This window comes from Saimiri boliviensis, chromosome 10 (genome assembly GCF_048565385.1).
Source record: "Saimiri boliviensis isolate mSaiBol1 chromosome 10, mSaiBol1.pri, whole genome shotgun sequence".
NCBI classification, from domain to species: domain Eukaryota; kingdom Metazoa; phylum Chordata; class Mammalia; order Primates; family Cebidae; genus Saimiri; species Saimiri boliviensis.
Window position 1 is genome coordinate 69,792,793 of NC_133458.1, and position 72,089 is coordinate 69,864,881.

General features: G+C 36.3%; 3 protein-coding genes across 4 annotated transcripts; 2 read left to right on the plus strand and 1 right to left on the minus strand.

Annotated features, from left to right (window-relative positions):
* Positions 1–8,407: 8,407 nt before the first annotated feature.
* On the minus strand, positions 8,408–12,774 carry TFPI2 (tissue factor pathway inhibitor 2). Its single transcript, XM_003921210.4, has 5 exons — positions 12,579–12,774; positions 12,128–12,310; positions 11,023–11,202; positions 9,738–9,908; positions 8,408–9,373 (listed from the first exon to the last, which is right to left on the minus strand). Exons 1-5 carry the CDS (start codon positions 12,664–12,666, stop codon positions 9,297–9,299), a joined length of 699 nt encoding a protein of 232 aa, XP_003921259.1. The 5' UTR covers positions 12,667–12,774; the 3' UTR covers positions 8,408–9,296.
* On the plus strand, positions 12,699–33,034 carry GNGT1 (G protein subunit gamma transducin 1). Of its 2 annotated transcripts, none has more exons than XM_074379443.1 (3): positions 12,699–13,067; positions 28,375–28,481; positions 32,558–33,034. In XM_074379443.1, the coding sequence occupies exons 2-3, from the start codon at positions 28,386–28,388 to the stop codon at positions 32,684–32,686; spliced, it is 225 nt and encodes a 74-aa protein (XP_074235544.1). In that variant the 5' UTR covers positions 12,699–13,067; positions 28,375–28,385; the 3' UTR covers positions 32,687–33,034. The 2 variants fall into 2 exon arrangements, with proteins under 2 accessions (XP_074235544.1, XP_010343711.1); XM_010345409.3 differs by having other exon boundaries at positions 28,378–28,481.
* A 6,353-nt stretch (positions 33,035–39,387) lies between these two features.
* Positions 39,388–46,065, plus strand: GNG11 (G protein subunit gamma 11). Its single transcript, XM_003921212.3, has 2 exons — positions 39,388–39,918; positions 43,572–46,065. The coding sequence occupies exons 1-2, from the start codon at positions 39,823–39,825 to the stop codon at positions 43,695–43,697; spliced, it is 222 nt and encodes a 73-aa protein (XP_003921261.1). The 5' UTR covers positions 39,388–39,822; the 3' UTR covers positions 43,698–46,065.
* Positions 46,066–72,089: the final 26,024 nt, after the last annotated feature.

Sequence of the window (72,089 nt, forward strand, 5' to 3'; positions counted from 1 at the left end):
CCTTTAAAAATGTGATTTTCAAATCTTATTTACACACCAATGAATTCAACCTAAAATAAAAAGAGACTCTAATATAACCAGATGATGAAGACTTGAAATGTGATTGCTTACTAGAAATTCATTTATTCATTCAAAGAATAGGTATTGATTACCAATAATTTACATGGGACTATTCTAAGCATTTAAATCTACAGGGAAAAATGGAAACAATAAGAAATATTTCAGTGAATATGATGGAAATTTCTAAAACCCTTAGAAAAGATGGCTGGGCTATGAATAATAAAGTCTAGGCCCTACTGGCCAAACCTCTATAGATTATTTAATCTATACTTGACTTCTTTCATCATAAAATGGTTTAACTATTTTAACTATTTATTTAATAAACACCTTGGAGGAATTTACATATTTCAAAAAGAAATACAAATTGGTATAACTATACAATGAAGTGACTTACATGACATCGGTATAAGATACGGAGCAACTAGCACTCTTAACACTACTAATGGGGGTGCAAATTGTTACTACCTCTTAGAAAACAAATGGCAATTATCTTGCAAAATTGAACATGAGCAGTCTGTATACCCTAGCTGTAGCAGAACTCACGAACAGAACCATTACATATTTATGCTCCATTTCTGTAGTGTAGATTTGTGGTTGGGAAGCTGCTGTTCAGCCAGAAACCAGATTCCCCGGCTTTCTCACATCTAGTTGGGATCATGAGATTACTTCCAGCCAACTGAGTGTGAACAGAATCTGTAAGTGTCATTTCCAAGCCAAAGAGGTGATCTTCTGTGTCTTCCCCAGTATCTCTTCCAAGGCTACTATCACACGAAGTGATGAGGATTTTAGCAGCACCACTTGTGGCCATCTGTCCAAGAGAACCAACCAACCAGGGATATTCACATGGGGCTTGCAGTAAGTGAGAAGTAATATTCGTAGTGTTAAGTTAGTGAAATTTTGTAATAGTTTCTATCAACCGCTGATCTACCCTAAGATACACTAAGCAATTCCATTCTTAGGTTTGCCTCTGAGGAGCTCTTGAATATGTGCAGAAGAAGATATGTTCAAGAATATTCATAGTAATATTGTTTGTAATAGCCAAAACAGGAAAAAAGTTTAAATGCTCTTTATAAGAAAATAGATACATTGTCATGTATTTATATAAAGTTCTATACAGCAGTGCAAATAAATGAATTTGTTCAAAGACATTACCTTGGATGAAAACCAAGAAGCTAAATATTGAGTAAAAAACTTTGTTGAAAAATAGATAACGATATAATTACATTTATAAAAAGTTCAAAAACATGCAAAACTAAACAAAGTTTATTAGATACATTCATATGTAGTGAATTATAAAGAAAAAAGAATGATGAACACAACATTATGAAAGTGGTTATAACTGAGAGGAGAGAAAATGAACAGAATTGGGAAGAGGCACACAAAGGACTTGAGAGTCAATGGTAACATTCTTTCTGAATTTCCTCTCTAATCAGATCATAGAACTTAATGTTAGCATCTTGGAGTTCATCTAACTTTTCCTCAGGCTGTATCTAAGCTGCTGCAAGCTCATATCATCTCAGAGTCTTAGAAGGGGCACCTCTGACCTCTATGGTTATGAACAACTTTACATTGCCCTGCTGAGATTTCCTTTTTCTTCTATGGTTCCCAACTGCCAGCCACAAGGATCCCTTTGAATCATTCCTTAGTGCTACTGCAAAATCTTGTCAGATTGGGCTCTGTTCCTGACATTTTAGTCCCATTCCTGGATGCAGTGAAATCATCAGCTGTTCCCATAGGATATGAGGCTACCTAAAGTCTCATGTTTCTCCTAGGAGTTGGAAATCTTACTCTGGCTAATTTTTGTATTTTTAGTAGAGTTGGGATTTCACCATGTAGGTCAGGCTGCTCTCAAACTCCTGACCTCAGGTGATGCACCTGCCTTGCTCTGCCAAAGTGCTGGGATTACAGGTGTGAGCCACCACGCCTGGCCTCTTTTTATTTTTAACATTAAATCAGACTACTTTAGCTTTGCCTCCATGTGATTTAAATCAAGTTACCTTCACTGCTATGACAGATATGTTTGAATTCTTTCATATTTTATTATATTATTTTGTTTTTAAATTAATCAAATTTATTTTTTAGAACAGTTCTAGAGTTGCAGAAAAATTGAGCAGATAGTATAGTACAGAGGGTGCCCATATGTTTCTTCTTTCCCTGCACACAAAATCCCCCATTATTAACATCCTGCATTGGTGTGGTATATTTGTTACAATTGATACATTATTATTAACTAAAGCCCATAGTTTGCATTTGGGTTCACTATTTGTATTTTTACAGTTAAATTGGTTTTTACAAATATATAATGTCATGTATCCACCATTACAATATCATACAGAATAGTTTCATCAACCTAAAGTTTCATTGTGCTTTATCTATTTATCCCTCCCTCTCTTCTCTGAAACCCCTGGTAACCACTGATATTTTTTACTGCCTCTAGTTTTATATTGTGCTTTCTATTTGTCCTGGCTTTTGTATCTATTTAATCCTTTATTTCTCCTTTCTCTTGCCTTCGTTTTAATTGATTATATTCTATTTTTATTTTTCATCTTTAATAATTTAGAAATTACATCATATATACTTACTTTTAGTGATTATACTTAAAAAAATCAAATATCAATAAATATAATTGCTCTCCTAGAATGTCTCATGACAATTAGTTTCTTTTCCACTTAAACATTATTTTTCAACTTTAGTTCTATCATAATTTAACCCTCCTCCATAAAATTGATATTAGTGCTTATTACATGAGTTAATTTTATTTTAACCACATATTTTTACTTTTTAGCTCATTTCTTATTACAATTCAAACTTTCATTTGAGGCCACTTCAATTAAGAGAAAAACCAAGAGTACTTAAATAAACAAGATGGTAGAATTAATAAGAATATAGTTTTTAAATCCACCTATTAGAACACTTAAAAACAGTAGAATTATATTTAAGTATTTTATCTTATAAAAACTGTCCAATCATATGATTTCTTTTACAGATAGATCATTATTGATGTAAAGAAATGCAACTAATTTTTTATGTTGATTTTGTGTCCCACTACTTTACTGAATTCACTCATTAGTTCTAACCATTTTTGTGGCATTTTAAGGATTTTCTACACAGAGAATCATATCTGCAAACAAGGATAATTTTACTTACTTTCCTATTTGGATGACTTCTATTTCTTTTTCTTGTCTGATTGTCCTTGCCACTACTTCCAGCAATTTTAAAAGAACTGTTGAATAGAAGTGCAAAGAGTGAGCATCTTTGTACCTTACCTTGTACTCTATCTTAGAGGAAATCCTTCCATTTTTTCTCACTGATTATGTTGGCAGTTGGTTTTTTACAAATGGCTTTAATTATGTTGAGGAAATTTTCTTCTATATGTATTTTTTTTTTGAGAATTTGTATCAGGAAAAGGTGTTGAACTTCGTCAAATACTTTTTCTGCATCTATTGAGATAATCATATAATTTTTATCTTTTATTCACTTAATATAGTATATTACATTAATTTGTATATGTTGGCACAGGTACATATACAGACAATAAAGGATTTTTTTTTTTACTATAACTACAGTTAGTAAATCTATTAATGAAGGCAAGAACAACAAAGTTGGAGGCATCACACATTCTGATTTCAAATTACACAACAAGGCAATAGTAATCAAAACAGTATGATTATGATATTGGCATAAAACAGACACATAGACCAATGGAATAGAATGGACATCCCAGAAATAAACCCTAGTATATATGTTCACCTAATTTCCAACAAGGCCACCAAGAAGAAATGATGAGAAAAGATTTGTTTTTTCAATAAATAGAGTTGGGAAAACTGGATATCCACATGCAAAAGAATGAAACTGGACCCTTATTCTTATACCATATGCCAGAATCAACTCAAAATGGATTAAATACCTAAACATAAGGTCAGAAACCAAAAAAAAAAAAAAAAAAAAAAAAAACCTAGAGGAAAACATAGAGGGAAATCTTATTGATATTGGCCTTGTCAATAATTTCCTGGATATCACCCCAAAAGGTTAGGCAACAAAAGCAAAAATAAATAGGTGGTGCTACATCAAACTAAAAGTTTTTTGCACAGCAAAGGAAGCAATCAACAAAATGAAAAGTAAGCCTACATATGGGAAGAAAATATTTGTAAAACATATACCTCATGGGGTTAATATCCAAAATATAAAAGAACTCAAATCGATAGTAAAAACAAAAACCAAATAACCTAGTAAAAAATGGGCAAAAGAGCTAAACAGACATTTTTCCAAAGAAGACATAAAAATAGTCAACAGGTACACGAAAAGGTGCTTACCATCATTAACTATGGAGGGAAATGCAAATTAAAACCACTATAAGATATCACTTCTGCTGTGCAGAAGCTCTTTAGCACTATTCACAATAGCAAAGACATGAAATCAACCTAAATGTCCATCAGTGAAAGACTGGATGAAGAAAATGTGGTACATATACACCGTGGAATACCATGCAGCCATAAAAAAGAATGAGATCAGGTCCCTTGCAGGGATATGGATGGAGCTGGAGGCCATTTTCCTTAGCAAATTAGCACACGAACAGAAACCCAAATACTGCATATTTTCACTTACAAGTGAGAGCTATATGATAAGAACACACAGACAGATAGAGGGGAACAACATACACTGGGGCCTTTTGGAGGGTGCAGGGTGGGAGGAAGGGGAGGATCAGGAAAAATAACTAATGGTACTAACCTTTAGTGATTTATTAATATTCTTCTGTTTATACCTAATGTATTGGTCATTTTCATATATTTTTAGATGGAGATAGATTAATATAATTTGTAATACACTTTCTCAGTATAAACTGAGAGCATTAAAATGTGTGTATCTCTTTACTAAGTTATTTCCACCTTAAGAAAACAGACATGGGGTTATTAATCACTTGGTGGTAAAATTCTGCATTGCTTTTATTTTTATTCTATCTATTTTATTTTCTGTCTAGTATACAATTAGTTTAATAATATATTTTGAAAAGAAAAAAATAGCATTTACTTTGCACAAAAAACTTTGATGCCCTCAGAATAAAACTTCAAGGAAAATAATTAAATACTGCAGTAGTACAACTAGGAAGTTGCACTAGGTTTAATTAAGCAAGCCCACAGGAGAAATGATTAAACCTGCTTCAGGTTGGGCAAGGAATACTTCATCAACAAGTAGAAGATTCAACTGGCCAAATAGTTACAAGGAGGGAATAATATATATTTTTTCAAACAAAAAAACTTATTGTAAGGCTTAGAAACAGTGTTCTTTAAAGTGTGATGTAAAGTGTACATCCTAATCATCTGGAGCTGTTTATAACGTGCATCTTTGAGCGCCAACTCAAACCCGCTAAATAAAACCCCCTGGGCACAGGGTATAAAAGCCTGCTGCATACCTGGCTAAACAGACGGTTCTCATGTACAAAATTTCAGAACCATGTTGTAGAAAAGTAAAGCAATGTGACATGCTTTGGAAACTGCAGATAATTTAGTGTAACTGAATTACAGGTTAAAGATAATGAGAGATGTATCTGGAAAAGCATGTTATAGTACATGCATAACCATTCTTAAATGACACATGAGGGGCTTGGACAGTATGTGAAGATTCCATAGGAAACCACTGAAGAGTTTTAAGCAAAGGAGTAACCTGATCATATTTTTTTTTCCAGGATTACCCTGGCATCAGTGTAGATGACTAGATATGAGGCAGACATAGACTGGAAGAAAAACTTGGGAGTGTTTTAATTTTTCTGGCGTTAGATGAGGATTAGGAAAGACTTACCTAGGTATACTTGTCGAACAACTGATTATGTGGGTGAAGTGAGGAGAAATAATTTTGGATGATTCTGATTTCGTGTTTCCCTACTTCTGTATCTAAGATTCTAAGAATAGATACGCAAAGGATATTTTAATGATACAACTCTTTACTTTTCTACTTTTCCTTATTTTTATCACAAGACCTAAATTTTATTGGAAACATGAAGCTTGTAAAGATAAGTTCCTGCCACTACAATGAAGTCTATCAGTTCATATGAAGGATCAAGAGACATGCTTCTCATGTTGACTATTTTAGGTCAACTCCTTGGGGACACCCTAGAGATTTATCTCTGGATGCATCATAGCTAAAATTTTTACAGCCATTATTACAATATATTGACAGACATTCCATAGGATATTCTCTGACTGGATAAAATTGTTGGCTAAAAGCCTAACAAGGCTGGTGGGGGAGACAGCATGCACACTTGGGGGTACTGTGATCCAGGCAATTTGGAGGCCTCCATTGCAGTTTCTATGGTTGAATATTGTGACAATGTGTGTGCACAGAGGACACATGAGTGGTAGTCCAGGGTAATTTAAAAATATTGTCTTATTAAAAAACATCCCATTTCTGTTTTGACTTTTTGTGTCATGGAATGAGACATTTCTTTTAAGTAGGCTATCTGTGAAACGACAGCTGTGACTTGCCTTCACACTGATTGTGGAAAGAAGGATTTTCCCTTTGACTGCAGAATGTCCTATGACCACTTTATATATATCTTTATTGAACTAACATGGTAAAGGTAATAGGGCATTAGAATAATTTTATCCAAAAGATCTACTTCCTACCAATTCTAAACAGAGAGGTGCAAAGGTAGGCTGAGTTATATCTATGATCCCCTAAGGGCTTTGGCTACATGGGAGATAAAGGGAGCAAATACCAAATCTGGCTTCCCTTTGGGGTTTCTAGGAGCGCCCAGAATCCTCAGAGGCTCTGAATCGCTCATTCTGCAACACCAGAACACACACGAGATCCTTCTCCTACAATCATTTCCACCAAAAACTCATAAATTCAGGGCTTACCCAACCTTTTAACGGCATGCTGCTTTTGTCATTGCTAACTATTATTTTTTCTTAAAGTACTCCTTCCCCTTTACCCTTTTTAAAAAAATTTTATTCACTTGTTTGGAGAAACCAGGGTATTGTCCTGTAGAGTGTCCATAACATTATGGATTTACTTCCTTTGGTTTCTTATAACGTGCTCCTATATCCCGAATATTTCCCTATATTCTGGCAATATGTTAGTGAGATCTAGAAGATTGACTAACTTTGGGTTTACTGTTTTTATTTCTCCAAGAATACTTGATGGGGAGGGTGCACTTATTATTATATCATATCAGGAAGCAAATAATGTCTATGGCTAAACTATCATGGATGTTAAAACAATCTGTGAATTCAGAGACATTAGCCTGATTTCCCATGAGACTGTCCCCAAAACCTTTCATATAATGGTTTCAGCACCCAGTGACGATGGTTATTACCTAGATTCATACTTTCATCAGCAGTATTTTCCAACATTTTGATACATGTAGTAGGGTGGAATTCTATGAACAACTTCCATATACTATTTTCTCTGTGGTACACTTTAAAAAAATTTTTTTAAAAAAGGATAAATGCTTTATTCTTTCTGTTAATTCATCAGTTTTCAAAGTAATGAGATAATACCCTAGAAACCTCCAAAATGTACCAAGAAAGTGTGTGCATATAATCATAAACTCAGATTTCTATATATTTATATACACTGTGGCCATTATTTGTTTCAATGCTCATATTGTCTCATTTTAGGTTAGTGGGAGCTCCTAAATGTTACTCTCCTGCCTTTATGACGTGATTCATTAATCTTTGGTAGCTTTCTTGATTTCTGGAGTAAGATGGCCCAAGCTTATCTTATGTATTTCCTGCCCCAGACCTGGATTCAGCTATTCTCCTAAGAGCACTGGTTCTTTTTAATGAGTATGGAGAGACCACAGTCTTTATGGTAATTGTAACTACTGCTACTGAGTTATCATTACCTCAAGGATTTTTCAATGGAAAAGTGGGAAATACAGATTTTTTTATAGAGAAAATCAGTTACGAATTTATACAGATATTTCTAATTATAACTTAAGTCAAGGATTTTTACTTAATATCTCTAATTTTATACTTATGTCTCATTTTCTCTTAACATTGAAAATCCTGACTTTTACTGTTCTAGGACCTGTGTTTCTTATGTATCCTGGGGGTCAGAAGACATGCATATGTAGATATTTTGCTAACTATTCATCCATAAAAATCTTCAACCAGTCCCCTACTGGTGAGTATCTGGTTTGTTTCTAGTTTTCAGCATCAGTCAATGTTCTCAGGCATACCTATTTGTCAAAGCAACTGAAATACATTTTTAAATGAAAGACTGTTCAAGCGAAAGGTAAATGCATTTATAATTTTTCCAAATAAGGGGCATACTTTTAAATATGTTCATCTTGCCATGAAAAATTGTTTTAATACAGAGAAAGAAAAAACCTGCTTCACTGGAATGATCATATTTAATCAATGAGAATTTATTGGTGGAATTTAAATTGTTAAATTTATGCATGGTTTCTCATGCATGGTTTATAAAAATAAACACCTTAAGCAGTACAAACATTTGAACAACTTTACTTTCCTTGGTCTCTTATAACTTCAGTGGTCTCCAACCCACTACATCTTAGGAAAAATGTAGCAGGAAAACTTTTAAAACCTTGTATCAATATGTCAACACAAATATATACATGTGAGTGGGGATTGATAGATAAATAGATAGAAATTGTGAACATTTCTGGTTTTAATAAATTGATTAGCTTTTTAAATTGGTCAAGAAAGTTATGATCTTTTAAATAAATCCCCTTATTCATTCATTGTACTGCAATCTAACACAATAAAATGGGAATAATATTAGTTGTATCTGCGTAAAAGCACTTGGAATATTTTTCAAAGTGTTGGTAAATCTCCAACTTTGTGTTCTTGGGCCTAAAATATAATCCAACTTTTAAACACAAATTGATTTTTATTTGCTAGTCCTTTTTATTCTCAAATATGTTGAAAGCACACAATTATATTGTCTTGTGCTATTTCAGTTACTATCCTCTTCTGGAATCAGGAATACAATCCCAAGAAATGGGTGAATCATATTTGCTTTTATATCTCACACACTGCAGAATTCAGTCTCACAAACAGTTGTACCATAAATTAAAAAATAAAAAATGGTAGACTCACATTTAAATAGCAGCCAGTTATATATTTTAAAAAATACAAATTTAAAAAGTGACTTATATCAATAAAAACTGGTGAATAAATCACTAATGATTTGTTTCCTCATGCTGTCATATTATTCTTCAGATAAAACCATAAAGGCAAATAAGCATTCACAAGATGACACAATAAAAATGCTTAAAATTGCTTCTTCCAAATTTTCAGGGTTCTATTGAAAAAGGGAAGCTTTGGCATCTTCCTTTGCTTCTTCAAGGCTAAAATCAATAAAAAAAAAAAATGAAAATCATACATCTCCAGTCTGTAGGCTCACTATAAATCACCATTTCTGATATGCTTATTGAGCTCACTTCATCTTATTTTTAAGGACTGTAAAGTCAAAACTCATTATACACTCAGCTAATAACACTACCTTTAAGATATGAAGATACAGCTACTGTTTACTGCAGCTAGCCAATAAAAACATTTTGACAATACTGATTAACACCATGGAGATACTTATGTAGGGGTAGCCTAGAAATGGCAATTTGCTTTTAGTGAAATAAATAAATAAAAATATAATTTTGCTGCTAAGTTATTTATAAAGTTTATCTAAAGGTGGAATAAGAAAACATTCACTACCTTTTTCACATGCACGTATGCAACCTTTCCTGCTAACAAAGTTATTGTCATTCCCTCCACAGCCAGTATAGGTGAAAGCCTCACAGGTTTTGTATCTTGGATTAAAATAATAACGAGTCACATTGGCAGAGCACAGTCCCTCATCTTTTGGACTGTAGCAATATGATAGACCTTTGTAAAAAAGAGAAGAACATTAGAAATGTTATAATACCAGAATTTTTAAATTACGGTGATTACTGAAGTAACCAAAGAAAAACTAATCCCATAGAAGCCTTATTCTGAATCCAAGATATCATACTAAACCTTTAAAAGGTGTGCTTCAAATTGCAGGTAAACTTACATGCTATATTTTGGTAACTGTAAAGTTTTATAAACTGAAGCTACATATTTGTAGTCTTTAAATATAAAGAGAAGTTAAACCCAAATACCAGATGTGGTTAGGTAAAAATGGGCTAAGTTTCAAGGACAATATATGGCATGATTTAGTAAACTTTGTTGTGTTGATAGTTTTATTTTAATGTTTTTCACAGCTCTCATTCTATTATTAATCAAGAATATAGGTATATTAATTTCCAGGTCACCACTGGAACAAAACATATCTACACAAACAAGAGAACATCCACAGCAACCGTCACCACATTAACTCAAGATTTTGCATATTCAACACAGTATAGCTATAAAGCTTTATCAAATTCTCTGCCAAAGCAAGTTTTCCTTGTTTGTTGAACTTTTTAAAAATCTCTGTGTCTGGGGGAAATCCTTGTATTGTCTCCCTCTGCAAATAATAAATACTACTCAAGAGACCATCATTTCAAGGATTCAGGGGTGGTGGCGTGAGAGGTAACAGATGGATTGGACAGAAACGTGTAGAATTGTTTGTGCTGCAATTTGCAATTACTAAAGAATATAGAAATCTAACCAAAAACTTTAGAAATAAATTTTTAAGTTTCACCATCTTAATTCTGTATATATTCCACTATCCCACATGTATAACTGATTCTGTACAAATCTGAGGTCATAACATTGATTAATGAATAATCTTTTATGTGTGAATTGAGTAGATGAGAAATAGTTCTAAAGACATAATTCAGAAGAGGCAGAAAGAAAAAATTTGAATCATGGCTTTGTCACTTCCAGTCTTAAGAACTTGACAAGTCATTAACTTGCCAGGTAATGTGAAATCATGAGAATGCAAACCACATTATTTCACATCAAATCGAATTTTTTCCCACCCAAATGTCTTAATAAAAAAGTGAAATAGAACTACCATAAAAATAGTACGTACTTTTCTTTGGTGCACAGAAGCCCATACAAGTAGCTTCATCTGGAAACATGTTCACATTCCGGTGACACCAACCGAGTAAGAATTTTTCACATGTCATGGAACTTAGGTTGAAGAAATACTTTTCTATGGACCCCTGACACTGGTCCACATTCACTTGCAGCCGACAAACTTTGGGAACTTCTAGGAAAACGAGGGCAATCAAACAATGTTAGTCAAAAGTAGCCTTCTTATTATTACTTTCAAACTTTTACTGTGTTTTCAGCAACATTTGGGGGCACAGGGAGAAGTCATATTATTGTTGGGACAGTAAATCCCCAGAACACTCCCATGAATCCAGCTATTTACCTTTTTCTTTACTTTTTTTCTAAGAGTCTGTATTCAGCTGACTCAGCTGTGATACATCTTTCAAGTTGAGTGGAAAGACTGTTTTCTCTGGGTGTTCTCTGATTGTTTGTACATATGCAGTTAATCAAAGCTTAGTCACATGAATACACGTTTTCTCCTGCCTCAGTTCCTTGAATGATAAAGCCCCATGTTCTCTTACAGGCCTTAACAGATATAATTTAAAAATTAAAAATAAAGTAAAATATAGCAGTATAATGAATCTCCACCATATTCCGCAACTAATCCAACACGTTTGAGTATCAGGACAAAAATAGAGTTGAGCCAAATCACACTTCAATAATAAAATCCACTTAAAGTATTTCAGATTGATGGATAATCGACAAGAGGAAATTATGTCCTCCAGGAGAGAGAAAAACCATAGGATTGGAACTAATGATAAATACAGAGAAGCACTTATGTTGCACCTAACACATTATTCTCTTGCATTTATTATACTCTATGATGAAGTAACAAATCTATCCCTTAGTCTGCCCAGGCATTGAATTATGATCAATGTCAGTTGGGAGACAGGAAATGTGTTAGTGGTTGTAAATTAGTGAATACTTTTGAGAAACTGAAAACCATGGGGTTTGCTTAACACGAGAAAACCCAGGCTACAACTTCCTGTAGATAGCGAGACTTGGGAAACCGGCAAAGTTGTTACTGGCTGCCTGCGCAAGGCGCGCACGAGGGAGTCCCGGGTGCGCCCGGGGGCACTTACTCTCTATCCGCCAGCAAGCGTTGTCGCAGGCCTCCTGGGTTTCGAAATTGTTGGCGTTGCCCTCGCAGCCCCCATACGTGAACTGGCCGCAGCTCTGTGTGTACCTGTCGTAGTAGTACCTAGGAATTCGGGACCGGCAGGGTCCTTTGTCCGGGGGCAGGAGACAAATCTCCGCGTTATTTCCTGCAGGAGAGTCAGAAGGAAAGGGAAAGACAGGGAAAGTGGTTAGGTGTAGCTCCTAGGAGGAAGGGGCATCCCGGGGAGTTATGTCCCCGCCGATTCCTAGCGGAGGGGCCTCTGCAGAGAAAGTGCAAACTTGGGAGCCAGTCAGGAGCCTGGAGGAAGTGGGGGTTGGAGGGCGGGTGCGCGGGGCCCTTTGGCCCACTGTGCCCTCTCCGCCCACACCGGGGGAAACTCTTTGGGGACAGAGGCTCCCAGAGTGGCCAGATACCTGTTGGCTCCTGAGCAGCATCGCCCAGTGCAGCCTCCGTTAGGAGCAGGAGCAAAATCGACAGTCCCACGGGGCGAGAGGGGTCCATGGTCCAGGGCGACTAGCCGCCCGCTGGGCGAGGCGTCCGAGATATCGCTGGGCGGGAGGAGGCGAGCAGTGTCCTGCTCCAGTCGGCCGGAGTGCCGGCTTTATGCCGGGCGAGCGTCCGGCCGACCCCCGCCGGGGCGGAGCCTGAGGGGTGGCTGATTTAAGCCGGGGGGCTGTGACCCCGCCCCTGCTGCAAACTGTGTAAGAGGGAGAGGAATTATCCGCCAACTTGAAAAGTTGAATTGAACCTGACTCCCAAACTTTCTCCTGTTGTCCAGGCTGGGCTGTTCAGAGGGAGCGTTTGTGTCAGTGATGGGAAATCTCCAACCTAGACGGAAATGACCTGCGGGTGATTGTGCCTTGAAGAAGCCTGAATCCACCTTCTGAAGCCATGAAGTACAGGTATTTGAAAGGCCGGTGGAAAGAAAGTGCGGAATTCTTGGGTCAGAGGGGAGCAGGATTCATTGCAATAGACCATCGGATTAGATTAGAAATGTAAATATGTGTTTATTTATATTTATTCATACAGATTTTAATTGAGTTCTAATTTACATTTAGTACAGGCTTAAAATATACCATAGGTGGACAGTTGGATAAATTTTGACAAGCGTATAACCACCAACAAAGAATTAGAACATTTTGGCTGGGCGTGGTGGCTCACGCCTGTAATCCCAGCACTTTGGGAGGCCAAAGAGGGTGGATCACCTGAAATCAGGAGTTCGAGACCAGCCTGTTTAACATGGTGAAACCCCATCTCTATTAAAAACACAAAAAATTAGCCGTCAGTGTTGGCAGGCGCATGTAATCGTAGCTACTCGGGAGAGAGAGAGAGAGCGAGAGCGAGAGCGAGAGAGAGCGAGAGAGAGAGAGAGAGAGAATTAGAACATTTTCATCGCCCCAGACAGAAAGTTCCCACAGATCCTTTCCCAAATCAATCCTTTCACCCTCAGGTCAGGGACAACCAGTCTTCTCATTTCTATTACCACAGATTAGTTTTGCCTCTTCTTGAATTACATATAAATGAAATCATAAAGTATTTGCTGTATGGTATTTCTTTCTCACAGTTCCTGTTTTTGAGATACACCCAGGTCATTGCATCAATAGTGTGTTCCTGTTCCTTTTAATTCCTGTGCACTAGTCCAAAATATGAATGTACCAAAATGTATGAATATCCCACAATGTATATGTTGGTGTGTGTATCAATAGTCTGTTCCTTTAAATTACTGAGTAATAATCTAAATTATGAATATACCACAAATGTCCTGTTATTGGAATTTGTGTGTTTCTAGTTTGTTTGGGGGCTCTTACAAATAAAGGTGAGTTGTGTGGACATGCAACTTTTATTACTCTTGAATAAAATACTTAGAAATATTAGATCAGGCGTCCCCAAACTACGGCCCACGGGCCGCATGCGGCCCCCTGAGGCCATTTATCCAGCCCCCCGCCGCGCTTCAGGAAGGGGCACCTCTTTCATTGGTGGTCAGTGAGAGGAGCACAGTATGTGGCGGCCCTCCAACGGTCTGAGGGACAGTGAACTGGCCCCCTGTGTAAAAAGTTTGGGGATGCCTGTATTAGATACTACCAAACAATTTTTCAAAATGATTGTACCATTTTACACCCCCACCAAGCATGTATGAAGCTATGTTTTTGCATGTAGCTATAATTTTGGAGATGAAACATAGAAGTCCAGAGAGGTAGTCTTGGGGAGTTCTGAAGATTTGACCACATCAGTGCCTTCGCACACATTTCTTCATGTCAGTACATCTGTTAAAGTTCCCTGTTCCTTTGACATATTAGCTCATGATATACTTTTTTTAAATACAATTACCTACAGTGAAATTTTACATAAAATATTAAAGACAATTTTGAAGACATTTTAATAGGATCGCTTAACGAATGTTTCTTCCCTTCTTCTTTTCTCTTGTCCTATTCAACATTCTCAAGTGAATAATTGTTCTTGACTTCTGAGGATACTGGGGGGAGTTTACAGGAGTTCTCTTTCAAGTTTTCAGGAAGCCCTGAAAAGTACAGGAGAAACTTGCTTAAAGTAGGTTAATAATCCGAGGTATTTTGCACATTATATCCTTGTGACAGTTTTCAGTCATTCTAATGTCATATTACAGGGTCGTATTCCTAGGAAAACCAGCTTGATCTGGAAATGCTGTCAGCTTTGATTACCAGATATCTATGATTAAGAATGATTGTTGAAACCATAGGGTAAATGTTTAATTTTTTTCCTACCTCTCCAGTAGGAAAAAAAAAAAATGGGATAGAGATGGCTTGTATAGTTCACTGATTTCTGTGGTGTAAATGCTCTCACTAGGGTCAATTTCAAGCTGCCACTACAGAATCACTGAATGTAGAGGTGGGAAAAGATCTCCAAGAGTCAGAGCTCCCCAGAGCCAAAACCTGTGTCAGCTGGCTCTAAGGCACCAACCACTAAGACACAAAGCCAGTTTAGGAATGACACATTTAGAGTAAAGTCAGGTTAGACCCTCCCAGTTCCTTCAAAATGTTATTAGGGGAGGGAAATTTTACCACTCATTTACTGAGAATCATATTCAGGAGACAAGTCAACTCAACTTAAAACTTACCTATTTCCATCTTCTGAATATAATTAAATAAATCTTTAAATTAGACTAACATAAAACTCAAGAACTGATACTCAGTTTTCATGCAGTACTGACTACTGTCATTCCTCTTTGTTCTAAGCTGTTGGACACTTTTTGATCATCTTTTGCTAACACAAAAAAATGAATCCCTAGACACAATGGCTCCTGCTAGTAATCCCAACACTCTGGGAGGCTAACTCAGGAGGATTCGAGGTCAGGTCAGGAGTCAGAGATCAACCTGGGCAACATAGCATGATTCCATTTCTACAAAAAAAAAGTTTAAAACTAGGTATACGCCTGTAGTCCCAGCTATATTGGAGCTGAGATGGAAGGATTGGTTAAACCCAGGAGTTTGAACTTGTGGTGAGCTATGGTCATGCCATGGCACTCCAGCCTGGGTGAGAGAGTGAGACTCTGAATCTGACTTTAAAAAAAGGAAAATGATTAGCCCTTTTGAATGAAGACAGACATTTTGGGAAATTGCATGGTGCTATGGAAAAAACAGAGTTGGAATTCAGAGATACCTGGATTTTGTTCCTAGTTACATTGGACAAGTTACTTAAAACTCTCTGAGCCTCAGTTTCCTTTTCTAATAGTCATAACTGTACCTCACAGATGCATCGTGAGGATTAAATAGAAAGTGCTTATGCATTCAAAGATGTTATTTTAGTCCCTAACACAATGGTACAAACTTCATCCAGATTATCCCATATCCTACTTCCCATTGAGAGCCTTGGCATACAATTTTGAGATGGAGCATCAACTCCCATCAGGAAACAGGGCAACATGAACTGGCCTGATGGAACTGAAGCCCATGGCCTTGCTTCCATCAGCTGTCCTCTTAACTAAGCTCATAAACCACGTCTCTGCCCACAAAGTTGTGACACTGATCAGATACCACTTCCTGCTAGTCTCTTCTAGGGCAGTGAGCTTCAGGGGGATCTCATACAGAGCAGAGTCCTCAGCCCACTCAGGGCTGCTGTATAAGGCATGGAGTGGAAATGGGAGGGGGGGGCAAAAATAGGCCTCTCACCCTTCTATGGTGTGGTCTGTAGATGAAGGTTGGAATCAGTCCTGAAAGATGCTCTAGAAATGCTGGTTTCCTTCTCCTTTCCCATGCCAAACAGGGTGCATTCTTAAAACCTCTTTGACAGCTGATGAAGAAAAGAGAATTAAAGAAGTGGAATTGGGAGAAGTTTGAGATTACCAAGCCAGATTATTTAAAAAAAAAATACTCCTCTTAATTGTAGAATAATTGAGTGCTTTTAATATACATGAAAAAAGACATCTTCCAATTTAAGGGTAATCTGAATTTCCTGGAGACTACTTTGACGTTACTGAATTTACATTTAGGATATTTTGGAAAGAACAACATGACCACCACAATCAGCCTCCAAAGGGATGTCATAGCACTTCTATCTGCTTAACCCAGTCTCTAGGCCAAAATATTGCCACAAGACTGAGGAAAGTAATTCCTTTGCTCAAAGTCAACAGGAAGTACCAGGCTAAAGATAACTGGGAAAAAGAGTTAGCCAGATTGATTTGTCATTGCTACACCAATTGACGGTTAAATTGTCTGTGGCTAAAGACAAAGGCTCAAAAGAATCTGGGGTTCTGTAAAAATAAGCCATGAAGTTGTTATAATTTGAATGCTGAATGGAACTATAATATGTTCACTTTACAGAAGTGTAAACTGAGATTACCTGCCATGGTTGTTAGCAGACCTGAGACTAGAATCCACAGTTCTGGATTCTTAGTTTTATGTTCTTTCTAATATACTCAGGCCTAGGATCTTTCTACTATACCAAGACCTTAGAGTAGAATATGAAATAACAGAATTTAAAAATGCAAAATCTGCAGTGAGTCCAGGAGCACCTCTGCATGTGTCAGATTGCTGCCTCTTATCTTTCTCACTACCACTCCTCTGGGTCCCACAAAAAATGAAGTTGCTTTTGAACTGTTTAGCCCCACCCACACCTTGAGTAGGATGCTATATCCTCTGGGAATCCTGCAGGCTCCATACGTGAATCAAGAATTTAAGAAAGGGATTGTAGCAGATGGTCTTCTTCTCTTTCAAATACCTTAGAGAGAGGTAGCATGTCTGGCTTATGAGTGAATGATGAGAATTAACTGAGCCCAGTGATGTGGGGTTACATATTATGTAACATAGTTATTTAAGGAGTTACACTGATAACTCCTTAATAAACAAAGACAGTTTTTGCTGCCTGTTAGTTTAAGCCCTGCCAAAATAAAACTTGAAATGACTCCAGCTGGCAATTATGAGGATTTCACACATCTGCTAAGAAAGGCAGTTAATCTCTTCTGAGCAATAAATGGTCATGAGGGTTTTGCTTAACTTTAAGCAACTCCTTCACCAACTAGGTATTTTTCTAACTAGCTGACCTATGTAAGAAACATTTACTCTAATGCACCTCTATCAGGCACAGAGTGCACTTGAGAGTTAGACAATAAGATGAAGCCACATAAAAGGATGGGGTATCCTCTGTGCCTAATTTTATGAATCTCCTTCTCCCTAGAAAGAAAGTTATAATAAGGGTATATAACATTTCTCTTACTGTGTACATACCTTCATTCATCTCCCTTAAAAGGAGCTGATTAAATGTTTAAAGTGTGACAACCTTTATCGTAGGCATTTGGGATACAAATATGAGGGATTTCGTAGCCTAACAGGGTAGATGAATGAACACCATATAACTCAGTTACATTACAGTGCTCTTAGTACAACACCAAAAAATATGTACTAGGTTGTATAGGATTGTAGGTGAGGAAGTAAATAAAATGTAAGCAAAGCTCAATTCCAAATAAAATCCAATCTATGCAAACATACCTGACACTACATCTTCTAAGCCTATGCAATACAGAGACTCATTCCCTCATCTATTTGTTTTGGTTGACTGTTTTAGGTGCTGTGGTTCTAACAAAGTATTGCTTTCTGCAGAAGGGCAGAATCTCAGAAACCTCTTTTCTCTGCTTCCTGGATGTACATTCCCTTACTCACGACACAGACCATCTTTTGTCTCACTTAGGTGGCTATGTCTTTAACTGTGAATGGCATCCACAAGATTGGGGCAAATTTTAGATGATTTTATCCAAGACCTCCCAACTCAATGGAGCCTCACTACCTAGCCAAAATTCTAGGCTTGGTTACTAAGCCCCTGGCACATCAAGAATGGAGAAAGAAAGAGAAATGTTCCCCTAATCCCTATATACCATGTGGAAATCTCCTTAACAACCACAATACTAGTGGACATATACTTAGTGAAAATTTGCACTATGCCTTGAATTTTTTGGCTCATTAAATCCCATGCAATAACCACTTGAGGGAGATACATTACTCTCCCTGCTCTGCATATGAGAAAGCTGAACCTTTTGATAGATATGTGACTTTCCCAAAGCTATTCAATTAGCACAGGCAGTTTAAATCCTGATCCCCTGGTCTCATTGACTGTATATACATTCTTTTGTTCCACATTAATGAAGGCCAAAGTCAAGCTTATTATATATGTTTTCATGACCCTGGTTCAGTACCCGGAGAGTGCTATATCAGTTTTCGTTTCTATGCAAACATAAACTTCATAATTCATTCATAGGGCAAACAGGTAGTACAATTTAAATACATTGCCATAATACTCTAAGAGGAACATCTGCCAAAACTGATAATCAGATTAGAGGATTGAGAGAATTAATCACTAAACTTCTCATTTTCAGGGTTATATTTAGCAGAAAGTAATGGACATTGACCTTTCAAATGTAAAGACACCTTTTCTTTCAAAATTATTGTCTTTTTATTATGTGGCCAAAATCTCGTGTTAGTTATGTATCAATTACTGTAATGCCATATGCCCTCCAAATGCTCATTTGTTTTGGCTTATGTTGAAAAGCTTTTGTATCTTAAATCACACATGAGGAACAATCTGCTATTTGGGGCAGGGAAAGGCAATAGCTGCAGTTTGAAAGGAACACACATCTCCTAGGACTCTCACTACTTTTTTCTCCTATTGACTATTAGCTGAGGAAAAACTGAGTGGAGCTGAAAAGTTTGCATTAGAAGAGAATTGAATATGTTAGCCTGGACTACATATTCTGAACCACCCAGGGAAGGGTGAGTTGTTTCTTTCAGCCAGCTGGATCTCAGGTATCTTTGGTCTTCCTTTCTCTTACAATGGAAGTAATGTTCAGGACTAATCAGAGACCAACCGCTTATCTACTGCTCTTCATCCTTTTTTCTCTTGTTTTTTCAAGAGTGGCTTTACTCCTTCCACTCTTCAACAGCATCAGCTCTGTCCACTCTTACTCTTTGGCACGCACACCTAGATTTTAATAATTTCCATCTAGAATGCTCTGTCTCTGACTTTTCTTCAGCCCACAGTTAAAATTTATATTTGACTCTATATTCTTCTTCTATAAGTGTTCCCACCTCACTGCTCCCTTTTCCAGACAAATTTATCAAAAATTTTACTTCCATGTCTTCCTTCATTTCTTCATCTCTCTTGCTTTTTCCAGGTCCCTACAATTAAACTTCCTTTGAGAAGAGGAAGAGCAGGAAGTGCTATTGTCAAGAGCAACCTTGACACATGCTACTAGACCTCTCAATATATGACACCCAAAGCAACTGTCCTTAAAATCACTTAACATCACATTTTCCATAACATTTTATCTAAATTCTTTTTAGTATTTAACAATTGAAAATACTTCCTCATTCTTTAAATGTTTTCTCAGTATTCATGATACCACATTCTTCTGTTTTTTTCCTACTTTGTTGACTGCTCCTTCTCAAATCAATCTGCCCTTTTCTAATAACCATTAGAGGGTAGGTGACTCAAGGCTCAACCCTGAGAATTCTTTTCTAACCATATTATTTTCTTATGTAATTTCAAATGCATATACATATAAACCTTGCACACACATATACACATGCATATATATATATATGAATATATTTGTGTGTTTCTTGATCTCTCCTCAAAATTTCAAACATTCATATCTATTTAGTATCTCCATTTGGATGTGTAATAGAATTGCAAATATTTTGTGTCTTAAGGTCTTGATTATACATCTCCAGTCTTCCTCCTTTCTGTAAATGACCCTTCTACTTAGATTCTCAAAGCACAATCTCTGGAGTCATTCTTGAGAGCTTCCACTGCTTAATTACTCAATCAATCAATAGTCCTTTTAATTGTACCTCCAAATCACTTTTTTTTTTCTGATTCAGAGTTTCACTCTTTCATCTAGGCCAGAATGCAATGGTGCAATCTCAGTTCGTTGCAACCTCTGCCTCCTCGGACCAAGTGATTCTCTGCCTCAGCCTCCTGAGTAGCAGGGATTACAGGTGCCCAGCCCCATGCCCAGCTAAGTTTTTGTATTTTCAGTAGAGACAGGGTTTTGCCATGTTAGTCAGGCTGGTCTCGAACTTCTGACTTCAGGTGATCCACTTGCCTTGGCCTCCCAAAGTGCTGGGATTATAGCCAAATTACATTTTTTAATCTGCTCATATCTGTTTATAGCCACAACAACCAGTGTAGTTCAGGTGTGCAATTTCTAAGGAACCATTACATTAAGTTCTTACCTAAACTCCTTGTTTTCACCTTTGTTTCCCCATTAACCCCACACAGAAGTTTGAGTACTTTTAATACATCAAATCAGTAAAAAAAAAAGTTTTACTTATCTAATCCTCTCACTGTTACATAAGCTCTGTGAGAGCACAAAGCTTACCTGTCCTATTTATCACTGTATTATGGAGCCAAGAATAAGACCTGGGAAGTAGGCTCTCATGTACATCTGTGAAATAAACAAACGACTTTGTATTAGGACTATCCCTCTTCTTTACAAATGTCTTGAAAACTTAAACAGCAAGTGGAAACAGAGAAATAAACTTGTTCTGGGAAAGAAAGTGAGTTGTCATAGAATGTATTTGGTTGTCTATAAGTCACGTGTACCTTGAAAGTAAGCTAACATGTTGAGAGAGAATGATAACCATGTAATAAAATAGCAACTGTTACATAAGCAACTGCCTTTCAAAAATCAACTATGATAAAAATTTGTGATCAACCTGACCAGTTGGAAAAAAAATAAAAGCTACCTTTTATTTGGCCATAAAAATTCAACTGAAAAAAATGATATATACTGAGGAGTTATACGCACAGCAAGAGATAAGAAAGCTGAATTTGATGCTTTAACCTCAGGCAATCAAATGAGTGCCTAGCTCATGGTAATCACATAATAAATATTTGATGAATAAATAAATACTATGTGAGCTGCTGTCATTTTACCAGCCTAGGTAGAAAGACAGGAAAAAGAGAGTAGATACATAGAGATAAGGGCATTGCATGTTGAGTATTTATCAAAGTGTCTGTTATATGATAAATATAATATCATCGTATTTAGTCCTCAAGACAGCAAACTCACTGTCCTTTGTAAATTTCAGCTCATCTCCCTGACTTTCAAGTGCTCCAGAGTTTAATCCTTTGTTCTCTTCTCTTTCCTATTTACCGTTGGTATTCTCCACTGTTCTCATGGTTCTCCCCAAAATTCTGTCCTCTTCCCTAAACTCCAGACCACCTACTCAATGAATGGCTAACAAATCTCTGAGATTCAGGGTTCCCTTTTCATATCTCTGATCTCAGGAAATAGCAAATCCCTTCTTTTGGTTGCTCAGACCAAAAACTATAGTGTCATCTTGATTTTTCTCTTCTTTCTCTCTCTCTCTCTCTCTCTCTCTTTCATTCTACACCTGATCTGTCAGCACATCCTGATGTCTCTGCTTTTAAAATGCATTTAGCATCTTAGCAGTTGTCCCCATCTTCACCTTGACTACAATTGCCTCTTCTTTGCTTCTACACTTGCCCGCTATGAGCTAGCTTCCAAATAGCTCCCTGCTGAAGTATATGATAGATAATGTCACTCTGTTACTCAGAATCTTCCAAACTTCCCTAAGTCACTCATAGTAAAGCAAGAGTTTTTACAGTGGCCTGTAAGTCCTATATGGCCACTTGGTTCATAAGATACTTCTCCCTTGAATTCACTGGGCTTCTCATATTAATACTTGTCTACCATTGTCTTGTATTTGCTGTTCCCTGGAATGATTTTCTCTTTGATACCTACAAAGCCCACTCGCATTTCCCTCAGATCGTCACTCAAGTAGCATTGTCCACACAGAGGGCTTCTTTGGCCTTCGTCTCTATAGTTTTTACATTGTTAACACTGTTATTTCTTTCCTGCTTTATTTTTCTCCTTAGCACTTATCTCAATCAAAATTTGGCATATTTTACTTTTGTATTTTTGTGAGTGCCTATCTCCTTTACTGAGAATGTAAGTTCCTTAAGGGGAAAGGTTTTTATCTGTTTTTTTCCTCTGCTGTATCTCAAGCACCTAGAATTCTGTCTGGCACACAATAGGCATTCAGTAAAAATTCTTAGCTGTTATCGTCTAATAATGCCAAGTTAAATGTCAGGATAAAAAAGAATAGTATAGAATAAGTAAGTTTACATCCATGTGATTACAAGCTTATTGTGCATAATACAGTGGATTTATTTCTGAAAAATGATCAAATATGTATACATGTTTATAAATCAAATAATAATTAAAATGTGCTGGCAACATCACTATTTCAAAAAATCTGTAATTAATCCTCTAAAAAATAAGTTTTAAAAATAATTTGATTAATTTCTCCCTAGTCTAGCTTTTCATAAATTAAATATTTATCAGGTATTCTTCAAAATATACTTATGTGTAATGTGTAAAAACAAACAGAAAACAGGTGGCCTTTGAACTTTACCTCAACTCATTTTTAATTCTAAAATAAATTAGCAAGAAATGTAATAGAAGCTCTGAATGACATCATGAGATAAACTACTCTATAGAGTTCTATCTTCCCAAAGTGTTTAATATCACTAAAATGTGGTGCGTTTAAGGAAGCTTCCCCACCCCTCTACTAATGACCTCCATGATCTGCTTGCATTGCTAAGCATAGCTGCCTTTCTTTTCTACACTTTGTCAATGTAACAGTTTTCTTTGAGAATTCTCAATGTATTGAGAAGTAACCATTAAAAATGTTTTACATTTTTACAGAAATTGCCTCAGCAACTATGCCGTGTTGAACTACCATTTCCCAATGAGTAGCTACTCCTTTAACAATCTTTAACAATCATTTAAACTGATATCATTATTGTGGGCCATATTTGGCTAATAAAAACTCATTCTAGTATTTAAGACCAAGAAAAGTCAAGGCAATGTACGTTTCCTCCACCACTTCTGGAGCTCTATGACCATGAATTCCATTGAATTCTGAGTCCCATTTGTCCAAGAAATGTTTCACAATGGCCTATTTAAAGCCATCAATATAGGGAGGGTGAGGCAGGAGGATCGCTTCAGCTCAGGAGTTTGAGATCAGCCTGGGCAATATGGCAAGATCCTATCTCTATTAAAAAAATTTACATTCACTGGACATGGTGGCATATGCCTGTAGTCCCAGCTACTCAGGAGGCTGAGGTAGGAGGATCACTTGGACCTGGGAGGTCAAGGCTGCAGTGAGCAGTGATCACATCACTGCACTCCAGCCTGCGTGACAGAGTGAGACCCTGTCTCAAGAAACCCCACCAAACCCATCAGTATGGTACCTGTATTAGTTAGGGTTCTCTAGAGGAACAGAACTAGTAGGATATCTATCTATCTATCTATCTAGGAGTTTATTAAGGAGTATTAACTCACACAATCACAAAGTGTGTAATAGGCTGTCTGCAAAGTGAGGAGCAAGGAAGCTATTCTGAGTCCCAAAGCTGAAGAACTTGGAGTCTGATGTTTAAGGGCAGGAAGCATCCAGCACAGGAGAAAAATGTAGGCTGGGAGGCTAAGCCAGTCTAGCCTTTTCATCTTGTTCTGCCTGCTTTTTATTCTGACCATGGTGGCAGCTGATTTGATTGTGCCTGCCTAGATTAAGGGTGGGTCTGCCTTTTTCAGCCTACTGACTCAAATGTTAAGCTCCTTTGGCAATACCCTCACAGACACACCCAGGATCAATACTTTGCATCCTTCAGTCCAATCAAGTTGACACTCAGTATTAATCATCACAGTACCTAAATTATATTTATAAAATACAAAAATGCAGCAAATTATATAGATTAAATATAATATGAAAGTATTCATCATGACTGTACATAATAAAATAGATGTTTTTTGTGTATAAAAAACATCTGGACATAGCAGCTGAGAATAAAGACTGACATATATATCAAGCCTATGGCTACAATGAGTGATGATTTTCTGAAAGAGAAAAAAATTACTGTTGTATGGTCTCCCTTTTATTATATGCATTATTGTAAAAAGTATCCATAATAACCATGAAAAATATTTTGTTTCTATGTAAAATGAAGTGTTTCAAGATTCAAAGAACTGTAACTATGGTTTCTGCCTATGTGGAAGTCTGACATGATATTTGACAGTCATGCTGAATGTGTCACATTTCATCTTATGCAGCAGGATCCCGGAAAATGCAACATATCTGACCTTCCTTATCCATACCTGCAAAAACTACAGAATATCTTTATAAACAAGCTGATATATTTTCATAAGGGCCCCTAGGGGGAAGTATTGCCCCCATTGAGAACCAGGGATCTGTGAATGGGCTACAGCTCTGAAATACCTCCCCCAATCCCACCGTCTTGCCTTTTATTGGCCCTTCAATACTCTGATGGTAGTGCAGGATGGATGAAGAAGTGAAAGGGCAAACATCTTAACTGGGGTATGGTTTCCCCCTGGGCTGGCTGTAATAGCAATCTTAGCTTGTTTGGCTATAGGTCTTCAGTCTTCCCCTTAAATTTTGACTAAAGGTGGGGTGGGGATGGTTGGCAAAAGGGTCAATAATCTGATCTAGTCTATTAGGACTTTTTGTGGAGAGATTGACCAACCTGAAAGCTTAGAATATGAGAGGCAGCCTTAATGCTATTTGTCATCAACTCTGGACTTTCTATGTCATTCTGGGTATGAAAAAACAAATCCACTCCTTTATACTAGTTTGAGAGAGATGTGCTGGAATGAAAAACACCCCATCTCAGAAAACAAACACCTGTGTTGTAACCCCAGCTGAACTGCCCCTCATTGTGTCATTTGGGCATTCAAACTTGCTGGAATGCCTTTGCTGCATCTGCAAAATGGAATAGGTGATAAAGTAGACAATATTATATTTGAATTATTTGGACCATTGACTTCAATAGAACACTAAACACTTGGAATCTCCATAATATTCACTGTCCTTCTTTGTATACTTGAAATAAGTAAAAATTTTGATCCCCACTCTGATTTTTTCATCTGAGACCCATGCCATCAAATCTGGTAAGAATTCTAGAATATTCTAATAATATATTTGCTTTAAACAAAGTGATTTTAATGTTTAATATTATTGAGCATGGTCAATCACAGCATTTTAGAGTTAAGAAATCATTTACTAATAAAATAAAGTTAGAAAATTTGGATTCTTTTCTGTTTAGGTAAATGCATATGACAGAGGTTAGGTGACTTTATCAATACTTCCTGATCTCTTCTATATACCAAACAATATACAGAACAATAGAAAGCAATGAGGACATGAAAAAGTTATGCAATTTATGACCTCTCTTGTAAAGGGTCTAAAAATCCACTGTGTCTTAGATTGGAGTTCCTAGAAGCAAAGCCTAAGACAAGAATTCTTGTCTAAGTAAGTTTTAGGGCAAGCTGTCAGGAGAAATTGCTAAAGGAGTAAGGAAATTAGGATAGGGCAAGAGGAGAAGTTAGTAAAAAGTGGTTTCAGAAGTCTAGCATCATTCTTAACCCATAGAAAGCTCTGGAAGTTTCACAATTGCAACAAAGTTTTTCAGCCCAGAAGCAAGGGGGTTAGGCTGATAGAACCCCACATCAGCCTGACTTTTGCTCCAAGTCAACCTTAGGGGTCAGACGGGAGCATAATCTCCCAGGCATCACAAGAAGAAGTGTTGCCCATCAGCCAAGAGCCAACATGTGCAAAAAGTTTGCCCTTGACAGTCAACATCTGCAGCTGCTGCAGACTAGGTATCTTACCCTGGAAAAAAAAAGAAAGCTGAGCAGAGCAACCGCAGCACCTGCAATGCATGATATCAAAGGAGCGAAATTATGTACACATGATCTCCTTTAAGCTTATCGATAATACTACCTATCTCCTTTAAGAGTACCTAAGATCACCTATATTATATGACAAGGGCCATATATGAAACTACAGTTTGAAATTCCAGAAGTACAACAGAGTGAATAACACCAGCTAACATGCGAGTGCTTGCTCTGTATTGCATGCTGTTACAAAGTCCTTACCTATGTTACCCCCATTTAATCTTCTCAACAAATCTACATGGTAGGTAATATTATTGCCCCTATTTCCCTGTAAACTAAGGCACAGACAGGTTAAGTAACTTGATGAGGATGACACAGCTAGCAAGCACCAGTAAATGACTGTTTTGTTGGCAAGTATGTGAGAGGGCTTCCTAGAGTAGAGAAAATGAAATTCTAAACCCTACCCAAGATCTACTAAATTAGAAAGTCTAAGGTTGGACTCATAACTTTAATGAGTTTCCTTAAGTGATTCCTCCACACACTGAAGTGTGAAGAACCGTTATCTAGAGGAATTAAAAGTTTTCCAAAATGAAGAAAAGTTGTGCAATGAACAATGTCAAAAGGTAAAAATTATCATCAAAAATATGAACCTTTATATTTAGTCTAAAGGAGTGGGAAGGAAATTGAGATTAAAATTTGGGCTCCTAAATTCAAAACAGGATTATACAGGAAGAAATTACCTTTGTATAGTCATATTGTTTCTTAAAGAACAGAATAGCAAAAATAAAAACAGAGGAAACATTGGGTTCAGGTACCCGTAGTGTATTATTTTCTACCTCTAGAAAATAGTTGACCTATGTAGGCATTTGTCCCTTAAAAATATCTTAAACTACAACTTATCCAGAGAAGAACAGGGTATTATAAGACTGGAAAGGGAAAGAATCTTTCTTCAAAGATTTTGGAAATGAAAACACCATCTAAATACAAGGAAATAAGTTAATTGCTGATATATTACTAGCAGAATATTTTCATGTAGATGTAAAATGTTATGTTGTTCTCTGAAATAGTGTGTGATCTGAATATGCTTACTTTTACAATCATTCATTGTAAAATTTGGATAGGGAGAAGAGGGAGACACTACAGGCACAATGCCACTTGGCTACACTTAAATCTTTCCCAGGTAATTTCACAGGAATATCACCAGCTACTGAGCCTTTTTCCCAAGTACCCATGGTCTAACTGGGGAGAAGAGGAATTGTTAAGAGGGCAGAAGAGTCTGTTCTTCTAGTAGGATGTCTATTGGTAGATCACACTTGCTATGTCCCATTTAACCTGCTAAATTTGCTCATCGTTGTTACTAGATTCATTGTGACAGTTACAGGCAAATTCCAGGTGTTGTTGCAAAACACTTCTAAGTAATACATTCATTTATTTCTGATTAAGAAGTCTGTTTGTTTACTATATTTCCATTTGATGGGTACAAATTTCAATCCATTATTTATAATGAACTTATAGTGATACTTTTTATGTGGTTCCCTTTTAATACCAGATTAAATACTCTAGAGATTTAGGGAATTAGTGGACAGTCCTCCAAATGACCTCAAACTAAGTTAAATGACATAAAACATACGGTTGAAGGGTTTTGGAATTGAAGGTAAGGATTGGAAACCCAAAATTCTACACTGTACAAAAGCCCAGGGGCAAGGAGCAGCTTTAAGATTTTAAATTATATGCTGACTAAATCCACCCCTCCCGACAAACCTACTGACAGGTGTCTAGGGTCAAATGCCCGACTTAATCATATTAGTGAAGATTAGGAAGAAGCTTTAAAATCCCAAGGTTAGTGTGCATTGACAGAATTGTTAAGAGAGAGAGCTCATGAGAAATTGGTTATTGTGAGATATTTAAAATAAAACAAAGAACAGTTTACTTTGTAAGTTAAGAGCTAAGTGAAGTGTTGACTAAGACTGACTTGAAACAACTCCAGCAATTCATGTGTAGGTGCTAACCTTCTACATTTTCAGCAGGCAAAAAGATGCCAGTAATCAATATTGAGGACCTGACAGAGAAGGACAAATTGAAGATGGAAGTTGACCAGCTCAAGAAAGAAGTGACACTGGAAAGAATGCTAGTAAGTTACTGCTTTCTTTAGAATTTTATTTTAAACTAGAGATATTGTTGGAATACCAGGTTAGAAAATATTGACTGAAAAGGTTCAATGTAGTTATAACTAAATTGTTCATGTAAAAAATTATCAAAGATTAAGAAAATTAATAATAAATCACAATCATCTCTTGATTTAGATTCTAAATCAAGGAGATTGGCAAACAATTTTTTTAATGGCCAAACCCAATCCATAGCTTCTTTTTGTATGACCACTAAGATAGGAATGCTCTTATATTTTTAAGGAGTTGTAAAAAAGAAAAAAAGAGCAAGAAAGAAAAGAAAAAAGAAGAGAGAAAGTAGAGAATATGAAAGAGAAACCATATTTTAGCTAAGCAGTAAAATGAATATATACATGCAATACATACAGGCATTTTGTTTTTACTTTTCTAAACCTCTCTTTATAATGCAATATTTTTATATTAATATTTTGATAGAAAGTTTTAATATTGCTGTAATGCTTTAAGCTATAGTTTCATCCCTTCCTGCACTGTTATGGTCAGTAATAAATGAATACATTCTACTCTTCTTTGGTAAATTAAGATGAGTTCAAACATAAGAACTTACCTGGTTTCTCCTAAAAACATCTGACAAATCTTGGAAAGGGTTCACTGCCAGTAGAAGGAGCAGAAATGGCAAAGGAATAAACCACTAAACAAACAGTGACTGCTAAAAGCTTGGAGAACGTGGATATGTATTTTAGATCTCTTCATTTTAGGAAAGTTATTAATAGTAGAATAAAAACTCCACAAGTGGTAATAGCATATCTTACATTTTAAAAACATCTCATTTTATCAGGACAAAGTAAAAAAGGAGTTTTTGTTATCTTCATACTTTGTTCAAAATGCCTACTCCCAGTCAAAACTGGGATTTTTGGCTTCATCTATGTTTATAATAATCTCAAACTCCCCTGTTGCTCTTTCCATACAGGTAAAACATGTTTTGCTGTAAAGATAAAATTAAATCTAAAGCTTAGAACGTACACCAAACAAGTTAAAGTCCTTATTTTTACAATTCAGGGTAAATAAAATACACTTTGGGGTAAAGAAAAGTTTTCTCTTCTTAAGTAGAAATATCCAAAAGCTGTTTTATTATCAGGATTGCTGGTTTGTAGGCAAAGTGGTTGTCTTCCTGTTTATTATTCACTGTGTTAAGTTCACCTTGGACTCTTTATTTTGGGTAAACATCACATATATCGCCATTCATCAGGCTTTGGGGTTCCTTTTCCCTAGTATTCAGTGTCTCTCTTTTCTTGGAAATCAAAGCAATTTAATAGCAGACTGCAAAAACTCCATATATACATACACAAACACACATACATACACACACACACACACACACACACACACACACACACACACATACATATACATGTACTCTCTTAGTCTGTTCAGGCTGCTGTACCAGAATACCATAGACTGGGTGTCTTATAACCAACAGAAATGTATTTCTCACAGTTCTGGAAGCTGGGACATAAAAGATCAAGGCACCAGCAGATTCCGTGTCTAGCCAGGGCCTGATCCCTCCTTCATGAACACCTGTCTTTACACTTTTTCCTCACCTGTTGAAAGGGGTGAGGAAGCTCTCTGGGGTCTCTTTATAAGGACAGTAATCCTGTTTATGAGAGCTCTGTCTTCATCACCTAATCACCTACCAAAAACCTCACCTTAGGGGTTAGGAATTCAACAAATAAATTTTTGGAGGACACAAATATTCAACCTGATACACATATATATATACACACATATATACACACACATATATACATATATACACATATACATATATACACACACATATATACATATATTTATACACATATATATGTATCAGGTTGAATATTTGTGTCCTCCAAAATAAATATATATATATATATGTAGAAATATATGTAATATATAGAAATATTTATATAATATATAATAAATATACACATTCTATTTAAAACGGAACTTCCAGGTCGTGATCCCCTAGCTCTGATGTACAATCAGTACAGTATGGTTAAGTGGATATACTCAGTATGGGTAAGTGGTTAAGTGGATAATCAGTACAGTATGGTTAATTGGATATACTCTGAAACCATATTCCCAGCTCAGATTCTTGCTCCACAACAACTTTCTGCCTGTGTAACCCTTATCTATGTTTTATAATTTACCTTTGCCTCTGTTTCTTCAAAACAGCAATAGTAATAGCATCTAATTCAGAGGATAATTGGGAGGAATAAACAAGATAATATATGCAAAGCTCTGAGAACAATGCCTAGTAATAGCAAGTGCATTATATCATTATATTATTATTATCCTAAAATTATTATTATTGATTCTATGAATGAGACTGATTCATATTATACTTCAATTTTTTTTAGTAAGACAAGTCTTTGCATCCAGTTTCTAAAGTTGCAGATTTGCAATGCCTATAAGTCAATGTAATAGGCAATAACTAAAGACAATCTTTGTAGTAATAGCTAAAAATAGCTACCATTTGATTATGCATCTTTTTGTGCCAGGCACCTGTTAGGCATTTAAGGCCACCAATGCAGCTATTCCTATTTTATACATGAAGTAAATGTACCTTAGATGAACTGCTTTAACTTAGGCTGTATAGCTAGTAAATGAGAAGAGCCTTGTAATCCTGTGTTAAACTACATAGATTTCTAATAAGCCTCATTGAAATAATTTTTAAACCTATACATACGTAGAATTTTAAGTAGTTTGTTCCTCCCATTCTCATATCCTCAGATCCTAGCCAGGCACTGTCAAAACCAACCCTTTACTGACTACTGAATTAAGGATAGCAATTTATACCTCTGTTCCTGTCATCTGTGTGGAGCCAAAAGCAGTGGCTTTTGGAGGAGAGTGTGGGACCATTGAGGAAGAGGGGAAAAAAGTGAATCTAAATTAATGCATATGTAAAAGTTTTGTAAATCTGCAAGTATCATCCTTTGAAGGAAGAACCTAACCTAACAAATGCTTCCTTGCCAGAGTTGAAAATAATTTGTTCTAATATGTAGATAATGAGTTTGCATAGTTGTAAAATAATCTTAAGTCTTATATCAAATGTTCCTTTGAATTTACATACAAAGTGGCAGAAAGATTTCATTTGGAAAACCAGTAAAATGGTGAAATGACCCATGGAATGGCCACTTAGTAGACTGACAAAAATAAAGTAGCTCGGTGTTACTGTCATGAAAGATACACTAATTGAAAACAAAACATGTTGAAGCTAAAAGAGTTTGAATAATTTGATTTTGTGTGTGTGTGTGTGTGTGTGTGTGTGTGTATGTATATTTACATATGTATTGAATACCACCTCTCTCTAGAAGGAACGTTAAGTGGGACATTAACAGGCTCTAACTGAGTCCATTAAAATGTTACGACCTGATTTTTCACTAAATCATTACTATAATGGTGCAGATAAGTGAAGAGCAAGCTCATAAACAAAATGAATAATTCAGTCCAGCAAATTATTCACTGAGCACTGAAGAACACAGGCTATGTTCTAGATGCCTGAGATACATTGAACAAATCAGCCAAAGGTCCCTGACCCCTTGGAGCTCACCTAGTGCACCGCCATGATCAGTCATTATAGGTAAGTGTGAGGTAAAATTATATGTGTCTACTTCTGAGAATTCGGAGATGATGATAAGCCTGGAATTTAATAATTATTCATTATCTTCAAGCTTTACAAGTCACATTTTTGGAATGAGGAAAAAGATTTAATCAACATGAACTCTGGTGACACCCTTGACTTCTGTTGCCAGCTATGTTCTGATCCCTGGGTCTTGTCTCCTTTGAAGTTGGAGGCAGTGTCTGTTGGGAATCTTTAGCTGGAGTGTGGCCAGCTGTTTTTCTTTGTCTGGAGATATATCCAGGAGGACTGGGAAGGGAGCAACTTTCTTCTTTCCTACAAAGTACATGCATTGGCGGAAAGCAGAGAGAATCATACAGAAAATATACAACATGAAAATTTATTGTAATAAATAATTATTGGCATCTGGAGTATTCTGCTTTAAACTAAATGAGTCATCCCTTTTTCTTACCCCTTAAGGTATCCAAATGTTGTGAAGAAGTAAGAGATTACGTTGAAGAACGATCTGGCGAGGATCCACTGGTAAAGGGCGTCCCAGAGGAAAAAAATCCCTTCAAGGAACTCAAAGGAGGTTGCGTGATTTCATAATACAAAAAAAAAAAAAATTAAAAAAAAAATCCTTGAGAATATCTCAAATGTTAACGACAATATGGATTTTTCGCATATGTAATACTATTACTAAGCACGTATATGATTTTTAAATTTATAGATGCAAACTTTTAATAAAAATTGGGATGAGGTAACCCATCAGTCTATGTTTTTCTTAACAAATCTAGCACAGGGGTTAATATATAATTGACAATAAATTTTGCTTAACTTTCTTTAAAAAGAATTACTATGTTTTATGAGTGAGTCTATATTTTTCTAAGTTGTCAACATGTATTTACTGTTTTATGTTTTTTCACTTTCCTTTCAACATTTATAGCTTTCTACCCAGAAATTTTATGGTTAGATTTCTATTTTCCTTCCCAACCTTTCTTTTGCTTACAAATTAGGAAGCTTATTCTTCTGATACACAGGTCACCTATCTTATGACTTTTCCTCAGAATGCCAACTGGCTTAAGGGTTCAGCCTGTGGTCACAGAGCACAGTGAATTTAACCACAGCAGAATCATGGTCATGAGCATGCATTTAGGAGCCAGACAGTTCTGGCTCTGCCACTTTACTGCCTAACTGACTTTGGATAAGCTACTTAATTCTTTCTAAATTTGTTTCTTCTAGCATAGGATGAAGAAAATAATGGTTGTATCTTCTGTCTTGTATGGGGGTTAAATAGTACACTAATGCAACTATAACAGCGTATTACCTGGCCCATGGTAAGATACAATAAGTGTTAACTAGTATTATTACTGAGAAAGGATCTAGACAAAATTTCCAAAATCCTTTAAGATACATGCTATTTTGCCCTTTCCTCATGAAGACTCTCAACAACACAGTCTTTTCTATAACAAGGTGAGCACACATGATAGAGAAATCACCATCACCTACATCAGGTCCTTCTGGCATCCAGAAGTTTGCATGAGTCACATTTCACTACTTTTGTGTTAATGACTAAGAGATAATTTGTCCTTGCTTCTGTAACAAATGACAAGTTGTAGTTACTCAAATCAGAACCACTTTTGTTGTGTTTTCTTGTTGCTGTCTCACATTTACAGTGTTATTTTGTATACTTCAATGATTAGAATACTCAGAAATACTAACTGACTGTCATCCTCTAAAAAAACAAAACAAAACATTAAGATCATCTATTATTTGGTCTGGAAGGGAGTCTGAAAGTTGTACCAACTTTGGCTCCTAGCACAGTGCCCTCCAACTCTGACCATCATAAATGCTCAACAAATATCTGTTGACTCTTGTCTAACCCCTTCATTTTGAAACGGAGAAAATAAAGTTTCAGAGAAGTGACCTGACACATTTCTCCAGTCAAGACTCTGGGCTTCTGGCTGAACAGTTAGCAACATACCCCACCACATGTCTTCATCAAATATGCTTTGAGTATTAAGGGATTCCTGAATTAGTTACTGAACCCTTATCTATTTTTCCTCAGGAAAAGCTTTTTTTCCTCCTATTTAAATTTACAAAACCCTCTCCGTAGAGCTCCCCCAACCTCCACCAAGTGCATCTTCTCTCTCTCTCCCACTCTGTTTTCTTCCATAGCACTGTCACCATCTGGCATACTACAATTTATTTGTTTATTTAATTGTGGTCTGTCTCCAGAAGTTTTCCATCTGCAAGTTAGTATTTATTGAAGTCTTCCGCATATCCCCTCTTCTCTGATTAAAATAAATACAAAGTAAGTATTTGCTATGGCATTCAGTAACATGTAGAATATGGTCATAACCAACATCTCTAGCTTTCAGTTTACAGCTGGAGATAGATTTTGAAGCCCAATGATGTTATGTTAAAACCCCGACTCTTCTTCCTTGCAGGTGAGAACTTTGGACAAATGATTTCAACTCTTTGAACCTATTTTTTTCCTTTCATGTATAAAATTAGTGATTAGGATAGATTATCTGAATACTTATAATCCCTCAGATCAGAAATGAGTATATAGAAAATAGCCTAATAAATATCCTCTATAATTATTATACTTCCTGTGGACATTTTCCCACCAGCTGGAATTTGGTCACACTGATCCTTCCACCTAAAATCTCCCTCCATTCCACCCCATTTCAGTCTTTTGAAATCCTACTCTTCTTATAAGACTGTCTCTCCCATCTACCTCAAGAGTATTTTGTGTATCTCTTAATTTATTTAACATTACTTTACTTTCTCTTATTATAATTTCTATGATTTTCTTAATTTCAGTGCTATATTGGAAATTTCCTAAGCCAGAAGCGGTGTTCATCTTTGTAACTGTCATATCAACTAACAAATTGTCTGTACAATGTAAACAGTAGAGTACAATTCCTGTTGCTTAAAACACAGATTGTCAGCAGGTTTTCAATAAGAGAGAAATCAGAGGAAGGAAATATAGAGAAAGATGGTCCAGGAAGGTGGAAATGAAGTCATGACTGTCCCACAGGCTACAGAGCTATAACTGTCAGTGTTTGTTCAGAAGTGGTTATTTCAGGTTTGGGGTAACGAGGTTAAAGAGAATGAAGTAAGACTACAAGGCAACAAAAACCACTCCCAACACAACCTTAACATATGACTCTTTAACAAAATTTTCTGGTGTCATTAATGAGAATTAGCCATTATAGATACTACAATATATCATTTGAGCTACTTGGACTTTAAAGGTACTTTGCACACACAGGTGGGTGTAAGCTTTAGTAAGAAAAAAAAAACAAAACAAAAAGAAAACACCTCACTGTTATTTTAATTTTGACTGATTTTATTTTAGCCAGATTTTAAAACCAAGCTAATATTAAACTTCCTAAATTCCTAAATAAAGTGTTACCATGAGGAAAATAGTAAACCGAGTACTGAGAATGATCAATTAGATATGATGGAAGTTAAAGTTGTGTAGAAACAGAATTGGTAAGAGAAATCATTTTTAAAAACTTTATTTTATTTTTTAGTTTTTTGAGACAGAGCCTCGCTCTCTCGCCCAGGCTAGAGTGCAGTGGTGCAATCTCAACTCACTGCAACCTCTAGCTCCTGGGTTCAAGCAATTCTGTACCACCACACCCTACTAATTTTTTTTGTATTTTTAGTAGAGAAGGGGTTTTGCCATGTCAGCCAGGCTGGTCTCCAACTCCTGACCTCAAATGATCCTCCCACCTCAGCTTCCCAAAGTGCTGGGATTACAGATGTGAGCCACCACGCCTGGCCAGAGAAATTATTTTGATATCATGAATTATAGGTAGTTGCTAAAATACTCAGAGCATCAGGCATAGATCATTCTTTGACTTGGCATTCTCTTCATCTAGAAAAGGAATCTGAGGGCCAGTGTAGTGGCTCACGCCTGTAATCCCAGCATTTTGGAAGGCCTAGGTTGGAGGATCACCTGAGGTCAGGAGTTCAAGATCATCCTGGCCAACACGGTGAAACCCCGTCTCTACTTGAAAAAAAAGAAAAATGAAAAATAGCTGGGCACGGTGGCTCTCACTTGTAATCCCAGCTGCTTGGGAGGCTGAGCCAGGAGAATCACTTGAATCCAGGAGGTGGGCAGAGGTGGCAGTGAGGGGCGATTGCACCATTGCACTCCATCCTGGGCAAAAAGAGCAAATCTCCATCTCAAAAAAAAAAAAAAAAAAAATGTAAGTAGGTAGTTACAGGCAACAAATGAGCTCCTGAAAATTGCCTCATGATTGTTTTAACAGATATCAAATATCAAATGAACCAAGAGCATGTAAAATGTGTATTAAATACTTTCTTCAAAGAAACCATCATTTCAATGGCCTAACAGTCACCTTGCACGTTTTAATTTTTTTGTTGTTGTTGTTTGTTTTATAGAGACGGGGTCTCATTATGCTGTCTAGGCTGTTCCCAAACTCCTGAACCTTTGGTCTCACGTGATTCTCCTGCCTCGGCCTCTAAAAGTCAATTCTATAAATTTTAGAAGAGCGGAATTTGAAAGGTAACCTAATTTACTTATACCAAATAAAGAAGCAGAAAGAATGTGTTTCTTGCAAAAGTCACAAGATAAAATAAGGCCAGAATCCTGGTCTTTTTTTGGTTCAAGTTAGTGTTAAATCAGTTCCAGTTTAACTGCCTTCAATGTTTATTTTTCTTTATATAGATTTTTAACAACATAATAAATTAGAAAAATTATCAAAAACTTGTTTTTCCTATTTTTGCATACCAAAGTAAAAATTTCATGGTTGCTACTCTTTTATAATTTAAAAGTGAAAATGGTTACTTTTATTTATATCAACTAATTTCTACAAAACTGTGAAAAGACAGTGGGCTAATTCATAAAAGTTCATCTTTGGTTGCACCTGTCATTTTTACTAAAGAGTGGTTTCTACCCATACTACCTGTAAAATAACTTTTATTGCAATAATATGCAAAGTGTAAGTAAAAACTTAGCAAAACAATTGGATATGGATAAACATTTTAAAATTTATTCAAAACGTTTGAATATTGCTGATAGACTATTTCTGCAAGTATACATGAGAAATTGCTTAACATGGTTCTTCTGTGGGAGGTAAATTCAGTGTTTAGGCAAGGAGACTATACATCCTTTTGTTTAAAAGAAAGTGTTCTCATTATTTCACTATTTAAAATCCAATAGCAACAACAAAACCTTTTTCAGAATTCTGTGTGATCATGCAATGTCAACATTTTGCAATTCACTTTAATCAATTTACTTATTAGCATATAAATTATTTAATAACAATAAAAAAGAAGACTAATAAGTATTTTGTCTCTAATATGTCTCATAATATGATGGGAAAAGTTAAAGAACCAGTATGGGCTTATAAATATTTAATCCCTCTATGCAACTTGATGATTTCATGGGAAAGAAGTTTCCAAGCCAAAATAATTCTATTTTTATGACTTAGAACAAACACACATTAATTTATTTAACTTAGGTGCTGTACCTTTTAATTTAGACCACATTCACATTGATTACTTTCACTAATTTATTTAAGGTACTTTTAATCAACCTTTTAAATTTAAGTAATAGAAAATTTAAAAAATTAATTTAGTGCAGAAGAGAAAGATGGACATTTGTCTCGTCTCACTGTTTACTCACAAGTAAACTTCAGCAGATGATGTAATTACTTTGAGCCTGGGAAACCCTGTATTTCAAATATTGAAAGTGAAGCTCTTAAACATTTTCTTTGTGAAAGTGACTTATCATATATAGACATACAAATACATTTAGAGACACAACATAGCTTAGCTGACTGACCACCTTTCCTGCTTTATTATACATTTTACAAATTAGAAAACCAAAAGCCAGAAAAATTAAGTGACTTTTTCTTTTTTTTTTTTTAACTGCATTTTAGGTTTTGGGGTACATGTGAAGAACATGCAAGATTGTTGCTTAGGTACACACATGGCAGTGTGATTTGCTGCCTTCCTCACCCTCACCTATATCTGTCATTTCTTCCCATGCTATCTCTTCCCACCTCCCCACCCCACCGTCCCTCCCCCATTTCCCCCCAACGGACCCCAGGGTGTAGTGCTCCCTTTCCCGTGTCCATGTGTTCTCATTGTTCAACACCCGCCTATGAGTGAGTTTTCATTAAGTGGCTCATTGTTATTTTTATTCTAATTTATTCATTGAGGACGAGTGAAGCCTGGCAAGAAACTAGGAATAAACAAATACTCCTGCTTCCTAAACAGCGAATGGTCGTGGGTGTCTGGGGTCAGCTACTCTGAAATATTCAGTTAATGCCTCCGCTCTTCACTTGCATTTGACTTTATGAGGCAGGAAGTTGCCTCTGGAAAGAAAGAAATATCCAACTGCTTGGGAAGAATTCTTACATTCATGTTTGATTTTTCTTCTATTCTTTTGAGCACAATTAACAAAACTTTATAGTTAAAGGGAAAGTTTTATTGCATGTAAACATTTTTCACGTCGGATATTTTTCCTGGCTTTCCAGAGCAGCAGCTAGGTAAATACCGCTTTCCAGAAAGTGGAGAAACTAATACTAAATAAATCCACTGCCTACATCCAGGAAGATTCAGGAGCCAGAAATTCAAAATCCTTGGTGTCAAGTGTCACCCAAATCTTGGGGTTGGGAAGTGAAGAGTCTTTCTGGTAAGAACGTTGAGATTTCTGCTTCTGTCTTCTCTTAATCATCCTTTGATGTGCCACTCTACAAAACATTGCCCCGAAAAAATAAAAAAATAAAAATTCTGCTGCTGTTGAGGATGCAGATGATTGTTTAATAACAGAAAATGTCTGTGCAACTTGTAAACGATATCACACCCTGTTGCACCCTCCTCCCCCAAAATGTATAAATCCATATTAGGCCTTAAACAGGCTGGATCGATACACATCAGCAGAGCACTGGTGGGTATTTCGAGGATTAGAGCTGAGCTTCATTTTCTTTTGAGCCTTTTCTTAAGCGTCCATTTCCCACTATGCATTTATTAGGTTGGTGCAAAACAAATTAGTTTTTGCCCTTGTGGCAAAAATCGCAATTAGTTTTGCACCAACTTATATATGCACCAACCTATATATGTAATTTTCACCAAGCTATATATATGAAAAGCTATATCTAGCATATTTTTTAAACTCTTGGAGAGGTGAAGGCCAGTTATTTCCTGCTAGGGTAGTGTCCTTCTTTTCCTTGATTCACAAACAAATCCCGGATATGACTTGGAAACCGAAAAAGGGGCGGCGGGGAGGGGGGTAAGGGTGGGGGTGGGGGTTCGGAAAACAAAAAGTAAAACTTCTGCTGTCCCCAGCCCTGCAGCCCCAGCCCAGCAGTCCCCCGCGGGAGTGGCAGGTCCTGAGTCAGGGCCTGCCCAGGGTAGGCATCCCTGCGGGGCGACTGAGCAGCGGGAAGCTGCTTGGACCCAGTCTCAAACTTAACTCCATCCTAGCACCCGGGCGGGCCTCCTGGGTTGCGGGGACTTAAGAAAAGGCAAGGAGTTCCCAGGTCCTAGGACGCTGGGCGCTCTCGCGTGACGGGGCGTCCCGGAGGAAGCCGAGCCCGAGCCCTCGGGGAGCTGGGGACCGCGGGGAGGCTGCGGTCACGTCCTGCGCGGGTGGGCGGTGGGCCAGGACCCGCCGTTCTTTCGGACCGCGCCGAGCTTCGCCGCTCTTCCAGCCGCTCCGCTGCCCGAGCTAGCCCGGGCCCAGCTGTGGGGCGAAAATGCCTGCCCTTCACATCGAAGATTTGCCAGAGAAGGAAAAACTGAAAATGGAAGTTGAGCAGCTTCGCAAAGAAGTGAAGTTGCAGAGACAACAAGTAAGTTGGCTGTTCTGGAGTATTTCCTTCTCTGAAATGAAGCAGGGTCTGGTTTTTCCTGCTTAGTTACAGTAAAACAAATACTTCGGTTTATTTTTTCCCCCTTAGCTTCTCTTCTCACCACCCTTTGGCAGTGCCTGGGGACTATCAGCTGATGTGAGGAAATCGTAGGAGGTAGAGGAGAGAGTAAGGATCTGATAAGGAATTTAAAGCCAAATGTCCTAACTTTTAAGACGCCTAGGAAGAGAAAAATAGACAAGAAATCTTGCTTTCCATTAGACAGTTGGTTTTCAAAACTCATTTGTAGGAAAAAAGCGGATCGCTACTTGGTTCTTCGATCTTTTACACTACTAGAAAGGATGGTACTTGAAGGAAATTTTCTAAAACCATATTTTAAAGTCTTACAACTACATTATTTAATTTTGAATTTCACTAGCGGCCTTCAGTGATGTGCAAAGAACAGTCCACCGGAACTTGTAGACAAAATATTAGAATTTCTATTTTTCTTTATTTGTACATCTCATCCTTTTATAATTTTCACTTTATGTTTTATAAGTATGTGATTAATACAGTTGTATCTGTGCTTATTTATAAATAATTATACATACTCCGAAGTGCATATGGAATTTTTTTTAGTGATCACAATTTAAAAGTTTTAGAGACTACTAATAGAGATTACCATTTCAGTGAGAACATATGACCCAGTATTCAATATTCTCCACTGCAACGTTTTGAGAGTTTTATAAGTTTTACTTCAGTTTCTTACTGGTCATCAGGACATTCCTTTAGACACTAATTCCTCTTCCTGTTTTAACTCAATCAGGCAATCTGTACACTAAGAAAAGTCTTTGATTACATATTGTTTAAAGATAATTAACCTTTCCTCTTCAGCAACAAAATTTTGAACTGATGTTATTTATTATGATTCAGCACTAGAAAAAAAATAAGAAAAAACAATGGAAATGAAGCATTATAATATGCTCACTGGCCTTCCTGTTCTAGATATAATAAATCTGTTAATGGAAAGAGTCTTTTTATTCTTGAGCAATGATTAGAATATGCAGGCATTTTTGTGTTTTACTTTTTACATATTTCTTATCTCAAATTTAACTTTTCACATCCAAATTCCCGCTCTTGCTAGCTTTTATAATGAGATGTCCCTTCTATCATCTTAAGAGTTTATAGCTTTAAAAATGCCAATGTGTTTAATGAGGAAAAAAAGAAGTTATGCTATCCAACCAATAAGCATACTTCTTGAAACCTTAAGGGACTCATTTTATGGATGGCAAAGTTCCCACTACAGCAAGTGTTGGCCATTTAGATATGTTCACACAATAAACCTTAGGAGTTACATATTAAACAGAGTTTCATATGCTGAAGTACAGCATTGCCTACACAAAGTTCTAATAGCTTAATATTTGGTATCACTGTGCAGAATTTAGGAAAAAAGACAAATATCTTCTACTTATTCAGAATTTTAAGTTAGCTATGGGACAGGGATGTGGATGCAACTATGTAAAAATTAACTGTATCATCCATTAGCAGTTTCTCCCTGCTAGCGGGCCTCACCCTTTAGAATACAGCCTGTGGCATCAACTTCCCATCTCCAGAAACCGCAAGTGTATGCCAGAGAAAGAAAAACCATCGGGTACATGTATCCTTAGGAAATACAGAAAGAGGCATCTAAATCTTAATGATAATATCTAGATATTTGATTAAACACTTGGAATTATACATTATTATTGGTAGGCAAGCATTGGAAGGCTTAGAAAACATTCATCTCCCTCACTTTAATAAAAACTTGAGTCCCACAAAGGGTAACTAGCTCCTCATTTAACACCACAGAGATAGATAGTGATAGGGCAAGTACTAAAACATTCTTCTTCTCATGCCTAGTCCATTATTCAGTCAATAAATAGTTGAAGTCTGGTGTATGTATTCAGTCCTTAACTCAGGCCCAGACAAAATTTGCAAATTGCATTCTGGCTGTAGCTAAATGTTGATTAAACATACCCTCTTGGTTATGGAAGGAAATGTATCAGAGGAGTAATTACTCACATTTGGAGGTTACAGACCTCTTCTGAAACCTAAGGAAAAAAACCTTGTAAGAAAAGATTCAATGTAGCAAGCATGAATATTGTTCAGAAATTAACATGGGACCATAGACCCTAGGTTATGGACACATGCATTATTAATTTTGAGAATTCACTTAAAAGGCACACACTCTTGAGTGTCAGCAACAATTGAGAGCAAACGTTACCTGAAATAATTGTACTTGAAAGACTTTATTTTGCCAGATTTTAAGTCACAGAAGTGTATCACCTAGTTTTCAATTTGAGGTCAGAGGCTTCCACACCAGTTTGCAAAGGATAATCATTTTGGGCATGGAAGTAAAATATTAACATTTCTATTTCTGTTTAGTTTTAAACCTCACCCATTTATAATTTCCAGTTTATGTTTTATAATTTTGCATGATGTATTAACAGAGTAGTATCTGTACTTATTTGGGATACATGTTTGCATATGTATCCCAAAATGAATACAATTACTTAACTACAAATAACTACTTATTCAAATATAGTTAAATAATTACATTTATTTAATATAAATACTTATTTGTAGTTAAGTACACTTATTTCTAGTTAAATAATTATATTTATTTATGAAGAATTATATTCATTTTGGGAGACATATGCAAACAAGTTTTAGTGGTAACCATTAAAACAGTTTGAGGTTACTAATTTAGATTACTAATTCAATGGAAATGTTTGCCCAGTTTTCAGAGGTCTACACTGAAATTTGCTGGAGGTTCTGTAATTTTCACTTTTAATTTCTTACTAGCAATACAGGCCTTCATTGGGACCCTAATTTTTTTTTCTTTTGCTTTTATTCTTTGTTTTTTTAACTCACTCTTGCAAACTGTCTTTCAAGGATAGACTTTTTGAAGAAACTATTCAATTTTTTCTCCATCACAGAAAAAATTTATTCTCAGATAAGCCTAATAAATCTCAGATAAGTCTTTTATTATGATCATTGCCCTCATGCAGCAGGAAAAAATTCTGAGGAGCAACACAGAGTGCAATATTTGGGCAGCTCCAGTCTTTCCAGAGTCAGGCTTTTTCAAAAGCTTCTATCATTTTGTGAAATTTCAGAACATGTCCATACCTGTGAGAATTGTGGCATAACACATCCCAAAACATTTGGGGATTATCTACTACCACACCTGCTCATTAGCATGGACAATTATAATCATGTTAAATTTTAGTTCCTAAAATGTTGTAGACATGTCATAATTGTATTTTGGCAGAGAAAGGAAGCCAAATGAGGCACAATGGAAAAAAAAATTCCTGGAGATGATTTATTTAATGCAGTGGATTTCAAACATTTTTCAGTTTGACCAATGACCAACATTAAGAAATATGTTTTACATAAATTGTATCATAGATACAGTGATAGAATAAAAATATTAGAGTGCAGACCCCAGATTTTATATATGTACTATATATATTATATATATAAACATACATATATATATATGTAAAAATGTTTAAAAACTGCTTATCCTCAATTACACTAATTTCATTAAAGGAGTAGGGACAAACTTTGAAGAACCCTAACCTAACGTATTCTTTTAATTTTTTTCTGTACTTAAGGTGTCTAAATGTTCTGAAGAAATAAAGAACTATATCGAAGAACGTTCTGGAGAGGATCCTCTAGTAAAGGGAATTCCAGAAGACAAGAACCCCTTTAAAGAAAAAGGCAGCTGCGTTATTTCATAAATAACTTGGGAGAAAGTGCATCCTCAGTGGAAGAACTAGTTTGTCTTAGTTTTACCAGATAAAACCAACATACTTTTTAAGGAAGGAAGAAAGAAATTAAAAGGAGACTTTCTCAAGAACCATATAGATAGGGTTATGTATAAAAGCATATGTGCTCCTCAGCTTTGCTCACTATGCAGCCTTTTTTAAGAGGGCAGAGAGTATCAGATGTTCAATTATGGAAATAAGAACATTACTTGAGCATGACACTTTTTTCAGTATATTGCTTGATGCTTCAAATAAAGTTTTATCTTGGGAAGATGAGTGTTGGTGATTTAAGAGGGCACTTTTCATGCATTAACCTTTATATTTCTCCCCATAATTTTTTGGGTATTTGGAATATGTTTCAGAATATTAGGTGGTCTGGCAGATCACATCTCCAATCCAGTTCTCTGCGTCAATGCTTTAGAGTGCTGAATTCCGACTTCTGGAATGTGTTTGATCTAATCTCAACTATTAAGAAACTGAGCAAGTAGAATTCCGATAACATTAACAGAAGTCAGTATGAGTCAGGAACAAGGCCAAGCCATATCATATCTTCCCCAGTTATCATCATTTAGATCTTGTTAATAGTGTTCCTATAGTAATAAGACTGGGTTGGGAATCAGGAATAGTACCCTGCCTCCCTGTAGCATGTGGGCAGGCTAGCCCCGGCTTTGAGGGCCAGTACTTATGCCTGCACAGAGCTACATCTCCCACATGCTCTCCAGGTCTTGGCCATGGCACTACTCCAGTTCTGTGGCTTTGGTGCAGCACAGACACTTGGATCTCTGCATTCAGTCTTGCCAGCATTTTCCTACAGGCCTGGGCCAAACATGCCTCTTTCTCTTCTCCTCCAAAGGAACCAGTGAATCTTCGCCCACTTTAAAAATTAGTTGGTCTTTTTCTTACTCATTTGTAGGACTTCTTCATATATTCTGGCCATTAAGTCATGGTTGATGTTATGTGTTACAAATACCTTAACCCAGTCTGTGGCTTTACCTTTTCACAGCAACCTTCCCTTCAGTGGTTTTATCCTGTAGGTGCAACACGCCAGAGTTGCAATGTGGCATGTGGGCAGGCTAGCCCTGGCTTTGCGGGCCACTCATGCTACAGAGAGCAGAGTGTAACTCCTGCTCAAGCTCATAACAAAAGTACCTGATGCCCAAACCTCAAAAAAAGAGACCTTTCTTTCTCTTCTTGAGCATTTTTCCCCTTTCTCCTCCATTTTTGGGATGCATATTACTCCAAGTTTGAGCCAAAAGTAAAACATGGAACAACCCTTGCTGGTTAGCTCTAGCTCACATGGACTTAGTTATTAACTTGTCCTGTAATTTTCAATGTGGCACCAGAAGCCAGTGTTTCTCCTTGGCTAGATCTTTTCTCCCACTTAGAAATGTGGATGTACCTTACTATCAAGTCAGAGAGGTGCCTGTAACCTATAGCAGCTTCCTAAAGTATATCATCGTCCTTGTTCTGAAATTCCTTTCCTTTCCCCCTCTGGGAAAGAACAGGATACCCTGGACTTTTGAAAAATAGGTTACACAAACCAAGAGCAGGAACTATTTCCTTTAGTTTCCTGACACTTTCCAAGCGATGACGTCAATTGAGATTACTGGGAGCGCAGGGATAATTTTAGCCCAAAGCATGATCTACTTACTACTCCTAGGAAGGGTTTAAGAACAGTAAAGGTACATTTCTTCCAAACACTATAGAACAATTAGTACTGGGATTGGGTTGCTACTATTAGTCATTTAACATTTAACATGGCATGAAATTTTAGAGCTTTGGTATCTGCAAAGTTTTACTTTTATTAGTTGTTTCATTTCTTTGCAGTCATAAAGTTTTCTTTTGTTGCCTATGAAAGCAAACAATATTCCGGTGGCTGGCAAGGCAGATAAATCACATGCATCTTTCATGAAGAGCCAAGACAATACATTTATTCCCTAACTTCTTAAGAGTTGTGAATACAAGTCTATATCCTGGTTTCTATCAGCACATTCCACTATCCATTCATGTACACTCCCAAGTCCCAGCTTTTGCTCTTCGTGTCTCTTTCAACGATATGATCAGTCAGCCAACTTCTGGTTTTTCCTGAATAAATATCTAATCTTGTAGGGGTTTCTATTGAATCTAATTCTGTTTCTTTTTCTTACTATCATTTTAACTCAGCCAACACATAGAAGTACAATAAAACTATTTTAATTTTCAAATGTTCAACTGCTAAAACTTATTAGCTTGTATTAGAAAAAGAAAAAAATTCCACAACTATGTATTTAGATATATTCTAAATGTAACCTTTGGTGACTGAGAATTTGTTAAGTAAAATTTAAATTATGTATCCAATTTATCCAAGTGTATGGTTGTGTAACTATTTACTATTTGATTAAAAATAGTTATCATGCATTATATAGAACCTAGAGAATTAGGTTCTATAAACTCACATAGAATTAGAAAAATCAGGCCAACTAGCACTTTGCGAGGCCGAGGCAGGTGGATCACGAGGTCAGGAATTCGAGACCAGCCTGATCAATATGGTGAAACCCCGTCTCTACTAATAATAGACAAAAAATTAGCCAGGTGTGATGGCATGCACCTGTAATCCCAGATACTCAGGAGGCTGAGACAGGGTGAATCACTTGAACCCGGGAGGCAGAGTTTGCAGTGAGCAGAGATTGCACCACTGCACTCCAGCCTGGGTGACACAGCAAGACTGTCTCAAAAAAAAAAAGGAAAGAAAGAAAAAGAAAAAAAGAAAAACTGGGCTTTTCTATTTCTAGGCAGAAGCAACCTTACAAGTTCACCCACACTTGTTATTGTAAGACAACTTATTTTTGTAAGTGAGATGCAAATTAATATTGTCTAAATTTGCATTTCTTTGATTTCCAGTGATTTTTAGTCAGGCTTCATATATGTCAATTTTCTCTTTTGAAGTTGCCCATTCTCATTTTTTGCTCACTTAAAAAATTAATTTGCCTTTTTATTATTGAGTTATAGGAAGCCTTTATACATTTTGGTCATTCATCCTTTGTTGGATATATCAAATACCGTCTCCCATTCCATGGCTTAACTTTTCACTTTGTCTTAGCTCTTTATAAACAAAAGATTTTTAATTTTACTGAACTTTTTATTTTGAAATAATTATAAATTCACAGGCAGTTGTGAAGGAGGTACAGGGAAATCTACTGCATTCTTCCCCTAGCCTTCTTCTCCAAAGTTAACATTCTATATAACCATAATTCAACATCAAAACCAAGAAATTAACATTGTATACCCATAGTGCTAGTTCAGTTTTCAAGTTATACATATATTCCTCTGTGTGTGTGTGTGTGTGTGTGTGTGTGTGTGTGTGACTCTATGCAGTTTTAACGTGTAGCCTGTGTACTCACTACCACAATTAAGACATTCCACTGTACCATCCCCACAAGATTCTATCTCATTGTTTCTTTATAGTCACATAGTCACACTCATCTCTGTGCCTCCATCCCTAGCCTCTGGCAACCACTAATTTGCTCTCCATCTCTATAATTAAATTAAGACTGCTACATAAATTAAATCATACAGTAGATATCCTTTTGAGGTTGGCTTTTAACATTCAGTATAATTTTTTGTAGTTCATCCAAGTTTCTTGTGTGTATCAATGGTTTTTTCTTTTTATTGCTGGGTAGTATTACATGCTACAGATGTGCCACAGTTTAAAAATTTATCCATAAAAGAATGTCGGTTGTTTTCAGTTCTCTGCTAATGCAAGTAGAGGTGCTATGAACATTCATGTATAGATTTTAGTATGAAGATAAGTCTTTGTTCATCTGGAATAAATTTTTAGGGTTACATTCACTAGGTTCTATGGTAAATTTATATTTACTTTTAAAAATCTACCAAACCGTTTTCCACAGTGATTGTACCATTTTAAATTCCCATCAGCAATGTATGAGCAACTCAGTTTCTCTACATCTTCATCAATATTTGGTGTTATCACTATATTTAATTTTAGCTATTCTGGATAGTAATATCTTATTATGGTTTTAATTTGTACCTCTCTGATGGCTAAAGATTTTGAACATTTTTCATGTGTTTGCTGTGTGTATATCCTCATTGATGAAATGTCTATTCATGTGTTTTTTTCTTATTTCTAATTTGATTATTTATTTAATGATGAGTTTTGAGAGTTCTTTATATATTTGAGATACAAGGCCTTATTAGATATGTGATTGGTAAGTATTTTATTCTATTCTTTATTTTGTTTTTTAAACCTTTCCATTTTTTTTTGTCTTATAGAGTAGATGTTTTGAATTTGATGAGGTCCAGTTTATCAATTTTTTGTTATATAGATCACACTTTGGGTGTCAAATCTAAAAACTATATACCTATTTCTCATCCCAAAGACTTTCACCTGTGCTGCTTCTAAAAACTTCATAGTTTTGTGTTATATTTAAGTCTGTAATCCATTTTACTTAATATTTGTATGAAATGTGAAGTTTAGATACAGGCTTGCTTTCTTTCTTTCTTCCTCTCTTTCTTTCTTTCTATCCATGATCTAATTGCTCTAGCATCATTTACCGAAAAGGGTATTTCTTCTCCATTGAATTGCCTTAGTTCCTTTGCCAAAAATTAATTGGGCATACTTGTGTGAATCTATTTCAGGTATCCTTTTCTATTTATTTTATCATTTATGTATTTATTGACTTTCTCTTTCCATGTAAAATTTTACAATGTTTATGTCTACCAAGTAAATACATGGTCTCAGCAGTAGACTAGAGATGATAGAGAATAGAATCAGTAGGCCTGAACACAAATCTATATGATTTACTCAATCTGAACAGCAGAGAGAAGATAGATTTTTTTAAAATGAACAGATCCACAGTAATATGTAGAGTAGTAACAAGAGATATAGCACTAGCATAATCAGAGTCCAGAATGAAAAGGAAAATAGTGTGGGACTGAAAAAGTAGTAAAAGAAAAGTAATGGAAAAAATGTACAGAATTTTGTAAAAGATGTAAATCTACAAATTTGAGAATCTAAGCAAACCATAAACATAATAAACCTGAAAAAAATTTACATTTAGACATATCATAATTAAACACTTTAAAACTAAAGACCAAGGAAAAACTTATAAAAGTCCAGGGATAAATGATACATTATACATAAAGGAAGATGAATTCGAATTAAGTGGATTCCTCATCAGAAACTGTAGAGGCCATGTAGAGGAAGAGGCATGCCATTTTTAAATGCTGAAAGAAAAGAGCTATAAACATTAAATCCTTTAATGTGAAAGGATTCTTCAGGAATTCAGAGGAAATAGACATTCTCAGATGAAGGAACATTAACAGAATTTATGGCTAGCAGAACTTCTCTTGAAGAATGGCTAAAAGAAACTTCCAAAACAAAAATGAAATACCAACAACCAAAGTGCATATACCCTCAGGAGAAAAGAAGAATAAAAGGTAAAGAATAAAAACTGAAGCAGACATTGTAAGCTGTCTTTGAACTTGTCAGTTTCTTTAATCATACTTTATAGCTGAAGCAAAAGATATAATACCATCTGATAAGGTGTTCAATATTAATAGACATAAAACAACTATATTTAGAAGGTGGAGAGAGTAAAAGGACTTAAATAGAACAACTCTAGTTCTAAAAAAGCAGTATTAAAAAGAAGAACTGTAGGTAATAAATCTATGTTCCTGCCTAGATAGCCTGCCCTGGGAAAGACAGCTGGATTGTTTAAGGCAGAATATTCTAGATACATAACAAACTGATTCAAGTCATGAGAGGTCCAATCCAGTATGCAAAGATGTGATTAATCAAGATAACTACTTGGCAGAAGAGTGATTGGTCCTGGTTCCTATGCTCTGGAACCCAGCTGGTGATCTGGGGCTTAGGAACAGGAATTCTGGTACACAAAACAGTAAAAAACTTGGAGGGAAATTGTGTTATCTGTTGAGTGCAGATGAAGATAAAATCTCTCCTACAAACAAGCTGAGCTCAAAACAATGTTGCAGGAAAGAGAGTTTTGAACAGAGGACTTGACAATCTGTGAGGCCACTATCATAGTCGAACCATTAAATCTAAGATAGATGGAAAACCTTGGAATCAAGAGAAAAAGAGATGGGATAAAACAACTGTACTTGGAAGCAAATGAGGATTGTTAACCAAGCAGAATCTAGGACTTTACTAAGTTATAGACTTTCAAGAGAGTTACCACCTGTATATTAGAATCTAGACAATTACAAGAAAAAATCCAAAGGAAAAAAATTGAAAGCTAGAAGAGGAACACAAATTCATTAAACTTACTTATAAGTGGGCCTAGTATAACTATTATGTTACTCTTAAAATAGATATTTTAAAAACACTAACTTACAAAAGGAGCCAAAACACAGCATTATTTTACATCATAAATCTGTGTTGTCATATGACAGAAATACAGGTCTGTATTTTCATGCAACCAATACATTCTATTTAGAGTAAACCCATATAACATCAGGTTAAATTTTAAGATATTTTTATTTATTAATATCATAAATGTACTATGCTTTCTTTAAACAGGTTCTCCATACATAAGCACACACACATGCACATTCATTAGTGATATTGAAAATGAAAAATAATGGTTTCCTTAAATTCAACAAGATAACTTATATAATCAATTAGATTTAGGTGAAATTAATAGGAATTCTCTCTGTTATGCACATTATATACACAAAAGAAGAAATAAGAAAAAATTTATGATGATAACAGTCACTATTGCATTCATGATTATCTGTTCTTGGTAAGAATGGGAAACAGCAAAGCAGGTATTAGTGTTTGAATTGAGATCTCTATTTCTCCATAATTTTGTTTTGCCTCTTCTTTAAAACAGAAGCTACTCAATGAAGAGTTATTTGTCATTATCTATCTGCATTATAAATCTATTTACCCTTTTACCCAATGATCTGAGGTTGGCATTTATATATGTTTCTATATGAAATATGTATGTTTAAGATTATTTATTGCAATATAGTCTATGATAGAATAGCAGAATATTGGAAATAACCCAAGTGGACTTGGAAATAAGCTATGATATAGCTACATAATTCAATATTATGTAACTATAAAAAAGGAAGAAGCTGTTTACACATTAATATGGAGAAAGATCTCTAGAATTCATAGTTGAATAAATACCAGATGTAGGTGACAGGGGGATGGAGGCAGCAAACCACATTGCCATGTGTGTACCTATGCAACAATCCTGCATGATCTGCATATGTACCCCAGAACCTAAAGTACAATTTTAAAAAACCTGACATGATACCATAAAAAAAGACATAATGAGACATAATGCAAAGCATTGTATATTATCTGTTACATTTTGTGTAATAAGAAAAACATGACGTATATTACTATCTGTTTTTATTTACTTAGAGAAACAGTGGACATTTATATAGGAAATTAATAAAAATTGCAACTTAGAACCAATGTCAAATATAACAAGGTGGGAAGGATGAGATTGGGACTTCTTATTGTATATTTTTCTATGAAGTTTTGAATTTTGGACCCTGTGAATATATGACCTGGTTTTAAAATTTTAATTATTTTAAAAATAAAAAAGCAAAATTTATGTTGCCATGTTCAGGCTTTGGAGCATAAATATATTTTGGTATTAGTGTCTTATAAGTCAGAACTAAATTTGTGTAGTCAACACTACCTGACTAGCATTATATTTTGACACGTAAAGCTTATCCTCTGAAGTAAGACAAAAATATTGGATCAGTAATAGCTATTTTCCACCTGTATTTTCTTTAACTTCCCCTAAGAATGGTAGTCAATGAAAAGTAGCCTAAATTTCTAATGTAATAGACATGTAGAGCAGGGAAGAAACAGACGTTATTTCTGGTTTAATAGAGAGTCACTGGATGGCCACAGAAGGAAACTGCTATGGAAACCCTCCTGTTAGCACAAAGCCTTATTCCTTACTTATGTATTGAGATGTCCAAAACAGAGAAAATCAGGAAGAGTCATAAACACCTTTTCTACTTGAGCACATTTTGCCTGAGGGAATGAATCCAAGAAGAGCAATTATGAACCATTCATTGGCACTGGGAGAGTATGGAGACTCATTGCCAGTTTTCCTTTTTCTTTTAGTTCATACAAACATTAAATGCTGACCTCCTTTTCTTTAAAAGTATACCTGATATTAAAGAGTGCCTGATTTTATTGAACATGCAAAGTGGATGGAGGGAATAAAAGAGGTGAATTATAAATTTCAAAAATTGGCCCATAAGTTATTGTGTAAAATTTACAGTTAAAACAAAGAAAACATGTCCTTATAAAATTAAACGGTCATAAAAAATAATTTGTATTGACATTATGTATCTATGTGCTTATTTCTTCAACAACAAAAATGTATGAAGTTCCCACTATATACTAGGCACTGGTCTAGAGCAAAAGGATAAAGTGGTGAATTACACAAAGTCCTTAATGTCACGAAATATACAGAAAATATAATTAGTCATATATAGGTGGAATTTACAGAGTACATTATGATATATTAAATAGAATACACGGGAAAGCATGTTTTTAAAATGATGATAAATTATACATATAAATGCTTCATATTTTCTTGGCACTGGAGTAAGCTTTTGCACAGAATATTAAATTTAATTCTCACAAGTATCTTGTAGGGTAAATAATTTGCACAGTCATACTGCTAGTGCAAATGTCAAAACTGTGCATTAAATATGATGTAATACTATCTCCCTTGTAGAAGCCAATACATATGAGGAGTGAAAAGAGCTATTAACTCAATAACTTTCTGTAGCGGCTTTTGGCATAGTTATAGCCAGTTCACATAGCCTCAGAAGTTTAATCTTGATACATGACATAACATGTTATAGTAGCTTATTTTAGTTTTTATTGTTGTTGTTTGGTTGATGGATTAGTTGGTTGGTTTCCCTAATCACAGCCCAATATAATCATAACTATTTTAACCTATACCAATCAAGTGGGTGAATTTTGCCTTCTTAACAAAAATTATATCTTAACTCAAAATTATTATGAGCATGATTTTAAACTCTAATTATACATCAAATAGCTTTCTATTCTCTTATTCTATAATGTAATCTCTCAATTTAGTATCTGAAATTGTCTGATGGAAGCTACATGAATTACAGAAGAGTGCATGAAGAAATCAATCAGACCCTACAAGGACTCTTAAGTGATAGTCAGCCAGCCCTAAATAATTGTATACAGGTAGCCGGGCGCGGTGGCTCAAGCCTGTAATCCCAGCACTTTGGGAGGCCGAGGCAGGTGGATCACGAGGTCGAGAGATCAAGACCATCCTGGTCAACATGGTGAAACCCCGTCTCTACTAAAAATACAAAAAAATTAGCTGGCCATGGTGGCACATGCCTGTAATCCCAGCTAATCAAGAGGCTGAGGCAGGAGAATTGCTTGAACCCAGGAGGCGGAGGTTGCGGTGAGCCGAGATCGCGCCATTGCACTCCAGCCTGGGTAACAAGAGCGAAACTCCGTCTCAAAAAAAAAAAAAAAATTGTATACAGGTACCAAAGAAGATTTTCTAAGAAGTGATCAATTAGATCCTTTGTAAAAACTTGTATGAATCATTAATAATATTAGCCATAGGTAGCTTTATCTCAGCCTTGTCTCATTGCCAGTCCAAGGCAGATGATTTTAATAATCTGCTTCACAGAGCTGGTTTGGGAGTTAATGGGCTTCATCCTCTAGGCTGTGAATAGAGATCTTTAAATCTACTAAAAAAATACTCAGTTTTTCCACTCATCACTGTTTATCAGTAAGCAGCTTCAAATCCTTTTGGGAAGTAATCAAAGTAAATATCAATATATAAAACTATATCTATTCTAAAGAATTTGTATATTCACCTAAACTGTCACAGCTCTGTTTAATATAGTGTAGAAAAGAAATGGGAAGTGGTCCTACCTTATTAAGTCTTTTGAAGTGGTATTGAAACCTACATGGGTCTTAATCTTTAAGAGAGAAAAATGGAGAGAGAAGAGAAACATTGGAACTTAATACTTGAAAACATAACCTGAAAACTCTGATATTGATATAGTTCACTGGTTATTTGAGAACAGTTCCAAGTCCATTGTTGATAATTGTTTCTTCCCTATAACTGAAGTTATTTGTCAATGAAGAACATTACAACATGAATGTATATGCTCTTTGTCGATATCCAGATTTGCCTTTTCTCTTTTTTGTTTTCGTAAATCTTTGAAAGACTATGCAATTGAGTTTCTAACTGATTGTTGCTTACATATATTATTTGAATATGAAAGCAGATATGAGGTAGAATAAATTAATATTTATTACTATTTAGATTTTTCAATTTGGGGTGGGAAGTAATTTAGACATTCAAAAACCATTCATTTCAATTTGCCTGAACACATGACTCAAAGATCTGTAAACATTACACTTTATAGACAAGTTCAGCCAATATTTTTTTGTATTCTAGGAATTGGCAGTTGAAACAAATGGTAGTGACATTTATTAAGTTCAATTTTATGTACAAGGCATAGACGGATTAACTATTTGCAAAAAGTGGAGTAATAAGCAAATGATTATAGTAAGACTTGGACATTTCTAACCTCTGGTGACATTTCATAAGAGGAAAGACAGTATCTTAAATAAAGCAGAAGAATTTGTGAAGCTTTAAACTAAGAGGAAAAACATTAACTTATTGGGTACAGCTTGGCAGTCCAAGGAGGCATTTATCAAGTTTATATAAGAACAGGAGGAACCTACTAATTAATTGAGTAGACTGTCTTTGGTAAAAAGACTTTGGAGTATTTTTTTAGCCACTGTGGATAATGAACTACCCCAAATTCAATGACTGACAACAATATATGTATTGTTTATGAGTCTATCAGTCAGCTTATCCGGGCCTGATTCTGTTGATCTTGGCTGGTTTCACTCATCTGTGGTCAGCAGGTAGATCAACTTGGAGCTGACTGGCTAGCTGGATATTGGCTAGAAGGTGTTTGGGGCAAAGTGGGTGACTTGGTTATGTGTCTTTTATCCTTCAACAAGATTCCTTGGGCTTGTTCTCATGGCATGGAAGGCTTCCAAGCAAAAGAGATTAGAAGCATGAAAAGTGTCTGAAGGCCTAGGAAAAGAACTGGCACACCATCACTTTCACCACATTCAATTGCCCACATCAAGACTCAAATACAACTCATATTCAAGGGGAAGGAAAATATATGACCGTTCTTGAGTGAGGAAGCTGTAAATTCACATGGCAAGAAGCATGAATACAAGGATGAGTGGAAAGTTCAGGTCATTTGCAATCAATCCACCTCATTTGATAAGGAATTTTGTCTCAAACAGGGTCTGTGGAAGCCAGTTAGAATGATCTGGGAATATGTGGGAGTAGAGTTGAAGGTTATTCAATCTGAATAAACTAGAAGGTTCTGATGCTAAAGGCAAAAAGTGGGAATGATCAGTGTACACACACATACAATAATTCAAAAAGGTTGGTAGTGGGAGGATTTGAAATCTATTATGAGAGAAGTATCAAAATGAATTAGGGTTTCAGGAACTTGACAAACCCTCCCAGCTAATGTGGCAATGCTCAATTTAACCTAGGAGAAAATAAGCAGCCCTCCAAAAATTAATTTTACTAATGGACATATCAATTCCTGGAAACCAGGACTGCAGGTTCTGATCGTATCCCTTTCGTGTCTTTTGTTATTGAGTAGAAATAATTCTTGCAGCTCGATCACCTTTTCATGCTGAAATATTCATTTTTAATAAAGCCAAAATCAGTGAAGTCCCACGGTTTTATTTATACTACCAATAGTAGTCAGTCACTTTGGTGAGGGTAAATACTACAATAGACAAATTTTGTCAGTATTTCAAAAACTGATAGAATGCACCCCTCTGCCTTCCACCCACCCCTAGCTCAACCTTTGGGACAGTCTGCATTGCTTTCTAGTCTTTTCCTGATATTCAGTCTCAGGTAACAGAGATGAGAAAGATTCCCAGAGAATTTGGGTTTGCTATTTAACCTACCCTTCATTTCCCAAATTTGCTTTTGTTTCAGTTCTTCTGACCACTTTCTCTAAATGTGGACTTTGGAGAGACTCCTATTGATATTTCTTTGGATGCATGTCTGTATTAGAAGACCCTACTGCCCTTAATACATTTCTCTTAATAAGATTGAACTCTTTCTCTGTAATCCTATCAATATTTCGCAGCCTTCTGCTTCCTTTTACTGTGTTGAGAGTTTTTCACATAATTCCTCATATTTTGCTATAGTAAAAGGTAGTTTATCTGAAAAAGGAGTTTGCTAATACTTTTTGATTAATGAGTAACACAGTCACAAGTCTGAGGACACAAATCATGAGCTTAAAGCATTACACAGCGTTGGTGCATCCATTGACTTGGTAGCTGACCCTGGAAATATGAGATTCTTTTCACTCTTTTAGAAGGACATTTTCCAAAACAGACCTCTCTTTGAAGAATTTACTCGAGTGCCTGGAATCTAAAATTTATAACATTGTCATGCATTTGTATAAACAAAAAAATAGATATAAGGTTATGCATTTGTCATCTATTGGAAAGGAGGTAAAGTAATATTATAAATGCATGTTCCTGAAGTTATAAATCATAATGGTGTTACTAGCTCAGGGGCTGCCAAACTTTTTCTGTAAAAGCCAGATAGCAAACATTTTAGCCTTTGCAGGCCTATCATCTCTGTGGCAACTACTTTAATATAAAGGCAGCCACAGGCAATGAAAAACATAAACCAATGGGTGTGGCTATGTTTCAACAAAACCATTTTTTATAAAAACAAGCAGCAGGCTGAATTTGGCCCACAAGCCATAGTGTGCTGACTCCTTCTCTAGATTAATGTTTTTCAAACTACATATTAGGACCCATTATTAGTAGTCAGTCTTGCAAAATGTAACAAATACTTTGAATAAGATAAAATCAAATAAAGTAAAATATCAGCATATGTTCCATCGAATAAAAGGGCAAGTATTTATCATATGAAATATTTATATGCGTTTGAGTCAATATGCAATTATTTTGTGAGCTCCATTCATGAAAGTTTGAAGGCTGCTGATAAAGAGCAATGGAGTTGAGTCCAGCTTTTAATAGTGTGGAGTAAAGAATTTAACCTCGCCCATAGAGAGATCTGGCCTTTGCCCTTTGCCTCAGGGCATTAATCTCTAAACCCTTTGAAAGTCCTGCCTGACAAGAATGCCTTTGTTTACCTGGGGCTTTTGCCATGTAGAAAGTCTAACATGCAGTACCAGTTTGATTTCCAGGGTCATGTGGTATTAGTTTCATCTGAGAGACTGGAGGCTGAGACCAGTTGACCAGGGAGCCCCAGTAAAGACTCTGGATATCCAGGCTCTGCTTTCTTGGTTGGTCATAATTCATGTACATCAGGCATCCCCAAACTACGGCCCGTGGGCTGCATGCGGCCCCCTGAGGCCATTTATCCGGCCCCCGACCGACCGCACTTCAGGAAGGGGCACCTCTTTCACTGGTGGTCAGTGAGAGGAGCACAGTATGTGGCGGCCCTCCAACGGTCTGAGGGACAGTGAACTGGCCCCCTGTGTAAAAAGTTGGGGATGCCTGAGTACATTGTGACACACTGTTTTCAAAAGAGTAGTGCTTTCCATGACTCCACTGAAAGAGGACAGTTGGAACCTCTGTGTTCAGAAGTATCTTGGACTCTGCCCAGTGTGTCTCTTCCCTTGGCTGATTTTAATCTGTATTCTTTAGCTTTAATGAACTGCACCTGTGATTAGAAAAAATTTCAGTGAGTTATATGAGTCCTAGTGAATTAATGACTCTAAAGATGGTCTTGGGGAATGCTGAACTTGAATGGGTATCAGAAGTGAAGTCAGTCTTGTAGACTGTGTTCTGTTCACCTTCTACGATAGGTGAGGAAACCTTAAGTCAGATGCCTTCATTAAGGTTGTGTAGCAAATTAGCAGCAAAGCCACAATGAGAATATTAGGTTTGTAGTTTCCATATTTAGAGGCTTCTTCCTTCTGCTGTGCGTCTTCCTGCTGGTTACCAACATTTGTGGAGTGTATCTGATTTTGTGTTGAAGGCTTTGTACACATGATCTCATTTGATCCTCACAAAAACCTTATGAAATATGTACTAGGATTAGTGACAAAACTGAGGCTTGAAGAGCTTAGGTAATTTTCCCTGAGTCATATAGATTTTAAATGATGGAATAAGGATTCAAATCCAGGGAATCTGATTCAACTTGAATTCTTTTTTTTCGCTGCTTGGTATTGTCTCTTTGGGTGTTGTTCATTTTCTTCTTTAAAGAAGCAGAATTTCTTTCCTTTAAAACCACCAGGTTACCTGGCATAAGTGTAAGTAACAAATAATTGAATCACATATAATACATATCTTTTGTATTTCCCTTAGCACACAACATAGTTAACACTTAATGAAGAGAGGTTGAAATAGTGAATAAGATAAAGGGTAAAGGGTTAGAGTTCCATCTTTCTTCTTGGTCTTCCACATTACTGTGTATATATTGGTTTTTTTTCCTCTCCATCTTTAACTCCATTATCCTCCTCTTCTTCCTTCTTTCTTCTCCATTCTCTCTCCTCCTTTCTCTCACTTCTTCTCATTCTTATTTGTTATATCTATTATCATCATGATTATTATTACCAAAACCTGATTAGGCTAATCTCAACCACCTATGTTTCCTAAAAGCTGACTTAAAAAATTTCTGCTGAATGAGGTATTTGGTTGGGCTTTGCTTAAATAGATGTTTGCTATAACACTGTCTCTGAGTATTTTACTGCTATTTACTAACACAATGCAACCCAAAATTTCTCTTTTCCTTCCTTTACATACTTAGAATACCCAGATGATGTATGGAATTAGAAAGAAATGGAAAAAATAGGCACAATATAATTTCTGTTACTATCATTTACAGTGGACTTAAATCTGAAATCAAATAACTGTTCTGACTGGATACTTTGCAGTTCAAGACACAAAGTTTTTATAGGAAAACTCACCTTTTGATGAAACACTTTTCTTATTTTTTTCAATCTTGATTACAGAATATAGATAAGGAGATTCACCCATTTGGTCACCAGTGGGAAGAAAAACAACGTTTTCCTGCTCCTCTTTTGTTTAATATATTAGCAAAAGCTGGATTCTTGGGGATGAATAAACCAACAAGTAAAAGGTAAGCACAACACTGATAGTGTCTTCTATTTGTATGGTCTTTTGGGTGTTTCCTATGCACAGTCTCATTATTTCATTTGAACCTGAGAAGTAGGAATAAGTACATATTACACCCCATGACTTATTTTCATCCTGGAAATGAGCAAAGTAAGCTCCAGGGTTAAGGGATTTGCCATGAGCATGCATCTATCCAGGACTTCTAATTCACATCCAGTGCTTTTCCCCCAACACCATGCTTTTACTCAGTTTAAATAATCTCAGTTGACTTGCTATTTTCTCAAATACACATTTTCCTTGAACCAAGAGTTCTTAACCTGTAATATACATGGATCTATGTGAATGAGTTTCAGGGTCAGTTAACCTAAAATGTAATTTTAAATGTTGTGTGTATGTGCCGCTCTCTCCTGTGCTCCTCCTTGGGACAACCTACTTTCTTCATCTCAAAAGTGTCAGCAAGGCAAACATGGTTAGGATCTCTTACCTTAGGAGAGAAATTGCTTATATCCTTTTCCCATATGAAAGGGATCACTTTCGCTTTTTAGTTTAGACCCTGTTGCTGTTTCACTGTGTTGGGGATTTGCAGAAGACTAGAAACACCCTCCACTGTGCCTTGTCTAGCTTCCATTCCACAGTAATCAAACTAACTCATCTTCTCAATCATTTCCTCTCATTAGCTTTCCCTGTTATCACAATCAAAGAAGCTACTCCTTCTTCCACCAAAAAAAAATTTAATGGATAGAAGGGCTCCCTACTGCCATATTCTGACCACAACTTGTGCCTTTACTTACTGACACTTGAAGTCTGTGCCTTCCTCTCTCCTTGGTTGCAATCACCTGCTCAACTGGCTTTTTCCTTAACGACATTAACACTTGGCTCAAAGACCTCAACTCCACCCTTTCCCATTCAGCTTCAATGTCTAAGAGGATGACTTAGACAGAGGGTAACACTAATCCTTAGAATGTATCAATCTCTGTAACCTGAGCGACTACTAGTATTATACTTTCTGCTGTTCTATTATACAGTGCTACTTTAAAGTATTTTAGTATAATTGGTAAGTAATACCTACCAATTTTGGACATTAATAATCTCTATTTTGCAGCTAGAGAGTATTAAAAATTTGAATAAAATGACTATACTTTTTAATGCAACACTTATCTTTGGTGTCAGGGGTAAAGCTTGAGTTTGCTCTTTGGGGTATGGTATGAAAGGGAACATAAAAAGGGCTTCTGGGGTGCTGGTCATGTTTTGGTGTTGAATGGGGTCTCTGGTAACACAGTAGTATTCACTTTGTGAAAATTTCTTGCACTGTATACCTTGAGTTTATATGCACTTTCACTATGCTTTAAAAGCATTCTCACTTCATGTCTTCCCTGTAAATAATCTTAAAGTATTTCTGTTTTAAATCTGATTTCCCTGGTTAATAGCGAGCCAAGCAACCTTTCTTATGATTTAGTCATTTGTAGTTCCCCAAAGCTAGTTTGGCCGACACTTACTGAGGTTCATGATAGGATTTCCTTTAAAATTGTCGGGTAATAGGAGACCGTGTGGCAAGGGGATTTCTGGGTACAAGCGAATAATGAAGGGTGAGAGGTCGTTACCTTGTCTAACTCCCATACCGTCTCTGTAGGCTGATTAATGATGTGCTTCACTCTCATTTCTTCTTATTCTAAGTCTGATAAATTGTCAAGGGCCCGACCCATGGTGATTTTAGATGATTTATTTAAACCAGGACTTATTTTTATCAGTCATCTGAGCCAGAGGTCCAAGGCACCTCAAGTTTGCACCCTGACCCTCTTTCAGGGGAAGCAGCACCTTGGGCAGAACAACCACCTTTTGTTCTGTGATAAATTATGAACTGAAATATCAAATACCAGTATTGTCTTTGGCCTTCAGTGTTGGAGTTGCTGCTGAGTTTCTCTTACTTTACTTTCCTCTTCATCTCTGCCAACACTAGCTTGTCTTGAAATTCTCCCTTCTCCAGTATCTCAAACATGAGTTTTCTAGGCCTTCATCTCTCCCTTTCCCTTTTATATATCCTGATATTTGTCCACATCGTACTCTAGGCTCTCGGTTTCTCCCAATTCTCCGCCACCTTCTGATTTTCTTTGCCTCGATCAGCCTGCACCAGGTGATCAGCCATTTTCACATCATACCTGCATCACTTTAGTGTCAGGTTCTTTATGATTCCTGGGGCTTACTTTCTCGAGGTCACCCCTGGTTCTGGATTCCACCCAGCTCCTCCCTATAGCCCCACTCAACTCTCACCCCTTGCTGCTATTCTTTTCTGAGTCTTTCCTTCATTTCCCCAAAACTCTTCTCCCAAGGCATTTCTGTCTGTAGAAAATATTGTTCATGACTTGGGTGAAAAGGAGTTTACAAGATAAAAAAGAAAACAAGGCCAAATTGAGCACCAGACATCTCTGTGCATGGAGGTCTTTCAGCTCTTCAAGCCATGCTGTCCAGTCCTTTTCCAACATTTCTCTCTTTCCTCCCTTTATTGTCTATTCTATTTCATCTCCAAATTTCAGTTAATTTCTAATGAAAATCAGACAGCTTAACTATTGTTTTTCTTCTCTTCTTTCAGGGACTCAACTTTCATTTCCTCTCTTTCACCAAAACTGTTTTCTAAGTTATTTTTTAAAAGATCGCTCTTTTCCTAATATAAACTCATATGCTATTTTGCTCTCTTTGGTTATAGTTGCTACCATTGTAAAGTGCCCATCTGCTTTTTCTTTCTTTCTTTCTTTCTTTCTTTCTTTTTAATTTTATCAAGCCTGTATGTCTACCTTTTTAAGAAGCAGGGGTGAAGGAAAGTGCCTAGGAATCCAACACTGATATATTGATCTGTAAATAACTCTGCCTCACTATCTTAGTGAGTTCATTTTCCCTTTGCTTTTAAATTTCATCTCCAGCTCCCCTCCTCCTGTCCTGTCTTAACCTGTTTTTGTGTGGAAACAGTTATGACCCTTAGCCTTCATCTTGGCTTGCTTGTGGAGCTTCCCTTGGATGACGTCTGTCCCTCAACAGCAAATCCCTGACACCAGCTCATTTCTGATTATTGGCCTTTGTTCCCAGACTTTCTTTGGAGTAACTGTATTTCACCCATGGCATGCTCTTGCTGGCCCAGCAGGCTTTGCTAAATTCTATCATCTTCAGCTTCCTTTTTTTCTAGTCAGCTTATGAGATTGTTTAGGGTTCCATTTGAACTAGCTCCTCCATGAAGGGTGCTGTGTCCTTCTCCCTCCTCTTCTCTGCATACCTCCTCCACCTTCTTTCCCTCCTTCACTCTGTTGGTCAAGATGTATTGAATGTGGACCAGCTGCCTTTAAGTACTAAAGAGACCAGGATGAATAAGTCTGCTATCTTGGTGCTTATAGTCCAAAGGAAAAGACAATTGACTAGGTAATTGTCTTTTCCTTTGGACTGTAAGAAGGACTATAAGAATACTTACAGAAGTCTTCACTGGTTCCCAGTAACAGTCTATTTTCTTATTTTCTCATTAAATTATTGTTTTCTATATTATTAATAGCAAGTACATATTTCCCACTTGAACCTTATCACGCCATTTTTGAAAACAATTTCAGCTTTTATTTTAGGTGCGGGTCTGTTACCTGAGTGTATCACATGATGCTGAGGTTTGAAGAATGAATGATCCTGTCACCCAGGTACTGAGCATAGTACCCAATAGTTATTTTTCAGCACTTGCCCCTTCCTCCCTCTCCCCTCCAGTAGTCCCCAATGTCTATTATTGCTATCTTTATGTCCATGAGCACTCATTGTTTAGATCCCACTTATAAGGTTTGATTTACTGTTTTTGCATCAATTGCCTTAGGATAATGGCCTCCAGCTGCATTCGGGTTTCTGCAAACAACACGATTTTGTTCTTTTTTATGGCCGCATAGTATTCCATGGTGTACCTGTACCACATTTTCTTTATCCATTCTACTGTTGACGGGCACCTAGGTTGATTCCATGTCTTTGGTATTGTAAATAGTGCCATAATAAGATTGGGTCAAATGGTGTTCTGTTTTAAGTTCTTTGAGCAATCTCCAAACTGTTTTCCACTGTGGTTGAACTAATTTACATTCCTACCAACCGTATAAGCTTTCCTTTCTCTCCACAGCCTTCTGAGCATCTGTTGTTTTTTGACTTTTTAATAACAGCCATTCTGACTGGTGTGAGGCGGTATTAATATCTCACTGTGGTTTTGACTTGCATTTCTCTGGTGATTAGTAATGTTGACTATATTTTTGTATGTTTCTTGGCCACTCGTATGTCTTCTTTTGAGAAGTAGTTGTTTATGTCTTTTGCTCACATTTTAATGGTCACCTTAAATTTTTATGAGTTGAAAATTGTACCATTTCAGCTATCAAATACCAGGAAGGTAGAGAAATGAAACAGCTGATCAGTTTACATTTTCTGCTGCTTCTGAACTGTCCAATTAAAGTTTCTTCATTTTTCAGTAATGTGCTTGTTGAACTGAATCCCATTTATTTTGAGCTTAGGCCCAAATTTGATGGCTCTCTTGTTTGAGTCACACATATGTTTACTAACTGTTTACCAAAACACAAGCCTGAGATGACTGCTCTGCTAGCCACCCAAAAATGGAGCACAAGTTGCCAGCACCTAATGGGTTCTGCCTTATCAGTGTCATTTCTCTTTGAAACCTTTGGCATCTTTTCTTGCCTGGTAACTTTGTGTTACATTGGTCCAATCCAGCAGATTATTTTAGCATCAAATCTTGGGAAGCAGGAGTTCATTCCCTACCCATAAGGCTCTGAATCTCTTATGCAAATTGGTTTACTTCTTCCCCTATGATCAGCTTTAGGCAGCAACATGTGATGTGAGCACCCTTCCTTAGGTCTCATCAGTGGATCCTAGTGGCATGTAATTGATCTAAGAGAGAGTGCAGGAGTGAGTCTTTCCAGAATAAAGTAGGCCTATAGGTAATATACTTTTGTTTCCTCAGGCAGAAAAAAGGTAGTCACTTCAAGTACAAGTCACTCAATTACATATAAGATAGTTTGGTAAGAAAGTGATGAAGATTCGCATGAAATTCCATGGTCTCTTGCTACGAAGGTGACCATCCTTGTCTTATCATGGCCTTGAGTTTCATCTACACTTGAGATGTTGATTAGGTGTGAAGAAAAACTGACTAACCTTTGCTGCACACTGAGGTTCTTTTTATTCTGACTTGAATTCTATACTGTATCATTTTTTTTTTTTTTTCGTTTTGGCTTTCATATATATTATCAGGAAACTTTTTTTTTTTTTTTTTTTTTGAGACGGAGTTTCGCTCTTGTTACCCAGGCTGGAGTGCAATGGCGCAATCTGGGCTCACCGCAACCTCCGCCTCCTGGGTTCAGGCAATTCTCCCTCCTCAGCTTCCTGAGTAGCTGGGATTACAGGCACGTGCCACCATGCCCAGCTAATTTTTTGTATTTTTAGTAGAGATGGGGTTTCACCATGTTGACCAGGATGGTCTCGATCTCTTGACCTCGTGATCCACCCGCCTCGGCCTCCCAAAGTGCTGGGATTACAGGCTTGAGCCACCGCGCCCGGCCTATACTGTATCATTTACAAACCTTTTCTCTTTTCTTCAAGAATCCAGCACTATTTTAGCCTGCCATCTTGCTGGTAAATGTCCTATACTTCTACTCAGTGGAAAAGTTTGAAAACATCACATGTACATTCCCCTGATTTTTCTCCTTCCTATGTGAGAATGTGTTAATTATTCATCTTTCTTTTCCTGGTCTCTCTCTTTTTTGATGGAGAAACAAGTGTTTTTTTGTTTTTGTTCTTTTCTTTTACTAAGCCTATGTTTTTGAACTCTGGTGTCTATGGATCTCCTGGGACCTAAGTTATACCTTCTGTCTTAGATTTTCTATCTCTTGCCCTCAATTGCTTATGTTTCTTTTTTCTGCCTAAAAATATGATTTGCGCAATCTACCTAAACCTATAATAACAATTGTAATAACAAAGCAAAAGGAGAGATTTTTCTTTGTTCCTGCTCCCTGTGAGAGCAATACTTTCCATGCTTCTATTCAGTGTCAGGTGTTTTTTGTTTGTTTGTTTTGTTTTGTTTTTATCATCAGGTGTTTCATTGATTATATCATTTGCCTAACTCCATTCCTTACTAATTAATCATACTTAAGGATAATAATGTTATTCTTAAATACATGCATTTTTTCTTTCTCATCTTTTAAATTAGTCTCCATTTTTCAGAAAAGTTAAATTCTATTCCTTTTGAAATATTACAATTATTCTCACTACCAACTTTCTCTCGATGACTTTCCAACTGCCAAGTCCAGTGTATTTACAGTTTCATTCAATTGTGACCTTCTATACAACTGGAATCTGTTTTCTACTCAAAGCCTTTTCCTCCTATGACATCAAAACCTCGCCCACCATGCTCCTCTGCCTCCCTCTGCCATTTGGAGCTTTTACAACTTGTTTGCTAGCAACTCTTTCCAGGCTCTTATACACAGGCATACCATGATTTCTGTCTCACATACTTCTTTCTTTATCCTTCTGCAAGCAGAAACTCACCACCAATCCAATAATACACTTCCCCACAGAAACCCTCAATTGCCTTATTTTGTCTTCTAATTAAATACAAACTATTTGGCTTCATGGTTGCACAACACACATTTTGAATCTCCTATGTCAGTATTTTCTCCCTTTTTTTTGTTCTGTATATACCTATCCAGAAACAGCTGGTTGATAGAAGCAATTATTAAGCTTCCGTGTCCCCCAGTCACAGTGACACTATTTGTTCTGTCTGAAAGTCTGCCTGTCTCTCCTCATCTCACCACCTGTCAAAGTGACCTTGAGGCTAGAACACAGACTGTTCAAGGTCATGACAACAACTTATTTAAATAGAAACGTCCTTAGCAACTAGCCTTTCTTGTTGTATTATTCTTAAACAAGTTTTTTTTTTTCTCCTCATCTTTCAAACACGTCTCCATTTTTCAGGGAAAAAAATGTAAATTATATTCCCTGTAAGAAAATGTCCCATGACATTAGAAAGCAAGTTTATTCCTTTTGTGGATTAAGAATTTTTAAATGATTACTGTATATTTTATTTTTCAGTGAGAAAGGTAAAACTGCACTAGAATGATGTTCCTCACTTATTTCTTTTGTTTTATATTTAAATTGCACATTTTGCTATGTGCTAAAGCACTGAACTCTGTATTACAGAGGGGCTGTGGGTGATATGCATTTTATGACCATGTTAGTTAAAGCATGATCATACTGTTGACTGGTTTGGCTTAGACAGTAGGAAACATCTGGTAGTTTCCTGATACTTATCAAGACAGAACTGTGTTTCCTTTAAAAACAGCTTCACATGAACAATGCACCACGTAATATCAGAGGAATTTTATAGCAACAAGTATAGAAAGAAGAATGTGACTATTAAATATGGACATTAATTTTGATAATATTAATCAAAAAGTTAATTATACACTAGAAATATATCAATGTTTATATTATAAATCCAGAACAGAGTGTTTCTTCTTGTTGAAAAGAATATTAGAAAATGTATCTGTGATAGAAGTACCAATTTTCATTTATAATTCTTTGACTGTAATGTTCAAATATATTACCTAGCCTGGTATGGTAGCATGTGTACTTGTAGTCCCTGCTACTTGGGAGGCTGAAGCAGGTGGATCACCTTGAGCCCAGGAGTTTGAGGTTTCAGTGAGCTATGATTACACGCTGTACTCCAGCCTGGGCAACAGAGCAAGACTTTGTCTCTAAAACCAGTCCCAAATGAACTTGGAAGGAATGAGAATAGATCAGAGAAGTGAATGGGGTCTAATTTCTTTCTGTTCGAACCCTGTAGGTTTCAAAACTCAAGTTTCAAGGTCTATCTTTCAGCTAAGCAATCTTAAAGTAGGGAGGCTTTTTCTTACTTTTCTACTTTCATATAAACCTGTGATGGATACCTAAATGTGGCCTTGCTTTTGATCCGTATGTCAGAAAATTGGACTAAATAACTTACAGTTACGTTTCCAGAGTTAGCAAATATATCAAACCTTTATGCTTGACTCAAAGTAGACATTGCTAATCAATCACCAAGTGCTCTTCCACTGAGCTAGAACAGCCCTCCTAATCCTTTCAAATAGCACTGCAGATTTACTAATCAATTGGAGTTGACAAGACATATTAAACCTATTTGCTTTCCCAGATTTATACTTTCTAAAACATAACAAATACAATCATTCGGACAAAACTTATCATTAATCGCTTCCCAAAAGAAATGCTGAGAAACTATTTTGGCAGCCCCTCCTGTCTGTCTAATACATGGCTATTTTAGGAGACAAATAACTGCATGTGATCTGATTCTTTCCTTATCTTTCTTTTCCAACAGTGTCTGCAAACTTTATCTCATCCAGTTTGAATAGGCTTCTGAGTACATCACTTTCAGGTCTTCACAACTAATCTATTTTCAACCATTATATAACTTCCTACTTCTAGGACAAGATGTCCTTCCTTTTTCTAATAACTTTTTTCCTGGTTCCTTCAATTCTTTTAGTTTCTTCTATTCTCCTAAATGTGCGTTACTTAGTCACTTCTTTACTATATCATGTCTCTTCTCTCCAATAATTGCCCTTCCTCACTAAAAATATGCCGTCAATTTTTCCTTGGCTTTAACCAAGCATGCAAAGCCACAGACTTTTTGCCAATTCTATGCCCTACTTAAACTAGCATATTGTAACATTTTCCCCCCTTTAACCACAATGTCTGTTAAAACACCAGGCTGTTTCATCAATCTCTTCTTAATTCCTCTAAAGGATTTTTAAACTCCTGAAATTTGCCAAGTGCTTTCTTTTCCCCTTGACCCCTCAGTAGCACTCTTGAACTGCTCCCTTTCTCTGGTTTATCTAGCCCTGCACAAATTGCATTTTTTCTTTGCTTGTTCTTTTTGTGCTTCCTTCATTAACATTTTATATAACTCCTAAGGTCTTATTCTTGACTTTCTTCTCTTCCCCTTCTCTATGTCCTTCTCTTTAGAAAACTCAACTTTGAAATTTGCAGCTATTATCTCTTTATAACTTGCAAATTAATGTGAATACCCCAGGCTTCACCCTTAGAGGTGAGTTTCACATTTTCCACTCCCCTTCTGAACATTATATAGTGATTTTCTTTTTCCAACTACTTTTAACCTTAAAGAGACTTTTTAACCTGTATTTTCATCTGTTGCATATCGGGCATGTCAAATTTAGTTGCTTTCCCTCAGCATGTTTTCCGGAGTCCATTCTTCCTCACAGTTCTCATTGTTTTCTTTCTTAAAGCTTTTATCACCTCAAAACAGAAAGCTTAAAATAGTTACATTGCAGCTTCATATTCCTGTCTCTATCGTCTTTTTTCTCAAAGCCACCTTGCAAAAGATCCTTAGGTTTGTCATCTTAAAGCATGGTTTTAAAACCATATGTCTCTTGTTGAAAACTATCATGGATTGCTATTATCTACTGAATGAGAATTGGGCTCCTTATTCTGACAGCCAAATTCCTCCCTAGGCCAGGCTTAACCTACCTTTAAAGCTTGTGCTCATGTCAAGCAGACTGCTTTCTGATTCCAAAATTTGCCTTGATCTTTTTCCTGATGAGTTTATGCCTTTGTTTTGCCACTTTCAATTTCTGGAATTATTTCATCTACTTCTGTATTCCATCTTTTGAGTTCTACTCAATCTTTAACAGCCAAATCAAACAACCTCAGCATTAGCCTTGAGGTAGATGTGTGGCCAGGTCCATCCAGGTGGGGGACTGACCAAGAAAGAAAAAGAAGGAGGTAGTTGAGGGACATCTCTGAAGGGGCATAAGATTTATGTTCAACAAAGACATGGAGGCCAGCTAATACCATGGGATTACTTAAAGAGAGTTGTAAAAGTAAGCAGAAGAGAGCCTAGTCGTTGCTTGAAGACAGGCTAATAGTTACCTTGGGAGCAGGAAGAAGGAACATGCAAAGGATACCAGCAAGTTGTGGTCAAATACAGGAGAAAAGCCAAGAGAATGTGATGTGATATAAGTCAAAAGAAGGAAGTTCTTCAGGAGGAATGTAGTATTTTATATTCTCCAGTATTCCTAAGAATAAAATGAGATGTAAACTAAAAACTAAAAACAGAACAAACAAACAAACAAACAAATAAAAGTTGGGGGGACAAGAGAATTTAGTGACATGGGACACTGGGGACATTAATGAGACCTCTTTTGGTGGAGTGGTAAAGGGTCAAGCCAGATTAGTACTGGCTAGTGATCAAGAGATGAAGAAGTGGAGACAACAAAAACGTACAATATTTCTGAAGAGCTTGTTGTGGCTGAAAGAGCATGAGGAACCAAACCTCTTTCTTGGGAGTGGCTTGAGGTAGCTTAAAAGCCACTAAAAATACTCATGTTTAATGGGAAAGTTAGAAAATATTGCAAAGAGAAAAAATGAGTAAAGTTCCTAAGAAAGGGGGAGAGGATAAGCCCAAAAGTCAGGAGATTTAGTGTGATCAAGGAGCAGGGCATCTCCTGTTTTGTAAACAGAGAAAGAGTAGACATGGGCAAGGAGAGAAGAAATGTGTGTTTGGTGGCTTAGAGCATATGATTTGGAGATTGAAGAAATGCCCAACTGATGGCATCTATTTTCCCTTTGAGATAGTAAGTGATATGAATGTCCGACACCAAGGAAGAAGTGGGAAGTAGCATGGTTGGGAGTTTTGGGAGAATGTAAAGGGTTTGAAACAGTCACTACAGAGTAATGTCATTGCAAAGTAAGTTGAAAAAAATTATTGGAATGCCAGAAAAGAATGTAAATGAGGAAAGACTCAATATATGGATTTATTCAGGACTGGTGTGTTAAGACTAGTGTGATCAAAATAGGGACATAAGTGCATTTAGAATGTGGCCAAGAGTGTTTTTTGGGGATTCTTTACTTTTGTTTTTGTTTTTGTTCTGGGATAGAGTCTCGTTCTGTTGTTCAGGTTGGAGTACAGTGGCAAGATCATGGCTCACAGCCTTGACCTACCAAGCTCAAGCAATCCTCCTGCCTCAGCCTCTCAGACAGCTAGGATTACAAGCGTCCACCACCATTCCTAGCTAAAAATTTTAAAATTTTTTGTAAAGATGGGGATCTCAATGTGTTGCCTAGGCTGATCTTGAACTCCTGGGCTCAAGAAATCCTCTTGCCTCCCAAAGTGCTGGGATTACAAGCGTGAGCAACCATGCCTGGCCTCAAGATTGTTATTGGAATAGTGGAATATATGCTGTGAAGAGGAAAATGAAGGTCAAAAAGGCTAGTAGGTTTAACAAAACAAGAAGAAAGAAAATGAAGGAGGAAAGAAATGAAGAAGGAAGGGAGGGAGGGAGGATGAATTGGCAGTCCTGATGAGATTCAAGAAGGGTCTCAGATGCCTTACCTGATCACTTCTGATCATTAACTGGAAACTCTTTTTTATCTAGCCTCACCAATCATGGTTGTTTGAACTGCTTATTATTGAGAGGTTTTCCACCATATATTGCCTTATTTCGGTATAGTATGCTAGCTCACTTATGTGGGCTGACTGTGCAGTACGAGTATCTATATACTTAGCCTTGCTCATGATAATAATAAATATTTGTTGAATGAATGAATAAGTAAAGGGAAGAAGAACAGAAGGAATGAAATTAAGAATAATATACTTTAGTTTGGCCTTCTGTTTACAGGTTGTTGTCAACACATATCTTACTGATTCTATTTCCTTTTCTTGCAACTTTTAAGAATTAGTATATGGTATTTTAGTTGCTTAGTCATCAAAAGATTGATCAAAAGATTAGATTAGGTTACTCAAACCAGCAAAACAAATGTTTTGTTTGTCCATTAAACATAAATTCATGCTCTCTTTTTATTCACAACATGAGGCAGAAAATTGTGAAAGTTTCTAGTAATTACAATTCAATCCAGAGAGACAGTCTGGGAATGAGTCACCCATTTGTCTGGACAGTAAGAGGCCGTTGATATACTCTGTGGCTGTGCCTGCAGCTAACCCTGAATGATAGCAAACGTCTGCTTTTCCAATTCTTTCTCAGTTTCCTTCTTTAAGAAGAAAACAATCGAATGTAATAGGATAGAACAACACTGAACATTACTATTAAGATAATGGCTTACTGAGTTTTTGTTGATAACATGAACGCTGCTCCTGTTGTAACTATAATTAGCCATCTGCTAAAATATGAATTTTTCCATTTTGGGCTATGAATCTGTAAAGAATATGAGCACATTGATTTAATTCCTTTGAATTTTTTTATTACAACTTTATTGATATCTTTCAGTCCAGTCTTCCTTTCTTAACTTAAACTTATCCCTTTCCTCTTTAAAGATATTTCATGCAATATCAAAGATACATAAAAAGTAAACAGCTTAAAAGTTGTTTAAAAAAACTGTCCATTAGATTGTGAAGTGCTATTTTAGTGATGATACTAAATCAACATTTGCTGTGTCATGGCTGAATTGAGTAAATTTTCCACTTGCCCAGTTAATTTTCTGGATGTGAAAAGAATAGATCTCTTTCACTGAATACATCAAAGTTTACATGCATGATGCTTAATGGTCTAATTGAGATAAGCAACATTATGTTCCATGAGTAGAACTTCAGTCTCTTTTGTTTCCGCTACTAAGATTAATTCTTTATTTTAGGAATTATTACTATTATTATTATTTCCATCATTATCATTATCATCATCATCATCATCACCATAGTCATCATTATCGTATCAGGAACCTCAAGGTCCTTACCATCACCAGGAAGTGATACTGAGTTCCTCTTTTTATAAAATACTATTAAAGACCTCATGATAGATGTGATTTAATATACATCCTTCAAGGTGACAAATTCTCTCCTGCTGCATTCCTCCTGTTTATTCATTTTTTGAAGATTTTCAGATTTCTGAAGAATAGTTATTGTGGTGTGGTATGAAAAAGAATGAGGAAAAGATTTGACTTCAGAGTGATCCAGGTTCAAATTTTGTATGTACTAGTTGCTTGATTCTGAATAAATTATTTTGGCTTTGTAAATGTCAGTTTCCTCATCTGTAAATCGGGATAATCGCTATCTGACATGATTCATGTATTCAACATCTGTTTCGTGTAAATCTATGTACTAGGTAGGTCTTGTGAACAAGGTAAATGGTTGAAGACTTTGTGAAACCTACAACTTGTTAAAGACA

Bases quoted from the DNA above. Each gene is read 5' to 3' on its own strand.
- TFPI2 (XM_003921210.4), bottom strand. From the start codon at position 12,666: ATGGACCCCTCTCGCCCCGTGGGACTGTCGATTTTGCTCCTGCTCCTA. The intron at 12,311-12,578 runs GTATCTGGCCAC...ACTCTCCTGCAG, and splicing joins TGCTGCTCAGGAGCCAACAG to GAAATAACGCGGAGATTTGT. The intron at 9,909-11,022 runs GTACGTACTATT...TTTTTTACAAAG, and splicing joins CTTCTGTGCACCAAAGAAAA to GTCTATCATATTGCTACAGT.
- GNGT1 (XM_074379443.1), top strand. From the start codon at position 28,386: ATGCCAGTAATCAATATTGAGGACCTGACAGAGAAGGACAAATTGAAG. The intron at 28,482-32,557 runs GTAAGTTACTGC...TTACCCCTTAAG, and splicing joins TGACACTGGAAAGAATGCTA to GTATCCAAATGTTGTGAAGA.
- GNG11 (XM_003921212.3), top strand. From the start codon at position 39,823: ATGCCTGCCCTTCACATCGAAGATTTGCCAGAGAAGGAAAAACTGAAA. The intron at 39,919-43,571 runs GTAAGTTGGCTG...TCTGTACTTAAG, and splicing joins TGAAGTTGCAGAGACAACAA to GTGTCTAAATGTTCTGAAGA.